The sequence below is a fragment of the Galeopterus variegatus genome, unplaced genomic scaffold, assembly GCF_000696425.1.
Source record: "Galeopterus variegatus unplaced genomic scaffold, G_variegatus-3.0.2 Scaffold1964, whole genome shotgun sequence".
NCBI lineage: Eukaryota > Metazoa > Chordata > Mammalia > Dermoptera > Cynocephalidae > Galeopterus > Galeopterus variegatus.
This window is the reverse complement of record NW_007728075.1, coordinates 215034-287122: the sequence shown is the minus strand read 5'-3', so window position 1 is coordinate 287122 and position 72089 is coordinate 215034. Positions and strand designations below refer to the sequence as shown.

At 43.5% G+C, this 72089-nt stretch overlaps 1 protein-coding gene across 2 annotated transcripts; it reads right to left on the bottom strand.

The window, feature by feature from the left end:
• Positions 1-26743: 26743 nt before the first annotated feature.
• On the bottom strand, positions 26744-61809 carry PLEKHB2 (pleckstrin homology domain containing, family B (evectins) member 2). Of its 2 annotated transcripts, XM_008579836.1 has the most exons (9): positions 61697-61809; positions 52678-52776; positions 49738-49782; positions 46458-46610; positions 43979-44081; positions 38921-38960; positions 37618-37707; positions 34282-34390; positions 26744-29663 (listed from the first exon to the last, which is right to left on the bottom strand). In XM_008579836.1, the coding sequence occupies exons 3-9, from the start codon at positions 49772-49774 to the stop codon at positions 29527-29529; spliced, it is 669 nt and encodes a 222-aa protein (XP_008578058.1). In that variant the 5' UTR covers positions 49775-49782; positions 52678-52776; positions 61697-61809; the 3' UTR covers positions 26744-29526. The 2 variants fall into 2 exon arrangements, with proteins under 2 accessions (XP_008578058.1, XP_008578057.1); XM_008579835.1 differs by lacking the exon at positions 52678-52776.
• Positions 61810-72089: the final 10280 nt, after the last annotated feature.

The window sequence follows — 72089 nt, the reverse complement described above, 5'->3', positions numbered from 1 at the left end:
CACATCTTGCGTCCATTCTCAGCCATTTACGCTACATGCTTCCCCCGCTGACGCTGCCTGCTCCTTGGTTGAATGTGTAAACCATAAGTAAACACTATTTCAGAGCTAGTCTGAAGGGCAAATAGATGATGCAGTCAGAGCACCAGAAGCACCCTCCCCGTGGCCCTCCCAGGGCAGCAAGGCCACCTGGATGCAAGGGCAAGGGTCTCCATGGGTCAGGACCCCTCCGACCTGCCCCTCCTCCTCCTCCTAAGGCCTAGGGGTGCAGTGCAAAATCACCCTCTCTTTTCTGTGAGAATTGGAGCAGAATAGTGGGACCCTCCAGAGAAAGGGAATACAGAGAGCATGAGGAGGATGGCCCCGTGTCTGCTGCCAGGCCTGCCGTGCCCACGGCCGGCTCAGTTCCGCAAGGCTGCAGCAGGGCTCCCTAATCAGCCCAACAGGAAAATCAATAAACACTCACAGAGACATGATGGGAGAAGTGCTTTCAAGCCTGCTCTTTGAAAATCAGCGTGCAATCTTTTGTCATTTTTTGCTGATTATGAATCTGTATTCATTGCAGAAAATTAGGAAATAAGGAGTAAGACAAGGAAGAAATAAAGCTATCCATAAGTCTCCTACCTGGAGGAAACCATTGTTAACAATTCAGCACTTTCCTTCTGTTCTTTTTTTTTTGACGGTGGAATTATATGGAATATTTAGTTTTGTACCCTGATTTTTCAGTCAATCATTTATGCTACCATATTTTTATTTCCTTAGAAACACGACCTCTAATAGCTGTGCAATGTTACACTGAGTGGATATTTTTGCTAATCCCTCATTGTTAGATGTGGGTTGTTCCCACTATTACAAACAGCAGCACAATGGCCATTCTTCTCCACTTCTCCAAAGCATCTTCAGATCACTGTGGCCATCCTTGTAGCTGGTCATCCCCGTCCACTTCCTCATCCTCCAGGCTGCATCCCCAGCTGCAAGGGGGAGTGCGTGTTACTAAGCTCGGATAGGACCTCAAAACCTGCCACACACTCCTCCCCTTAGCAACCACACATCTACAGTGGCAGAGCCTGTATCAGCCAAGGTCCCTGAATGACCACATGGAAAGCGCTGCCCTGCAGATCTGTTCAGCAGCCCAGGAGAGCCGTGTGACTGAGAATAAACTTTTGCTTTGTTGAGGCACTACATTTTGGGGGGATTCATTGTGCAGCCACAGCTAACCACAGCACTATCCAAGCTCCACCCCCAGCACCTGCCTCCTCGGGAGTTTTCTGCAATTAAGCCGTGCACAAGTCTTCCTTCAGGCCCTTAGCACGATGTGAGCACCCACCCGCAGGGCAGTACATTTCACCTGAGCCTCAGATTTGAGCTTGGCATGGTGCTAGGACAGCAGATGAAACAGCTCCCTCCTGCTTTTCTCCTCTCTCTTGTTGCCCTGCCCACCCCGTTCACCTTTCCTGACAACAGTGGGTTTTTCACATTTGCATTCCCAGCCACTGGCCGCGCCGTCAGTGAATATTTATCGAATAACTAAATGAGATGCGAGTGTCTTGCCCTGAGGTCCAAACCAGCGGGAGATGAGCCTGGGGTCGCAAGGCTTTGCCATGCTCTGCTTCCTTCCCCCAGGCCTGCCCGAGGGGGCAGGTGGCCTTAGGGGAAGAGCTTCGGCATGTCCTGCATCTCTCTGAGTCCCAGCATTGTCCTGACCCCTCAAGACACACACGCATCCAGGGACCACAGAGAGCTGACCCAGAATGCGCCTGCACTGAACAGTCGCGTTGCCCAGGTTGGAGCCATCTCCACTTCCTTGTGCATCTGTTTGCCTAGTGCCATGCCCAGGGTGGAGTCTCCTGCAAGGCCCTAGAACCAAAGGCCCACCCTCAGCTGTGCCCATCCAGAGGCCCCAAGGTCTCCTGGGCTCCCCGTCTCTGCCCTGTAGTTAGGGCCCCGGGCTGCTGTCTGTGTCCCGCCTGGCCCAGACCTCACCAGGGTATGAGGGAGGTAATGGTGGGCAAAGCCTGTCAGGAGGGAGGGCTGGCTGGAAGACAGATGGCAAACAAGGAAGCGTATCCTCTCCTGTCTGGCAGTAATGAACAAGCAGGGGTGGGCAGAGGCAGAGGCGTCTGTAGATTGGTCCTCTTTAACAAGGTGACATTGAGCAGAAAAGGGAGCGAGAATGGGAGAGAATGTAACAGGACCTCCCAGGGCTGGGGACGGGTGTGGCAGACACAGAGCAAGGGCAAAGGCCCTGCAAGACAAGGTTGTGTGCTGTGGACATAAGGGACAGAGAAGGGACCAGAGCAGCTGGAGCAGCAAGGAGGGCCCCAGGGCAGGAGACAGTGGGAGGCAAGCAGGGCAACGGGGCAGACCCAGTCGGGCCTTTGAGGAGGCCCTGGAGGGCCAGGAGGGTCTGGCCCCAAGGGCTCTTCCACACAGATGCTTTGGGCAGCAGGTGATGGCAGCAGCAGGGTCCTGGCAGCAGAGGAGATGTGTGGACCAGGACCATGACAGGCAGTGGAGAGAGGCGTTGGGTACGAGATCCACACTGAGGGAAAAGGCCTTTGCTCCAAGGCAAAGAGGGCTGCCCTGGGGACGGCCCCTGAAGAGAGGTGAACTGGAGAGAAGAGCCACCACCCGCACACACACACACGTTAGCAGTGTTGGAGGCCTGAGGGGACAGTGGGGCACTTGGTCTCCCTTAGGCACGTCCGCTGCTAAGTGGTGACTGTGAGAGAGAATCTCACAAAATCATCGCCACTCTTGGGGGCTTGACAAACAACACCCAGGTTAATACAGACACACGTGTGTGTGTGTGTGTCTGTGTGTCCCAAAGTGCACAGACAGGAATCCACCCCACCTCCCAGGACAGAGACAGACAGCCCAGGAGGATGTGACAGGGTAATAATGACAAAGTCACTTCATTTCCTCCTACTCGTTCCCTCCAGGCAGATGGAGCGAGAGATGGCAGGACCTGGCCCCTTGTAGACCCCCAAAACTAGTCTCTATAACCCAAGGAGAAATCCAAAACACCACTGCATGCTTATTACCCGCCCTTAAATTTCTCTTTCATTTCACACCCAACAGGCCAGATGGTCACTGGTGTATTATTACTTTGACATACATGGAATGCAATCTCACCTCACATCAGTCACAAAGATGCTAACCCCTAATGTGTGCATGAGAGGAGATGCAACACAGTACGGTACAGTACTGTACAGTACAATACACCACAACATGGTACAGGACAACACTGTACACCACAGTACAATATAATACAACACAGTACAGTACAATATCATACAATACAATAACTATACAGCTTTGAGGAAAAAAAGGACACACATTCCAATTCTGTGACTTTGAGCAAGCTTCTTAATCTCTCTGATCCTCAGTTTATTCGTGTGGAAAATGGGGACAACAGAACCCACTTCACGGGTTTGTGGCTCAATTCTCTGCTGTTTATGCTTCTCTGGGGCAAGACCACTCACCACAGTGGAAAGGACTTTTCAGAGGCAAGCCACATCTTTCAACAATATTTATGAGATTGTCACAAAGTGATACAGAAATATTCACAAATATTTCTGGCCTCCTGATACCTATATTTCACAGCAAGCTGTGGATGCAGTTTTGGCTACACGGAAAAATGATTCTGACATGATTATTAAACTCGTGGAACAACTTTTTCCACATTTATCCACCCATGAGGCCTCAAAGGTCCTCCAATAAAAGATTCTCTGCAATGTTCAATCCCCCTCCCAGGCTGTCCACCCTGCATGTGGTACGTGCTCCATGAGTGGTCGTCCCTCATACCCAGGCAGCCCACCCACCATGGGGCAGCAGTGAAGGAAGAGGACGGGGAAACAACAGAGAGGGCAGGAGCTGCAGCTGAACCAACCCGGAGTCCTGAAATTCTGCACTTCAGTGCAGCACTGCCTGTTTGGCTGCCCTGCTTGGCTGCCCAAATGGTGCACACAGCTCGGCTGGGAGAACTGATGCTCAGGCCAGAGAATGAGCAGCTGCCTTCTGGTGAGGTCCACAGAGCCCCCAGACACCTTCAGCTGGGGCTCCTTCTCCAAATGACATGGGTCTGGATGAAGTGGGTGTGAGGGGCTCAGAGTCCAGCCCTGACTGTCAGCATGGGGACCCCTAAGATGCAGCTCTCAGGCAGATTCTGGGCGCTCTGCAGAGAAAACTTCTCCTGCTCCTGAGGCCAAGCCTGCTGCTAGCAAGAGAGCTGCAGACCTGGAATGTGCTGTTTGGGACTTCACGAATTGTATAGCCCAACAAGGCCTGTCCCAGGAAGGACAGGCTGAGTCTCGGGGAATGTTGTGGGGTGGCACTGTCCACAGGACCCACAGGACCGACTGCTCAGCTTTTACTCCTTGGACACTGTGGCCAGTACCAAAGCTGCCCTTTAGCAGATCTGCCCTAGGGGGGCAGACATCTGTCTAGCTCAAAGGCTCACCAAACCCACTAGTGCCACTGAGGCCTGCCAACACCGTGGGACAGACTGGGGCTCCCATGCCTTGCCCAAAGAGGTACGTTGTGACTAACGTTATAAAGGCAGAATACAATCTCGCCTCGTGATATTTTATAGTCTCTGAACTCAGCTCAGCATTTTCCTGTCTCCTACCCCTCATCACAACAGTTCACCCAGTGACAAGCAGACACAGGTGGCGAGGGAGACAGCGGAGGCAGTGCTGACATGGAGCGAGGAGGTCTCAGCATCAGGGACTCCTGGTCCTGGTGACACAGGCACCACCATCACCAGGGCCTCTGCAGACCTCTAGGGTCCTCCCCAGGCCTGGTCTCAGCTATGACTGATGTACGCCTCAAACAAAGCTCCTGCAAAGATGAAGGAGAAACGCACAAGGCTGATGCCTGCGGCCGCCCAGGAATCTATACATTCAGTGAGAGAATGTGCAGGCACCTGCTGTCATGGGCCTGGCCCTGCAGAGACACCCACCAAAGGCATTTCATCCAGGAGCCACCACTGAAACAGGCCTCCTCAGTTGCCAGTGAATCCCAGGCCACATTTTTCCTTTTTTCTTTATCCAGAAGGAAACTCCAACTGACTCACAGGACAGGCCCTGGGGTGCGCATTTTGTGTGTGGACACACCTAGCCCCCACACTGTTGTGGGTCCAGCTTATTTTCTCTTTGCTCACACCTTCGGTTTGTCTGCTGTTATCCTGTTGGGTTAGAAACACCTCTCTGTAAGGTGTGTTGAATCTCTCTGCATAGGAGGTGAGGCAGAACCCGCAGCTGAGCGACAGGTAGCAGTGTGTAGTAGGAAGAGACGAGAGCCCTGGCTGGTGGCCCCAAGCCTGTGAAAGCCACCATGTGGGGATATATACGCACAGGTTCTAAGGGTCCAGGATGGAAGCACTAGAGGCCCCTCTGGCTACACAGGGCTTGGCTCTGGTACCAGAAAGATTTGAAGGGCAGCCAGGAAAAAAGGAACAGGACTCAATCGGAGGCAGAACCAACCCAAACAAGGAAGGCCATGTGAAAATCTTTGCTGGGGACCCCCCAGCATCCCCAGGGACAGTGAAAGTCCCACTGGAAGTGTTTGAGCAGATGGGTCTCCCTCAGCAGATTCTGACGTCCCCCTGCAGGTGAGGCAGCCAGAGATCCCCAGACGGGATATGACTCATCCACGCCTCACCGTTAAGTCATGGTCCCCAGCCAGTACCCAGCCCCTCCTTCCACAAGACCCCACATGGACCACTCACCTGCCCAGAGCCCAGCCTGCCTGCTGCCTACCCAGGCTCCCATTCTCTGGGAACACCCAGCATTTGCCATCCCCACAGGAAACAGAATTCATTCCAGTTGGCTCCAGTGAAGGGCTGACATACTAGGCGTGGATGGGCCCTAAGGGGCCAGTCCAGGGGAGCCTTAACCTTCTTGGGCTGGGCAAGGAAGCACCTGGGAACAGAGCTCAGCAGGGAGGGGATGGGGAAGAAATGCCCCAACGCTCTCTCCTCCCACCCTCAACTCCTGCCAGTGCCTCCCACTGGCCAGACCCACCTGGAAGCCAATGGGCAAGGGGGCCCTGGGATGTGTGCACAGTCCCCTCCCAGACTCAGAGCGGGGCAGAGAAGAGAGGAGGGAAAGAAAAATGACCAGTATTCTGACAAAGAGCACCTTTCCTGAGACTTACAGCAAGCATTTATTTATAATTATTTCAGTTCATCCTCACAACAATCCCAGTGATGTAGAGTCATTAACTCCTTCTCACAGTAAGTTAAACTGAGGCAGAGAGGCACGGTGACCTAGCCAGGGGCTCAGCATCCCCACCCAGTTCCCTCCTGTTTGTCTTGGGAAAGGGACACCACCATGGGGAATGGGGTGCCTTCTCCGAAGAGTGCACAGCATGGCAGCAGCACACAGTGTGGCAGCACACAGGACAGTATGGAGGGCATGGGTTGTGAGGCGGGGACTGAGGGATTCATAGGGCTGTGCCAGGGAGGGGCAGCAGGACACCAGCAGGAGCATGGAGGGCTCGGTGGCAGGAGGTGATGCTGGAGAGGGCTCAGTAAGTGGCACCTGGGGTCTCTCCCTGGACAAGGCCAGCTCCATTCCTGAGCCCAGAGTTCAGCCACATTTTTGCTCAATTACTTATTAAATACAGTCTGATTCACTTCCACAGGGAAGGAATCAAAAACCAGCAGATATTGGAGCCAAATAAGATCGTGTCCACGCAATGCCCCTTTCTCTGCACATCCATTGCTGTGAGTGGGTGTGTGTACCCGCCATGCATGTAATCTGAGTGTGTGTCCGATATATGTGTGTCTCCGTGTCAACATGTGTGCACATGGATTCACATACGTGTGTTGCACATTTATATGTGCTCTCTCCTCCCACTGCAGGACCTTGTGCCTCACTCCATCAACACAACCCCCACCTCTGCACCAAGGGCAGCTTCAGGACAAGCTGGTTCATGATCCCCATTCCTGCAGCCAGAGGCCTTGGCTCCTGGTTGCATTAAACCCCACCAAGACACTGGCCCCAAACTACCAAAGGTCAGTCATATAGGATGGCAAGGCACATGTGATGGCCTCATGTGGACACATTCAAGGGGTGGAAGGCAGAGGGAAAGATGGCCCCACTGGAGCTCAAACAGCCATTGGGGTGGTGTGGGGTGAGACAAGTACAGCCTTGGATAGCAGAGTCACTGTCACCAGCACGAGAGATCAAGTGACATGAAAACTGCAGAAGCTCCAGCCTCTCTGGCAACTACCACAAGACAGTGGAAGACCTTACACAGGTCCTAAGCAGAGGCTACACGGGGCAGTGGCCTGAGGTCACACCCTGTCCCACCACTTCTCACCGTGTGAGACAAGACAAGTGGCACCTTCTCTCTGAGACTGAGCTGTAGAGACAGCCAGGACTAGGTGAGGGCAGCCTCCCACGAAGACCACTTCCTTCCACTCCACACTGCCCTCCACTGAGAAACTGACCACCTGTGAGTCAGACCATAGACCCAAGTGGCCTGGAGGTCTCTGGAGGTAGGCCCAGGTGTGCGGGTCAGGCTCTCTTCTTCTCTGGTCAACCCAACGAGGTTGTTGAGCAGCTTAGAGGAGTCTAGACAGGATGGCTCAGTAGGATGGAAACAGTTTTGGGAATCAAACCTGGCTTTCCATCTACAATTTGGAAATTGCCTCGAGCAAACTATCCAATCCTCTATGCCTTGGTTTCCTCAATGTAAGATGTGGTGCAGCAAGCGGGATTTTCCAAACTGCCTCTGGGGCTTCCTCTGGGCTGTCTGGACAATGAGCCAGGTGGGACCAGGTACCCGACTGATCCCAGTGGGAGGGTTTAGCCCAGCTCACCTTCCTTCCAGACTCAGAGTCCCCAAGGGCTGGGCAGCTGGTGGCCCCAGACAGCTCCGATAAACATGTGGGACCCCAAACCCAGACCAGTGAGGACCAGATGTGTTTGCTTAAGCCCACAGAGAAGGCTGCCCTCACATTTGCCCTACAGAGGGCCATCAGCCAGGCAGGGCTCCCTCCACGGGAGGAAGCAGCACCTCAGCTTCACAGTGACAGGCAGGGAAGGTCCTCACCAGCAAGGACCAGGACAGGAGCCAGAGCAGCACACAAAACAGACAGAAACTTAGTCCTCATGCAGATTATATTCTACTGACAGGAGACAGACAACAAATTAATTAAGAGATTTAACATGACAGATCATCTAAAGTCCTTAGGGGGAAAATATAGCAGGGAATATTGGCACAGGGATGGGTACAGATGCAAATACAGGTCTATCTCCAGGGCTCTCTGTGAACTCAGCTCACTGAAATAGTACCTCGGGACTTCTGCATTTGGCTGGCCTGCACGTCCACTGGCCAGAGCACAGTCCTCCATAGCTTTGGATCAACAGAACTGAGAAAGGCAGGACCTTACCTGACTACGCTCAGACAAATGTCAATAAGTGCCTCCTTCTCATACAAATCCTCTAATTTGGTAGCACGTTGAAGCATTCCAATATCCCAGTCATTTCCCTTCCTATTTGTAAATCAGCACCCTAAATGGTGCTGCTTCAGTGAGCTGGTAACAAATGCACTTAAAATGCATTCTCTCGCTCACCCATAAAGTTGATTTAATATTTCAATTAATCTTGCCTCTTCCTCTTCCACAATTTACGAGGCTGCTTTTTAAGCAAGTCTTCTTTGGATCTTAAATGAGCACAAGCATAAACATCAGTTAATTTATCCGTTGCACTGTAGATAATTTCATATCCCTGAAGCTCCTCTCCATCTCCTTTATGGGCCAGTAGAGGAGCTCCCCCAGCCAGCGCATGGGGTGATGGTCTCTAATTGCATTTCCAATGAGGGCATCTATCGTGTTGCATCTTGCCCACTTTGAGAGGCCGTAAATTCAAATGCCTACGTAAAAGAAAACTAGGCATTCCCCCACAGAAGAGAGTGCTGATCATGGGCAGCCAGGAAATGGAGCCTGGAAGAGGCTGAACAGTCTTTCGGAAGGAGTGGGAGCAGGCAGCCCGCAGCTCTGTCTGGCACAGTCGGCCACCCTGCTGGTACAGAAGGCTCATGTGAGATGTTAACACTGGACTAAGCTCTGCTCAAGGACTTGTTTTGTGTTCTTCAGGGAAAGCATTTGAAATCCATACCTTAACCACTCTCTGATATCCTGAGAAAAACTTGTGGCAAGGTGGTTTCATGTAGGCTAATGAGGAGGGTCACGTTGCCTATTTCTAGCATGGTAGGGAAAGCTGGGAGGACCATATAAGCAGCACAGGACCCCGATCTGCCTGATAGGCCTACTGTGAGTCCTGCTCAATGAGAGGGATGGAGATGTTCCCTCCACTGGCACCTTTGAGCACTGCAGTAGAGGGAGTGCTCAGACACAGATCCACAGTATCCCCAATGACTGCATCCCCCCCAATCCTGTACCACCATGCCCACTGTCTCTGGCTGAGATTATTGAAGAAGCCCCCTAGCTGGCCTCCCTGCCCCAGACCCGACAGCTTCTTGGCCTTCTCCACACTCAACCTTGACCCTCTCTCCATGCCCTCCTGTGGCTCTTCTTTGCCTACAGATAAAGTTCAAACTCCTCCTCATAGCTTCTGATGCCCTTCCTGCTCTTGAATTTCTACCATTGCTCCCCATCCTCACCCTGAGGTCCACCTCACTGAGGAGCCTGCAGTCATCAGGACAGTCCAGGCTTCCAGGTACCTGCAGACCACAGCTCAAGGCCAGAAAGCTCTCCTTAGTCCCTACGGGGCCTGGCAAACTCTGACCACACTCAGGATCTGATCTTAGTCATCATATCTGGGGGACCATGCCCTGAACCCACTTTTTCTGATCCTCTCCTTGATCTCAGTGCTCCCCCTGGTGTTCACACATTCCCTTGGACTTACTCATCAGAGCCTTTCTAGTCCTGCACTGGAATCTGGTTACTTCTCCCTCTCTACCATCAGACTGTGAGTACCTCTAGGACAGGGACTGCTTCCTTTGCTACCATGTACCCAGCACTAGCACAGTGCCAGGCACACAGCAGCACCCCACAAACACTTGCTGAAGGAAGGACTGAACTGGATGATGAACGGATGGGTGGATACCTAATACATTACAAATCATGAATGCTTAGAAAGACAGGCCCAGTTACTCACTTTCAGGAAGATAAGTCTTTTACTCTCAATGATCCAAAAGCTGAAATATTTTATATATTACATTAGGAGATATGAGTTGTTATTCAAGCTTTGTCACTGACTTGCTGGTTGATCTCAGCCATGCCACCTCTCCACTGTGGACTCAATTTCCTCACGTGAATAGAATGAACTGATTTCTAGATCCTATAAGATGGTGAATTAAAATGATCCAAAAACCCTTCTAATAGAAAAATGAAGAAATATTGGGTTAAGCATAACAATTTTAAAGTACATAGCTGAACTCATTTTTTAAAATATCTTTAGGTTCCAGAAACAAAGAACTAAAATCTGCACCCTGAAGTATATAAGCTGATGCTGTGGATACCCAGTTAGTAAGGTGAGAGGGTATTAGCCCCAATTAATAGGAGGGTTAACTGTTAAAATTTACATAGCAGCAGGTAATAAGACTTAAAGAACAAAAAGATGGCATATTTTTTATTTTTTTAAGTACATACAGTTTTTAAAGGTACTAAAATAGAACTTCTTGAAATGAAATACAGTGATTGAAATTAAAATCCAAAAAGATAAGTTCAATAGAAAATTATATTTATTTGGGGCCGAGCCCGTGGCGCACTCGGGAGAGTGCGGCGCTGGGAGCGTGGCAGCGCTCCCACCGCAGGTTCGGATCCTATATAGGGCTGACCGGTGCGTTCATAGCGCTCACTGGCTGAGTGCAGTGCGGCCGGTCTCAAAAAGGACAAAAAAAAAATTATATTTATTTGAACAGAGAAATAGTACACAGGAAAAAAGATGTGAGAAACTCAATGAGAATGGAGATTAAGAGATGACAAGTATGAAAGAGAAGTTAAGAAACGTGTGGTAGTGATGTCATTAATATGGCAAAATAGGAAGTCCAGACCTCATCCTTCCATAGAAACACCAATTTAACAATGATATATTGAGCAATATACCTTTATGAGAAGTCCAGAATCCAGTTAAGAAGTTTCGGTATACCAAGAAGAGCATAAAACCCAAAACAGTTGCCTTGAAATGGTAAGAAGAGCAATTTCACTTCACCCACATTAGCCCTTCCCCCAAACGGGCATAGCTCAGTGCCAAGAAAAATCATCTCAGTCTGTGACTCTTCCATTGCTGGGAAACAAAGTGAGTGAAGCAGATATCTGATCTTCCCAGTATTCACAGTGCCACCCAGGGGACCTCTTTTCATCCCATGTCACTCAGAGTGCTGAAAGAACTGGTTTAACTTAAACATGTGGGTCAGCTAAAAGCAAAGAAAGGGGGTGAGCAGCTAGCATGGCTCTGTGAGTCTGGGAGAAAGTGCATAATCCTGAAACTTCTCTTGTAGGAGGGAGAGAGAGAGGAGTGTATACATTCCTTCACAAGATTTGAGAGGCTCCCAGAATCTCTAGCCAGGCTGATTAGCTATTGATATCAAAGGCCATCCTTCACAACTGGGAGAGGTGCCTATTTCTTCAAATGCCAAGGCACCAAGGCAAAACTACAAGATACATTAAAAAATCAGGGAAATATGACACAACGAAATGAATAAAATAAATATTCAATGACAGACCCTAAAGAAATAGAGACTTATGAATTGCCTAACAAAGAATTCAAAATAATCATCTTAAAGAATCTCGATGAGTTAAACAAAAACAGGAGAATCATACATGAACAAAATTAGAATTTCAATAAAGAGAAAGAACAGTACAAAAGAACCAAACATAAATTCTGGAACTAAAGAATACATTAATGAACTAAAAAATTCAATAGAGAATTTTAACACCAGACTTAATCAAGCACAAAAAAAGAATCATTGCTCTTGAGGACATGTCATTTGAAATTATCCAGTCAGAGGAACAAAAAGAAAAAGAAAAGAATGAAGAAGAGTGAAGAAAGCCTAAGGAACTTATGGGGTACCTTCAAATGAACTAATTACACATTATAGAGTCCCAGAAGAAGAGAAAGAAGGAGAAAACTTATTTAAAGAAATAATGGCTGAGGGCCGGCCCGGTGGTGCACTGTGATAGTGCGCCGCTTGGGAGTGCGGCGGCGCTCCCGCCCGAGGGTTCGGATCCCACATACAGACCGGTTCCCGCTCACTGGCTGAGCGAGGCGCGGGGGCAACACCAAGGGTTGCAATCCCGTTGCCGGTCCCCGGTCCGGTACGGGGGCAACACTGAGGGTTGTGATCCGTTGCCAGACACGGAAAAAGACAAGACAAAAAAAAGAAATAATGGCTGAAAACTTGGAAAATCTGGAGAGGGAAATGAACATCCAGATTCATGAAACACAAAGGATCCCAAACACGATGAACCCAAAAATATCTACATTGACACAAATACATAATCAAGTTGTCAAAAGTCAACAACAGGGCCGGCCCGGTGACGCACTGGAGAGTGCACCACCTGGGAGTGCGGCGGTGATCCCGCCAAGGGTTCAGATCCCATGTGGAGACTGGTTCCCGCTCACTGGTTGAGCACGGTGCGGGTGCAACACCAAGGGTTGCAATCCCGTTGCCAGTCCCCAGTGCGGGCGTGACACCAAGGGTTGCGATCCCGTTACCGGTCAGTAAAAAAGACAAAAAGGAAAAAAAAAAGTCAACAACAAAGAGAGAATTTTGAAAGCAGCAAGAAAAGAGTGATTTGCCAAGAACAAAGGAGCTCCATAAAACTATCAGCTGATTTCTCCAAAGAATCCTAGAACAGAAAGGAGTAGGGCAATACATTCAAAGTGCTAAAAGAAGAATGCTGCTATCCAAAGATATTATTCCCAGAAAACCCACCTTCCAAAAATAAAGGGAAGATAAAGACTTTCACAGGCAAACAAAAGCTGAAGAAATTCATCACTACTAGATCTGCCTTACAAGAAATGCCAAAAGAAGCTCTTCAGGTTGAAAAGAAAGGACGATAAACAGCAAAATAAAGCATATGAAGGTATATAACTCACTGGAAAAGGCAAATATATAGACAAATACAGAATACTGTGAAGGGGATATATAAATCACTTTTAATTTCAGTGTAAAAGTTAAAAGACAAAATTATTAAGAATGTCTGTTGTGGATTGAATGTTCGCCCAAACTCACTGAACCTTAAATTGTGTTCCCAGAAGTTCAAGGTATTAGAAACCTGGCCCCTATTGTGACAGTGTTAAAAGAATGGGAAATCCTGTTATGGTAATTGAAAGGTAGGGCCTTGCAGAGGTGATTGAATTGTGAAGACAATGCCCAAGTAAATGGATTAATCTATTTATGGTTTAATGGTGGTCATGGGTGTCGTTCTGAGGGCTTTAAATGGAGAGCATATGAGAGTCTCTCTCTCTTTCTGTTCCACCATTCTCACCATGTGACAATCTGAATTGCTGTAGAGTCACTTCACCAGATGTGTTCCCTGGACTTTGGACTTCCCAGCCTCTGAAACTGTAAGCAATAAATTACCAAGTTCCAGGTGTTTCTGTTATAAGTAACAGAAATGGACTAATACAGTATCTTCAAATACAAAAATTTGTGAATGGACACAATATAATACATGTAAATTGTTACATCAAAAACATGAAGTGTGGAGTGGAGAGAAGTAAATGTTTACATTGTATGCACTAAGGAACAAAAAATATATAAGACATACAGAAAACACATAGGTAAATGGAAGAAGTAAATCCTTCCTTATAAGTAATTACTTTAAATGTAAGTAGATTAAACTCTCCTATTAGAAGACAAAAATTGGCAGATTGGATTTTTTTAAGAATGATCCATTTATATTCTATCTGTAAGACACTCATTTTAGATAGAAAGACACAAAGACATCCAAAGTAAAATAATGGAAAAAAGTATCCCATGGGAAAAGCAACCAAAAGAGCTGGGTGGCTATATTGTCATGAGATAAAATATAATTCAAGTCAAAAGAGATTACAAGAGACAAAGACATTATATGTTGATAAACATTTCAACCCACCAATAATCAATATATTCATAATATAGGTAAGATACAACAATTATAAAATATAAACACCTAAAAACAGAGCCCCAAAGTATATGAACCAAAAATTAACAGAATTAAAGGAAGAAATAGAAAGTTCTATAATCATAGTTAGAGACTTCAACACCCCATTTTTAATTATGGATAGCACAACAAGATAGAAGACCAATATATAAATAGAGAATAACACTCTTAAACCAATTAGACCTAATAGAACACTCCATCCAATAGCAGAATACACATTTTTCTCAAGCATGAATGGAACACTCTGCAAAATAAACCACCAAAAAAACCAACAAATTTTAAAACATTGAAATCAGACTAAGTATCTTATCTGGTCATAATGGGATGAAACTAGAAATCAATTACAGAAAGAAAACTGTAAAATTCACAAATATATAGAAATTGACACATCTTTAAACAACCAATGGATCAAAGAAGAAATCACTAGAGAAATTAGAAAACCCTTTGATACTAATGAAAAAGAAAATACGACATACAAAAACTTATAAAATTTAATGAAAGCAGGGCTAAGGGGGAAATGTATAAGTGCCTACATTTAAAAAAAAAGAAAGAAAGATCACAAATCATTAATCTATTTGCACATTTTAAGTAACTATAGAAAGAAGAGCAAACTAAACCCAAGCAGAAGGAAGAAAAATAATAAAGATTAGACTGGATATAATGAAATAAAGAATAGGAAAACAATAAAGAAAAATCAATAAAACCAAAAGTTGGTTCTTTGAAAAGATCAACAAAATTAACAAATCTTTAGCTACATTCCCTAAGGAAAAAAAGAGAGGATACTCAAACTACTAAAATCAGAAAAGAAGAGGGCATCGCTACTGATTATACAGAAATGAATAGAGTTATAAGAGAATACAATGAACAATTGCATGCCAATAAGATGGATAACCTAGATGAAATGGGCAAATTCCTAAAAACGCACAAAACTACCAAAACACAAGAAAAATGAGAAAATCTAAGTAGATATAAAAATTCAGGAGGTTGAATCAGTAATCAAAAACAAAGAGACACTCGGGAGCAAATCACTTTGTTAGTGAATTATACCAAGTTTTTATGCAAGAATTTATACAAATCTTTCTCAAAATTTTCCCCAAAACTGAAGAGGAGGGAACATTTCCTAACTTATTTTATGAGGCCAGCATTGCCCTGATACCAAAGCCAGACAAAGACATTACATGAAATGAAAACTAAAGACTAATATCCCTGTAAACACTGTTGCAAACATCCTCAACAAAGTACCAGCAAATAATTCACCAGCACACTAAAAGGGTTACACACCATGATCAAGTGGAATTTATCCTCAGAATGAAAATGTGGTACAACATCTGAAAATCAATGTAATACCCCACATTAACAGAATGAAGGAAAAAAATAATCAAACACATGATCAGAATGCAGAGAAATGGAGAATAGGCATTTGAAAAAAATCCAATTCCCTTCCATGATAAAAAAAAAAAAAGTTCAATAAATTAGGAATAGAAGGGAACTTTCTCAACATGATACTTTCTGCATACGAAAAATGCACAGTTAACATTATACTCAATTGTGAAAGACTGAAAAATGTCTCCCTACAATCAAGATGAAGACAATGAAGCCCAATTTTCACCACTTCTATTCAACATAGTTCAGGAAGTTCTAGCTAGAGCAATTAGAAAAAAAAAAGAAATAAAATGTATCCAGATTGGAAAGGAAGAAGTAAAAGTATCTCTGTTCACAGATTACATGATTTTATATGTAGAAAATCCTAGGATTACACACACACACACACACACACACACGCACACACACATTGAGCTAAATAAACAGAATCAGCAAAGTTACAGGATACAAAATCAACACCTATGAATCAGTCATATTTCTACACACTAGCAATGAATAACCTGAAAATGAAATTAAGAAAACAATTCCACTTACAATAGTATCACAAAGAATGAATTAATTAGGAATAAACTTAACCAAGGAGGCAGAAGACTTGCACACTGAAAAGTATAAAACAGTGCTAAAATAAATTAGACAAGACCTAAATGAATGGAAAGATATCTTATGTTCATGGACTGGAAAACTTAATATAGTTAAGGTGGCAGTATTACCCAAAGAAATCTACAGATTCAATGTAATCCCTATCCAAATGTCAATAGTGATTTTGCAAAATTAGAAAAATCCATCCTAAAATTCATTTGAAATTTCAAAGGACCCTGGATAGCCAAAACAATCTTGGATAAGAAAATTTGAAGGAGCCACATTTCTGTAATACTGACAGAAGAATGGAAATACAGACCAACAAAATAGAATAGAAAGCCCCATAGTAAACCCTTACATTGATTTTCAATTGATTTTCTACATGGTTGCCAAAACCATTTAATGGGGAAAGGACAGTCTTTTCAACAAATGCTGCTGGGGAAATTGGATATCCACAGGCAAAACAATTAAATTAGACCCTTACCTTACACCACATACAAAAAATTAACTCAAAATGGATCAAAATATGGTATACACGTACAATGAAATATTATTAAGCCATAAAAAGAAAAGAAATTCTGATGTATGCTGCAACACGGATAAACCTTGAAAATATTATGCTAACTTTACTAAGCCAGACACAAAATGACAAATATTGTTTGATTTCATTTATGTGATATATGTACAATAGGCAAATTCATAGTGCATGATTTGAATGTCTGTCCCCTCCAAATCTCATGGTGGATCTTAGTTGCTAATATGGTATTTGAAAGGTAGGGCTTTTAAGAGATGATTAGATCATGAGAACTCTGTCCTCATGAGTGGATTAATCTACTGATGAGGATTAACTGGATGGTTTAATGGGTTATCAGGGAGCAGACTGGGGGCTTTATAAGGAGAAGAAGGAAGCGTGTGGACATGCTCTTGCTCAGCCCTCTCCATGTGATACCCTTGTCACCAAGGGACTCTATAGAGAGTCCCCACCAGGAAGAAGGTCCTCACCAATCATACTCCCTGGACCTTCCCAGCCTCCAAAACTGTAAGAAGGACATTCTGTTCCTTTATAAATTATCCAGGTTCAGGTATTCTGTTAGAAGTGACAGAAAACAATACACATACAGACAGAAAATAGAATAGAGGTTACCAAGGGATGGGGACAGAGAGGGGTGGGGTGGGGTCAGGACTTAATGGGTACAGAGTTTCTGTCTGAGATGATGAAAAAGTTCTAGAAATACATCGTAGTAATAGTTGCACAATATTGCAAATGTAATTCATGCCACTGAATTCTACACTTAAAAATGGTTTAAATGGTAAATTTCAAGCTCTATGTTTTTACCATAATTAGAAAAAGCTAGCAGAGCTGATAGGAGACATAGACAAGCTCACAATTCTTCCTGGGGACCTCAAAATCCCATTCTCAGCAAGTTATAAAACTATTAGAAAATCAGCAAGGAGATAGGAAATATGAGCAAAACAACAAGATCACTCCACCCAACAAGAGCATACTAAACATTTTTTTCAAGCATCTCCCCACCAAGGTAGACATTATCTTGTGCCATAAAACAAACTTCAATGAATATAAAAGCATAGAAATCTTGTAGAGTACATTCTCTGACCAGAACACAATAAAACTGAATCCATAACAAAAAGAAAAGAGAAAATCTCCAATATGTGAAAATTAAACAGCACACTTCTAAATAATCCATGATGAAAGAGAAAATCTCAAAGGAAACAAAAAATACATAGGATTGAGTGCAAATAAAAATAGAATATATCAAAATATGTGGGATGCAGCAAACAGTGCTGAAAAGAGATTTTATATAACTGAATGCTTACATTAGAAAAGAAGAAAGGTGTCAGATCAACAGTCTAAGTCCCAATTCAAGAAACTAGGAAAAGGGGAGCAAAATATAGCCAAAGAAAGCACAGGAGGCAAACAGTGAAAATAAGAGCAGAAATCAATAAGATTGAAAATAGAAAAACAAGAAAGAAAAGCAGTGAAACAAAAATTTGGTTCTTTCAATAAAACAACGAAATTAACAAATCTGTGGCAAAACTGAAAAAAAAAGACACAAATTACCCATACCAGAATGAAGTTCTTATAGCCGTTGAACAGATAATAAAGGAATATCATGAACAATTTTATACTCACAAATTGAACAACTTAGAAGAAATGTACCAATTCCTCTACAACTACAAATGACCAAAACTCAACCAAGATGAAATAGATTATCTGTATAGTCTTACAACCATGAAAGAAATTAAACTCTTAATTAATGTATTAGTTTCCTATTACTGCTGTAGTAAGTTACCACAAATTTAGTACCTTAAAACAGCATAAATTTATTTTCTTACAGCTGTGGAGGTCAGAAGTGTGAAACAAGTCTTACAGGGTTGAAACCAAGGTGTAGGCTGTGCTGGCTGCTTCTGCAGGTTCCGGGGTGGGGGGGCACTCAGCTTCTTATCTTTCCAGCTTCCAGAGGCTGCCTGTATGTCTCGGCTCATGGCCCCCTCCATCTTCAAAGTGCATCACTCTGCATCCAACCTCCTTCTGACTTTACCCTCTGTCCTCATATAAGAACCCTTGTGATGATATCGAGCCCATGTGCATAATCCAGAATAATCTTCTCATCTCAACGACCTTAATTTAATTACATCTATAAAGTCCCTTTTACCATACAAGATAACATATTTACAGGTTCCAGGGATTAGGACATGCATACCTTTGTGGGGGGTGTTCAACATAGTTTTCATACTAATATACACACAACCATCTTTCCTGATCTTTTTTTTTCACTCAGCTGTTATGACCTTTATGGTCTTTACTTACTTCCAGTGGTTCTGAAATAGTTCTTTGTGCCATGATTTACTTCATTCCTATCACTGGATATTTAAGATGTTCCCATTTTTCAGCTGACTATGAATGACGAGCATCTTTGTGTATGAGACCTTTTCCTCTTTGGGATTATCTTTTAGGATGGACACCTAAAAATACACGGCTAAGGAGTATGTGAATTTTCAAGGATTTCAATACATATTGTCAAGTTGCCCTCCAGAGCAGTGGCACCCCTGCAATTTCACTCCAGCAGTGTGGGAAGGTGCCCAGCACACTTCAGCTTCAAAATTGGCCCAGTTAGGTCTCTGGATCCAATTCACACTCCCTGAGCTGGGCAAGGCTGGACCAACCTGATGGGAGGCTGTTGAGGTACATTCAGGTGAAAGCTCCTGGGCCAGGGTTATCCAGTAGGGGAGTTGCCCAGAAGTTTTACATAGGGTCACTACCTGGCACAGTCGCCAAGGATCAGAGCCTACGGGGCAGCCAAGTGCAAGTACATTGTGCAGCCAGTGGAGGACAGGGCTTAACCACAGGCAGGAGAGCACAGGTGAGGAGGCTGGTGACAAAGGAGGTGGAAAGAATAGAGCACAGGTAGACGTGTGGGTGGTTGGAGCCAGGTGGCATTAGGGGCTCCTGCCATGATGGGAGTCCCTACAGACAGATCCTAGTAAGGGGGATGGGACAGCTACTAGAGGGGAGGACACAGCCATAGCCTGGCTACAGGAGGCCTGACCACTACAGCACTGGACCACCACTAATTAACAATAACAAAAGATGCTCTGAGCCATCTCCTTGTCCTAGGCACTGGCCCAAGGGCTCTACATACAACTATCCACAATTTCCTGGTGAGGAGATAAGGGCAGAGAGAGGCCTGATAATCTATCAAGGTCCTACAGCCACCACCAGATGTGTTCCTTGGACTGTGGACTTCCCAGCATCAGAAACTGTAAGCAATAAATTTCATTTTCTTATACGTTACCCAGTTCTAGATATTTTGTTATAAGCAACAGACTATATAGCACCCATTTCTACCTCTGGCTTCCGAGCAGTGCTGAGGCTGCTGAGGGGTCCCTGGTGCCTGAGGGCTAGCACAGCCCCTTGACCACAGGCCTCTCCTAGTACCTGGCAACAGGGTCCTGCTGCCTTTATGGTGTGTCCCAGAAAAACTGGCCAAGGTTTTAGCCCTGAGTAAGTCAACGCCACTTCCTCACAGATGGTCTATGTTTGCCACAAGTGACAGGCTTTTGGTCTTAATCAGTCATTACTTTCCAATCCATGATGTTGCCGACAGAATGTTATTAGTCAATTCCACAATTGCCGAGCACCTACCTCCATGCCAGGCACTCAGGACATGCTGTGAACCTGACCCTGGGAGAAGGGATGGCTGTAGAAGCCTGCTTATGTATTAATCTCTCTGGGCCTCAGTGTCTTAGCCTGTAAAAATAATCTTGAGAGTAGTGACCATAGCACTCGCTCTGTGCCGGACTCTCTTCTAAATGCACCTGATGTACATTAATTCCTCACCCCCAGCAACCCTCTGGGGCAGACGCTGTTATTGTCCCATTTTACAGATGAGGCTGCTGAGGCTCAGAGAGGATGTGAGGGGGATGTGTGCCTTGTCTCGAGGATCTGCTAAGCAGGACACTGTCTCCCTGGCTGGTGACCAGGCTTGTCTTAGAGACCCTGTGTTGTGCCAAGCAGCACATGACCCCAGCAACAGCCAAGCCTGGGCCACTCATGCAGTGACACAGGGCCAGGCTTGAACTGGCCATGGAGATGATGCTCATAATAACCACCCTGGGCATTAGATGCCAAGTGTTCAGGAGTGAGACTGTCCGTGAAGAGCACACGTGTGTGCAAGTGCACACGCACACACACTGCATAAGCCCAGCTGCATGGAGTCCGTGGAGAGCCTCCTGAGGGTAGGACTGTGCCTGCCTGGATCCCACCGGGCCTCAGCAGGCACCAGTGAGGGTCTGCCCGGGAGGCAAGGAAGGAACACTGCAGGTGCCACAGACCCCACACAGTGCCCAGTGCTCTGCCTACAGACCCGTGAGCACAGGGCTCTGAGCTTCCCAAGTCCCCCAGGAGAGGCCAGGCCACTGCCATTAGGGATTTGGGGAGGGAAAGCTCGAGAGAGGGGGCAGGGAACTGTGTGCACACCCTGCCCCCACCACTCCAGTCCTCTCCATTTTCCACTGAAATGTGCCAAGGTCACCAACGCCTCCATTTGCTGAACCCAGTAGCATCCTCCATTCCCACCTGACCTGACAGCTCCTTCCTGAAACCGCTCTGCTTGCTTGTGGCATCTGCCAACCATGCCCTCCGGCTCCTTACCCTGCACTTCGCCCCACCCCCCACCCCTCCTCCTCTGCCAGTGACATCCGTCCTGAGATCTCCCCCTGCCCTGTGCCCACCAGCTCTTTTTGGAGCTCATGCAGGCCTAGATCTCCGAACTGACCTCAGACATTCCCACCTGTACGTTCAAAAGAAACCTCACCCTTCACGGGCCATACTCATGAGTCTCTGTCCCAACCCCCACCCACCCCCTTGGAGTCCCCCTACACAGGGCCCAGGAGCTCAGTCAGAAATCACTTCCCTGCACCCTACAGCAGACCCCCAGCAGGTCCTGCTGAGGCTCACTGCCCACACATCTCAAACGCTCCCATGGCTTGTCCCACACAGCTGTCATCCCTACCCCGCCAACCACATCTCAAATTCTCTGTCCCTACAGCCTGCCTAAGCCCACCCACAGGCCTCCCCAGTCTCCCAGCCTATCCTGCCTGCGGCCTCCACACCACCTGCTCCTTGCCTGGAAATCCGGCATAACCCCGACCTCCTGTAGCCCCAACCAGTGCTCTGTCCTGCGTGCACTGGGAGGATGGGTGCCGGTTATGACCCTGCCTAGCCTTCCAGCCTCCAGCAGGCCAGGTCATGTGTTCAGTGCATGGGAGGGTGGGTGCTGCCCATAAACTTGGGGCAGGGCTTGAGTGGCTAGGGCTGAGCAGGGACTGTGGGCAAAGCCTGGGTAGGTCACATTGAGGATGAGGCTCGCAGCCCAATCAGGCCATGTGGTGGGCAGGGGGGAAGTGCAGGGGAAAGGCTGGATGGAGCCTCCCACACACAGGCCAGGGTCCACCTTTACACCAGCATGGCAGGATGGGCCAGGGAAGGGAGACCAATTGTGAAGACTGGACATGGGTGGAGGTTCCTGGGGGCCCTGGCCAGGGACCACAGGTAGGCCCAGAGTGGGGAGGTTGGAGAAGCCTCATGGAGCAGAATTAGAGAGATAAAACTTGGCAGAAGTTGGGGAGGAGTTGGGCGTGTCCCCCAACACCTCACGACGTCCTACAAGGTATTATGGGGCTGCCCTGGTCCTTACCATGTGGGGTGCTGCCAGATGCCCCACCTTGGTGTCCAGATGACTCACCCTGGGCAGTCAGAAAAGGACAGGGACACGCATCCTTCCTGACAGAGGCCCAGGGGTGACCTTCAGTAAGCCCCTTCTCCTCTCAGGACCTTGTCCATCTGGTGCCTCTTCTGGTCCTGAAACTAGGGCAGCAAACAGGCTGCTCCTTTCACAGACAAGGAGCAAGTACACAGCCCAGGCCAGCGACTGCAGAGCAGGAGTGCAGGTGCAGGGACACTGCAAGTCTGCCACTCTGAAATCAGACCCACAGGCTGAGCTGAGCCAAGCACTTCCTCCTATGTGCTAAGTCCCAAAACTCCAACAGGCAGCCACGGGAAACATGGCAGAGGCCAGGTGGGCCTGGGAGGGGATGTAACAATGTGGACTTTCCTGGGGCTGCTCTGACACCCAGTGGCAGCTCTCAGAACCAGCAGCGGCATGAAGGAAGTGGCAGGGAGTGGGAGTGAGTGTGGGGAGGCGGAGAGAGGGAACGAAAGAGGGATAAGGAGGGGGGAAGAGAGGAGGAAGAGAAAGAGAGAGACAGAGACAGAGAGAGAGAGGGAGGAGAGGGAGAGAGAGGACACAAGGGAGAGGACGGGAAGGAGGGAGTCCATTCTAGACTAGTGGTTCTCAAACTTGAACTTGCAATGGAATCACCCTGATTCAGGTCTGGGCTGGGTTAGAATCTGCTTTTCCAATAGGTTCCCAGTGGCTGCCACGCTGCTGGTCCACACTCAGAACCACAGGTCTAGAAAAGGGATGGAAGGGACAGAGAGAAAGATACCCATGCTCCTACTGGGTGTCTACAAGTGAGCTGATGCTGTCATTAGTATACCTGCCTCACAGTGGTAACTGAGGCTGGAGAGGCCACTCTGACCACCTTCCAACAGCCAGAGAAGTGATAGAGATTTGCATTCAATACAGCCTCAAAGTCCTCACCAGTGGTCCCTGCTGCCTTTGACCTCACCCGGGAAGGCATGACTGCTCCTGAGAACTGGGACTTAGTGGCCTCCACAGACACCCTACCCAACATACCTCCCCACAGGTACCCAAGGTTCAGACTCCCACAGCACAGGAAACACCTGGTGCTCACCTGGCCTCTGACAGGTAAGTGAAAGAACCAGGCAGGGCCTGCCAGGGGGCTGCACAGGAGCACCCTGAGCTCACTGCCCACTGGGAAGACCCTGTTTGAGGAGTGTCATCCTGATGACACAGCAGCCCAGGGCTTGTCTGAGCTGCCAGCTCTTCTGGAGCCCCGGGGAGGTACCTCTGACCTGATTCCCAGTCACCAGCCAGAGAAAATGCCCCAAGATCCCTGCAAAGCTGGTGTCAGGTGCCTGCCTCCCACCCACTGGCTTCCCACTGGCTGTGACTGTCCCTGAGCCTGGAAGTACAACAGGAGAGGAGGGAGGCTGTGGTTGACAGGCTGCGGGCATACTGTCCAGTGTCGCTCCTCTCGGCATTATGTTGAGCTGGAAGCCTCCTGGAGGAGGGGCCCTGCCCTGCAGCTCAGAGGACATCAGCCAGAAGAGCAGAAGGGAGATTTTCCAGAGGAGGAGAGGGGAAAGTAGAATTCTGCAGACAGGACAGGGCTTGGGGAGGCCAGGACCAGGGGAGTCAAGGCTGCATACAATCAGCTGGGGGCTGCTGAAAACAGACTCCAGCCTACCCCAGGCCCCCTCAGGACTTTATGGGCTTAAGTCCCAGAAATATACATTTCTGACCAGCTCCTAGGCACTGGAGTTTGGAACTCAATGTTCTCAAGCCCTTGGCAATGTGGCCAAACCACGTCCCCAACCAAACCACGATGTACCATAAGAGCAAAGTGGCAGGGTGGCATCTGTCCCATCCCACATTGTCCTCCTCCCTTCAGGGCTACGATCCCACAGGTCCCAGAGCTAAACCAAGCCAGATGTGAGCTCAGGCCTGTCCTGGTGCTTCAGGGATGGCACAGCCATGCCAACCACCTCCTCCATCCCACAAGGATGGGCCCTCTGAAGGCAGTTGTAATAAACATTTACCCAGCATTCACAAAGGTATCAGGTATTGTTCCACGTGCTTCACATCTGTACGGACTAGATTAATCCACATCACAATCCATCACGGTGCTACTATTATGCCTGTTCTAAAGAGGAGGGGGAAAAGCACAGAACTTATGCTATCCTCAAAGCCATGCACCTGGTAAGTGCCCACCGACCACTGAAGCCAGGCACCAGGCTCGGAGTCTGCAGGTCTCCTCTAGACCTCACTGCCACTGGGGCCTGCCCCCATGTCCACTGGTTTAGGGGTACTGAAGGGAGAAAATTCTTAGTAAGGAGTAAAAGTTGGGGCTTATGCAAAGGCCAAAAAAGGATCATGGGAATACAGGAAAGTCAACACTCAATTTTCACATTCCCTGGAGGGGGAAGGACAAAGCCTTTTCCATCTACACAGCTCAGGAGTGGCAGGACCTTCCCTGCCATGAGAAACAGGAAACAGTCTCATCTTTGTTTGAGAGCCATGGAGAGACCCTAACTGTCACTCATTTTTACAAACAGCAGAACAGAAATTTAGGAAAGGGGAACAAAGGAAGGACCGAGATTTGCTGAGCACCGCGGGGTGCCAGGCCCTCTGCTATAGCCTTCATGCATGCAGATGTTAATTCTCTATCAGTCCTGTAGGACTGGCATCACCCTCCCCCCCAACATTTATGAAGATGAAAACAGCTCAGAGTGGGTAAGCACCTACCCTAGGTCCCCCATAAGTGGCAGTGTGGGATCTGGACCCTGGCAGTGCTCCTGCAACTCCCCTGTGAGTTCAGCCTTACTCCCTGCTGTGCCCATCAGCTGGCACTAGGCCCAGGTACCTGGAAGCAGCTCATTCTGGTCACTTTTGCTGATCAACAAACAACGCTCCCTTCTGGTGCCCATTACATGGACACCTGAGGGGCAGCACAAAGGCTCTGCTTCATGGGTCTCATCTGGTAGCATGGCTGAGGGACAGTTTTCATGGTTGGGGGGGGGGCAACAGAAGGACGAGAAAGCTGCAAACTCCTACATTTCCTAAAGCACCTGCTCAAACGTGGCCCGTGCGCACCCCAAATTCCACGGACACACCGACAGTGAGGCGGGGGCGTCTGCTCCTCCAGTGGGTGAGGCGCACCGTCAGTCACTCAGCAACAGGTGAGAATTTATAACCCTCTCACAGGGAAGGGGGGAGGGGGAACAATCAGGAGCAATAAGGCAATGACACTCAGTAAATTATTGATTGAATAAATTAATTTATTATAGAACAAATGGATGAAATGACTATATTCCTTATTGGAAAGGGTAAATACCTTCCTCAGGGAGAGAAATGATTTAACAACAAAAATATCGATAACCAAATGATACTTGTGTTGTGTGAACAATTTACTTGCAAGGAAGGTAACTTGCAACCACCGACTTCATTAATCAGTCAATCCCATGCAAACGAAAGTTAATATAAACCTGCCTTCCACTGAGAGTTGAGGAGAGCTGACAACCATAGTATGTCACGTACCAAGGTCTGTTGTGTATACCAGCAGCTGAGGCCAGAGCCGCTTCCTCCTGAGCTCAGACTAAACCCCCAGGCCCTGTGCACTGAGCCAGGGCCCTGAGACTCACTCTCACCACTAGAAGGGGAGCATCACTTCCAAGCTGAGGATTAGTGTGTCTTCACCAGCTCTTTTTCTTCCAGCAGGATGCAGTCCTCCTTTCTTACAGTCCTCCCACAAAGGACTCCAAGGAAACTAGATAGATGTTTCAGTCCCTGACTGACCACCTGGGGCAGAAGTCTCGCCTCCCTAATGAACTCACAATGGACTGCGATTTGAACAAGAGATAAAGCTTTCCGGCATTCAGCTCCTATCATCTGGGGTGGCTTATTACAGCAGTTATTCTCTGTGTATAGGGCAATATTTGACTCCCACTTCTAGGTCTTGGTGTAATCCTGGAGGTGCAGACTAACACCTTTCGAGAGCTTTCGAGCTAGCACCAGGGAACCTCTAGTCATCCACTAGTCCCCACCACCTTCAAGAGCCCCCACACTGGAGGACTAACTTTTGTATATCCTTCATTCTGCATTGTTAGCAATAGCAAAAGTCAAATGGGTACTGGATAAATTACAAGACAAATAAAAGGAAAGAGGAAGTTCTTTACGTGCTGATATGGAAATATCCAGATATGTAAAGTGGAAAAAATAAGGTGTAGGAAAACATACCTCATCAGTTTTCAAGGTATGATTCAGGAACCCCCAAGGATGCCCAAGACCCTTTCAGGAGGTCTGCTAGGTACTAGCATTTAGTAGGCCCTTAATAAATGACATTCTTATTGTCCGTGACAGCAAAAAAAGGTGACCATGTGTTACTACAAAATAATTTTTAGAATATAACAGAAGTCATAATGAAACATGCTTTGAGGTTAATGATCATTTAATGTATTAACATCTGCACTTATAAACATACAATTTGCATATACAGGGAAAAACAGGTTCTGCAGATGCAAAAGAATACTAAAGACAGGTAAGCAATCACAAAACAGATCAACTCTAGGAGAAAAATGGAACTGCATTCCATGCCTTGTGTCTACATCAACTAGAGAAGGAAAAAGAAAGATTACACAGGATCAAAAATTGATGTGGAAAATACATGTGGGTCACGATATCTCAACTGTAGGAACTTCATATGATCCAGATGGCTACCTTGGATCCTGGACAGACTCAAATAGACAAGTTCTGGTCTTTTTCATGAATGATGATCTGAGACTTTAATCACAGGTCTCCCTCTTCTCTTTAAAATCCAAGATCCTGAAAGTTAACTCAAGGAATGTAAAGAACAGAACTAAAAGAACAATTAGATCAGCATGTGTACAATGTCAACAGCCAACTTCTTCTAGGTACAGATCATCATTTAAAAATATAAATGGAAGTAAAGTGCTTACTCAAACCTGAACAAGAAATTCCTTCCAACACACATACTTATTGACTTGGGATCACCAAAGTATAGCACTGTAAGTGAAGGACATCAGTGAGAAACTGAGGCTGTCAAAAGGTTGGCGTCTATGGGAGCTGGTGCCAAGGAAATAAGATATCTAAGCCCATGTTTATCTGCAGTATGCATTTCACACCAGGATCAAGTCACTAGTGGGAGTGAATTTCCAGGCTCAACTATGCCTGCCTACTGAGGCTGGCCCCACTGAGGACAGGGACTGGGGAGGGAGACACACACACAGAGGTGCCCAAGCTTCAGTCCACACCTCTCCCCCTTCAGACAGAAGTAGCTAGGGGAACTTAAAGAGCATTTCAATGGCGTAACTCAGTACTCTATGGTTCCCATAATTCCTACCCACTAATTCCAAGTTCAAAATTAACACTCCATTGAACCATTAAAAACTGTTATTAACATTTTGTAAGTAAAGCATAGAACTTTAATAGATTACTGTCTGAACAAAGCCATACTTATTGCACAGGATGTAAAATCTTACAAGCAACATTTTAAACCTTTAACACCAGTGTTGTCACATACTACATCTATCCAAAGAGAGGACAGAGAAGTACACCTCCTTTCAGCTGCAAACAAACATTCAGCAAGTCCCCTAGGATTGGCTAGAAAGACAGACCTATGGCCAACACTAAGTTCATTTGGCGTCTGGTTTCATAGGTAGATCTATTTAAGTCTGCTTCAGGAATGGGCTGGCTGAGCAGTAAAACAAGAGAGCAACTACGGAACTGGCCAGGCAAAATAAAAACAGGATCTGTGCTACCGGAGTGTACTTAGGGAAAAAAGGACCATATGGAGTGTGGAGCAAGGAACTTCACTATGCTAAATTGCCTTTGTAAAAGTATACTGTTTAAAGCATGCAAGACAGAAAACCCAGAATAACTAGAAGCTTTAAAACATAAATTAACAGAAATATGAATATTTGTAATACATATTTCATGAATATTGGAAATATGAGTATTTGACAGAAAGCTAGGACTGTAGTTTTTCCCACATTTGGGAACTCAAAATTAAATGTTTTAGGCTTCTCTACCACATGTGGACCAGGAAGAAAAACAAGCCTGGAGTCCTGTCCAGGTTGAGTGGTACCTTGAGCAGGTCCCTCATGTACCTAGGTCATATTTCCCATCTATAACCTGAGTCTCTCCCAGCCATGATCCTTCCATCCCAGGGCTCAGTGGACAGCCACGATGCCCCACTCCTGCATAGGGCAGGCCTTCAGAGGGACAGAAAAGAGCATCCTCTGCACAGTGCAATCCCCAGAAGGCCTGAAATAGAAACATTCTATCTGTGGTTCTCCTTCCACTTTCCTCCCCATTCTTTAATATTACTTCCTCGACAAGTAGAAAATAGGCTTTAATAGGCTTACGTGGCAATAAAAATACCCAAAGCAGACACTAGTGATGCAGCATCTCTAAGTAAAGGAAATCTAACTCCACACACTTTTTTGTTATTGTTCTGCCTTCTTCATATTTTGAAGGATAATGTCCTAAAACTCTGAGGCTCAAATCAATTCCTAATTTGGGCTCTTTTCCAAGTATCACTGCCAAAAGCAAACAAACAAGAATACAAGAATAAGAAGCTCTAGGGTTAGGCAGATTCCTGAAGCATCCTTTTTAAAAGGGGGTGAGGGTGGGGTATCCCCTGTCATCCTGAGCAGTCAGCCTTGCTGGCGGCCTGCAGAGCCCCAGAGGGTGGATCGTGGGGCTCCCACACCACTGACTCAGGGAAGCTACCTGGTAGCTTACCAGCTCACAACTCCTAAGGTAACACACAGCCAGTTCTGGTCTGAGGTTTCAAAGTTTGAAGCTAGACCAAAAGGAAGCTGCAGTTATTCCTGCCACAATTGCTCACTCATTCATATATCACTAGAGTATTGGCATAATACGAAAATAAATTATCCCTTAAGCAGTACCCCAACTCTAAAAAGAAAATGTCCAAATAAGGTATTCCAAGAGTTCCACAGGAAGCTCTTGCAATATGCCAGTGCCCCCCAGAGTCCATGTTTCAGTAAACAGCACAGCTCAGACCTTTCTCTACAGTACTTATGTGGATTAGTTACAATTATGACATCACTACTTTCAAATGAACTACGAAAACTATTATTAAAAACATTTGTCACAAACAGAAATGCCCTGCAAATCATATTATTGCACACAGGGTTGCCAGAAGCTATGCACATCAAGATCTCGAGGACTCTAGAAGACCCAGAACAGAGACCCTAAGGCCATGCCCGTGGCCGCTCCAGCCAGCATGCCCAGTGCCAGATCACTGTCATTGTCTCGATACCGCTCACGAATGATGACTTGGTTGGTAGGCTGCTGTCCATAAAGTCCTGAAAAAAAAGGGAAAAAAACAGACCTCTGAGGAGCAGTTTGTGAAGTCCAACATGCACTCAGAAAGACAGCCCACCAACTGGGAACACCATGTCTCCTTTCCCGTCACACTGGCATCCCGCCTTCCTCTGAACAGGTGGCAGAGGAGTGGCTGCAGTGAGTGCACCCCAGCCCCTCCTCCACGTGGCCTGCCGAGGAGGACACCTCCATCCCTAAAAGCCCACCGAGAAAAAATCAAGATCCTCAGCTTGCCAAGGGCCTAAGTCCCCAATGCTGCAAAGAGTGAAACCCTGATAAAGCTGCAGATTCCATCCTCTAAGGTCCACTTCAGCCCTCCACACCACGCTTATGGGGATGACAGATAAATGCGGGGAGCACAGGAGACACACACCTTACAGACAATGGGAGAGCCAAGAAATCTCACTGAAAGCCCAAAAAGAAAAAAGCCCATTTAAAAGTGAATTAGCTTCTTAGTACTCATGCAAACCAATTTTTAAATTAAACCTTAAATCTGCTGATATTACTTGTTCTTCATTTTTAATAGCTTGTCTTTACGGGGAAAATAATAAATATTCATGGTAGAGGTGAAAACTTCTAAAAAAGCAAACTTTAAATTTTTTTTTAAGATAATTTATTATACATACATGTGGGATACAACGTTGATCTTCAATAATTGTGCACAATGTGTGATGGTTAGATTAGGATAGTTAGCTTATTCAGCATTACAATATGTAATCATTCTGTGTCCATTAACCAGTTCCTCAATAGCCCCCTCCCCCTGCCCCACCCTTCCCCTTTTCCACCTCTAGTAACCATGGCTCTTTTCTCTCTCTCTAAAAGTTCAGCATATTACTGTGACTGTTTCTTTCTCACTCTGTCTCTCTTTATTGTTTATGTACTGTTTGTTCTCTTCAGCTATATTGCCTAGTAGCTAACTGACTTTCAAACTGCTCACGTATTAATAAGGTTAAACTTTCCTCCTTGATCCCCTATTCCTTTAACAGTTCAACCCTAGGAGAACTAGAAACTACTCTACTAGTAACATGTACCTGGAGATGGAGAACAGAAGTGAATCCAGCAGTGATAGTGAAGGCCAACATTTCCACATGCTTCCAGTCTAAGCACTTACAGCATCACAAGCATTTACATGCACTGACTCACTTAATCCCCACAACAACCCTAGGAGTCGAGTAGTATTATCCCCATCTTACAGATGAGCACGGGCAGTTAGGGCAGGCAAACCTACGCACTCTGACTACAGTCCGCACTCATAACCACTAATGACAACAGAGGAGGACAGGAGACAGAAAAATCAAAACCACAGAGTAGGGAATGAGACCACTATTAATCTAAGGGCTGATGAAGCACAGGGAACAGCATTGGAAGCAAATGATTTTTTTATGTAACATTTAAATTTCAAAATTGGTGAATTGTGGCATTCACTTTCACAGCCTTGAAATTTAAAAATGTTCAGAAATGCAACCCCAACTAACAAAATGTGATACAGTAGAACTTGTAAGCTGACCTAATGAAAAGATCCACTGGAAAATCCCTCACAAGTCATGCTGAGGGATCTCCTCACTGCAGGACCAGGAGGCCACTCTCTCGCAGCTCCTGCTTATCTCTGCTCCTACCAGTGAGCTAAGTCCAAACCAAGTCAGCTGAAGACGTTTCCAAGTATTATTAGGTACTATAATTACCTAATTTAACTGAGTATTACTTAAATGGTCAAATGTGAATGAGAAAAAGGTAGATACTATTTCTACAACAACTATGTTCGACACTTTAGGAAAGACTAACTAAAGGCAGGTCACTTTTATTAATTACTACCAAATGAGGAAACCGAGAAAACTATGAGAGGGGAACGGAGGTCTATGATCACAAAATCTAGAAGACGTCTGCTCTTGGACTTGCCCAGGAAGCTGCAGTGCAGTGATGAGCACAGTCTCTACAAGACAGAAACAGAATACTCCACCAAAGAAGCCAACTCAAAACAAAGACCTCAACCTACATCAAAAGGCAGCTGTACAGATGTCCAGTTATGTAGATAAATTAAAGCACGACACTTATCATATGTATACAGTACTCTACTTTCTCATTTGGTTGACTGACCACTGATCCCAATCACACTAAACACAAGGCCTTTAACCAACTGTGTGTGACTAGGAGGGTCCCTACGGACTAGCTATAAGCAGTGAGAGGTATAGGCAGTGAGACCCTGGAAGGCAGGATAGCACGGAGCTGGCAAAGCACTACGGTGTCCTAGAAAGGCTGATGAACACCCAGCTGGTTGTCAGCATAACACTGCGGTGGAACAACCACAAACCCACTTAGCCCTCCCACAGTCTGTGTGTCTCCTGGCTGGTCACAATGCCTACTGACTCGGCCCCTTGTGAAGAAAGTATTCAGAGGCATTGCCCACAAGAGTGTGATTTCTTTTCTTATGAGAGTCTAGGGCAAAGATGGAATCTAATCCCTAAAAATTTCCTTTACAACCATTTCTGCAATACTTCTGCTCTTTTATAGTAAGAAACAGCTGTGATTGCCCCATTCTGTGGATGGGGGACTGAATAAGAGGCTGGCTCTCACATGACAAGGCTAGGACTTAAAAACCCATCACCACCATCATGCCTGCAGACAAACAGGCAAAGGAAAATAATTCACACAAGCGGAAATATACTTAGTACAATTATAAATTGCCAGTCATCCTAAAAATGTAAACTAAAGCAACTTGATGATTGCACTGTAGACCTACTGAAGTAATCAAACTTTTCAAGCATTAACAACTGGCAATCTTTATGGGGCTACAGAGAAACCAGTATATCATTAACTGCTAGTGGTATTATAAATGGGTAAACTGTTCTGGGAATCAACTTGGTAAAATGGTATCAAGTCTAACTGTAATATTAACAGATAAAACAATATAAAGTCAGGGATTTCTCTCAAAATAATCCAGAGGTAGGGAGAGAAGGTGGAGGGAGAGATGAAAGATGATCAGCCATGATGCAGTAACTGTGGAAACTAGTGATGGACACATAAGAACTCATTATACTATCACCCCTATTTTTGTATGTTCGAAAACTTTTAAATGTCTGTGCTTTTTCACATGTTAATTTAATATACAGAAATGTATTCTAAGACACATTCAATAAGAATAAAAAAGAAAATGATTAAAAATATTCAAAGAAAAGAAAAAGAAAAAGGAAAAGAAAACAGCCAATACCGCAAGGTTTAACTAACAATGTATCACCCAATATGATAACATGCAATCAACAAAACATTTGTGAATGTTAAGTAGCACTCTGGTCAATACATTATTTTGAAATTTAAAAATCAGAATAAATACAAAAGGCAATGTACAATTACAAAAATGAAATATTTATATTATATGGGAAAAGTAATTAAAACTAATTGTGCCAGGGTCACAGGATGATGGACAAATATTTAATCTTTCATAACAAATTATTATTACTTTATTGGTTTTCAATTTGATGTGAAAAATATCAAGCAGGGCAACATCCTCCAAAGTCCATGCTAGTTGGGTGAATTCACATCCGATTCCAGGAATGGAGGAGTATAATGAGCTTTCTATATTTCTATTCAAGAAAGCAGCTCTCATATTAAGTGCTAAATGCATCAGAAGACAAAGTAACCATCAGTAACTACAAGGACTCCCATCTAAGAGTGTGGCCTTGGGCTTCCTTGGCTTCTCCGGACACTACTATCAGTGCCCACCCACCCTTTCTGGGAAGAGTTCCTCCTCCCACTGCTTTTGTGCTAAGACAATGAGCTACTTTGCTCACAGCCCATGGACAAGTCAGTTTCCTACAGACCTCCATTTTCCTCATATCCTAAGCTCTGGGCTCTAGTTCCAGTCTAATCCCCAGCACATTCTCCTGGCACACCAATGTGACATGCCCACTGAGACCTGCCCCTGCAGACTTCATGGTGGCCTTGGTCTGCAGGCCATCAGCTGCAGGCTCTGCCCTCCTCACCTCACGTTGACTCCAGCCCCATGCAGCCTTATGCAGCTCCACACAGCAGCCAGCATTTTCCCACATCTCCACCCTGCAGACCCCCTTACCCAGGCTTGATGCTACCGACACAGGCTCAGTTACCTTCACCTACAATTTGTTCATGTGAGGCCAAGAATGGAAAGAGCACATCCATATCTCAGAATAAATACAAACCCCTTCCAGGCTTCAATTTCATTCCACAATAGAACATTACCTCAGCAGTGACAACTTTCCAAGGATGTTACTGGTAGGAAAACACAGGTGAAAGGTTACTTCTCATCCCTTACAAAGGGCTTCTTACTTTGATTGCTTCTTAATATAAGTGAATCCCAATAAGTACAAATTCTTTTGTTGGTAACTAATTTGTACATAAGAGTGAAGTTCTAAAAATCAAGCCTATTCTAGCACTGTAGAGCAATGTGAAAATACAAAAGGCTTATTTAAAAAATAAAAAAAGCATAGTAGCTAAGTGATTTGTGCTCCATAAACAGAAAACATAGCTCACTTAACTTTAAACTGAGAAATAAAAAATCTTACAAGCCTCCTTGGTCTTACCTATTAAATGAGGAGAAATAAGAAATGGGAGGCTGGCATAAGTTACCTGCATATGGGTACTGGTAGGGCACAGCATACGCCTGCCCATTCGCAGCATATACAACTTGAGTTCCTGGCGGGTATGCACCACTGTATGGACCATAGCCATATGCCTGCTGAAAAGAAATAAGCTCATTAGAAACACAATTTTGAAATCCTTAGTAATCCATTAAAATTGGGTCTCCAGATGGCAGTCAATAAAATTTAAGAGTCAATTTTAAAAAAACAAAAAATAAGTATAAGATACTGTGGTTCTGCCTTTTAAGATTATTAATCCTATAACTGGGAGTCTAGTTTCAGGCTGAAGAATGAAGAAGGTGGAAAACTACAACAAAAAAAGAGAACTGGATTTGAAAGAGATTTGGATTTCAACTCAGCTGCACCATTAACTTGACCTTCATAAATCACCTACCTAACTACTCTGGGCCTTGTTTTTGTTCACCTGTAAAATGATCAGGATGGGTTAAATGATAATGAAATTCATCCAAAATCAGTGTTCTCCAGGTAAAGCCACTCTAGAAGCAGAACCCTCCCCAGCTCAATTTTGGCAATTCCAGGAAGAATATGGAGGACGGAGTACCTGAGGTCTGGTACCTGGGCAGGTGACTAGTGGTCTTCTGGCCACACACACCTATGAAAGGTCATTCCCAGGAACAGGCAGTGGACCCACCTCCACTGACCAAGTGAATGAGTACCGTGTGCTGAGAAACACTGAGATAATAGGCCAGCCTTCTTATGAGCTCACTGGTGAGAGGGGAACAGACTCATTTACAGACAATTACAGTTACAGTAGTCCCCCTTACCTGATTTCACCTTCTGCAGTTTCAGTTATGGTTTCAGATACCTGCCATCAATTGCGGTCCGAAAATAAATGAGTACAGTACAACAAGATAATTTGAGAGAGAGACCACACTCCCATAACTTTTGTTACAGTATATTGTTATAACTGTTCTATTTTATTACTAGTTATTGTTGTTAATCTCTTACTGCACCTATTTTAAAATTAAACTTTATCATAGGTATGCATGTATAGGAAAAAACAGTGTATAAAGGGTTCAGTACTATCTATAGTTTCAGGCATCTACTGGGGGTCCTGGAATGTATCCCCTGCAGATAAGGGGAGACTACTGTACTGCTGTTATGTGACAAGTGTTCTGATACAGGGAAGAACAGGGAGCTGTGGTCAGGCAAACGTGTGTGTAAATCTAAACTTTTTATCTTACAAAAGCAGGAGACAGGACTTCTGCTTCTGGAAGATGAAGCAGACATTCTTTCCCCTATCCCTCACACTAAGCACTGTACAACTAAAATCCCTGTACATTATATATAAAACAAACACAAGGAAACTCTGAATGGTGGAGAGAAGGCAGCAGACTGACTAGGAACCCCAGGACCCGAGGGAGGACACTCAGTGAATCCCCTGGGTTTTCTTTTTGCCTCACATCCCAGATTGGATAATGGAGAAGCTGGCAACCTAGAAATGCCAATTGTAAATGCAGACAAAAAAGGTCCCAAGGAAAACCTGCTTTCTCTTGCCCCTAAGAATTAAAGGGGCAACCTAGCAAGAGAGAACATTTTACACAATAACCTCTCTATTCTAGGAAAACACCACAGAAAACCCTGCAGCCCCACCTCTACTCCCACCAGCAAAGGCCAAGTGTGGAGAGCCTGAACTTCCATGCTCAGCAGGCTGAAACAAAGCATTCCATGTTCCCCTCAGAGTACTGTCAGAGAAGGCTGAGTAGGGAGCTAGGAATTCCATCCCTACTGGATGAAAACAGGACACCCCAACCCACCCCACAGTGTCAATGGAAACCACATGGGAAGCCACAACCCCTTCCTTGCCCAGCAGAAATACGTTGCCCCTCCCCTCCCACTGGGATGGGATCAACAGAGGCCTGGTGGAGAGTGAACTTTCAGGACCACTCAGTGACAACCATGGTACCAGCAGAGGCTGTGCAGGGAGCAGTAAGGAGAAGCCCTTCCCCTTCCCAGACAGAGTGGTCTCAACAAAGACCAGTAAGAACCTAAATTCCCAATCCTCCCCACAGTGACAAGGAACCCAGTTCCCTGGGTGTCAACTAAAGTCCTGTGGAAGAGCCTGGACTTAAACCCACACTGGGCAGTAATGAATCAGCACCCCCAGGAGGAAGTCTGCTAAAACACAGGATTTAAATAAGATTTAAAGTCCTATACTACTTAAAATGCCCAGAGTTTGATCAAAATCCATTCATTATACCAAGAACTAGGAAGATCTCAAACTGAATGACAAAAGACAACAAAAGACAGCAACACCAAGATAACAAAGATGTCAGAATTATCTGGAAAGGATTTAAAGCAGCTATCATAAAAATATTTCAACAAGCAATTATAAACACATTTGAAATAAATGAAAAACAAAGTCTCCACAAAAACAGAAAATCTCAGTAAAGAATACACAGCCCGACCTCCATATCCATGAGTTCTGCATCCGTGGATTCGATCAAACTGGATCAAAAATATTTTATTTTTAAAAGTGCTTCTATACTGAATGTGTACAGATTTGTTTCTTGTCATTATTCCCTACACAATACAGTATAAATAACTACTTACATAGCATTTACACTGCTTTAGGTATTATAAGTAATCTAGAGATGATTTAAAATATACTAGAGGATATACATAGGTTATAGGCAAATACTACAATATTTTATATCAGGGACTTGAGTATCTGTGGATTTTGGCATCTGTGGCAGGTCCTAGAACTGATCCTCTATGGATATCAAGGGATGAATGTATAAAGATATGTATTCAAATTCTGGGGGCAGGCCTGTTGGCTCAGTTGGTTAGAGCACGGTGCTGATAACACCACAGTCCAGCATAGGATCCCTATTATCAGCCAGCCACCAAAATAAATAAATAAATTATATATCAAGATATAAATAACCACATGAAAATTTTAGAACTAAAAAATACAATATCTAATATAAATAACTCAATGAATGGGCTCAACAACAAAATGGAGATGACAAAGAAAACGATCAGTGAACATGAATATAAAAACTGAATGAATATAAAGAGTAGAAATTACCCAATCAGAACAAAACAAAAGCATGATTCACTTTTAAGACTATGTAGTAAAAATAAAATGTGCTGAACATGAATAAAAATATAAAGTAGTTGTTTTGTATCATGAAAGCAAAAGGTGATAAAGAACAATCTGCTTAAAGAAGATAAGGTTTAGAGTACATTTCTCATTTCTCTGATACTGGCTCAAGGTTAAAAAACACACACACAAGACAGCACTGGAGAAACCCCCAGCCGCCCCCATGCAGATGCTCTTCTGCTCAGGTTCGCTCCCTACCTCAGGGGTCGGTGCAGCATAAGCTGTGTAGGGAGGGGGCGAGGAAACCACGGCTGTCTCATCAGACACAACTGCTGAGCCCACGTAAGCCTGCAAGACACAGGAGAGAGGATAAAAGCAAGGGAGTTGCCATACACCTATGTGCTCAATGATGCTGTGCATATGTGCCTTTTATGTAGCAAATAAAAGGTTAAAGGACAAAAATTACAGCTCTCTAAGAAGTAGGAAAAACTCTCGCTGGTCCAGTGGGAGCTCCCAGCCCCGCTCTGGTGACCTCTGTATCCAGGAACAAGCTGGTCTTTGCTCAGTCCCCAGAAGGAGTAGGACTCTCCCAGCTCAGGAAGGCCCACAGAGGTTCCACTGTCACCCAAAGCCTTTTAAAAGATGTTATACAACTCTCAACAATCCTCTTGCTCACAAATAAAAACCCTACAATCTGAAATGTAGCAATCAGAGATGTTCTACAGTCTGTTTTGTACATTAAAAAAAAAACTTCATTAAATTACTCCCCAGTAAAAAGAGAAAAACATGTTAGCTCTTTAAAAAAAAATCCATACAAAGATTCATCTTGGGATCCTGCCCCTATTTGGATCATTAATACTATTTTACCCCAAAAAGAGAATTTTCATGGAAGAAAAGGTAACTGGAGCTGTAGAGTGAGCTTAAGAGGAAGAACAGTCTTGGGCTAACAAGAGTAGAAAATATTGACATTTGGATATTAAGTCTTTTTATTTTCTTTTCCCACATACACAAGTTCTTCTGTAAGTGTGATCTACTTTTTTTTCTTTTCTTTGTACAGAAATAAAAGAAAAAATAAACTTCCATCTGAAGTATATGAAGTATGGGCTTCAAAAGTAACACCTTGATGCCCTGACAGACACGAAGGAGGTGTTACTAGGCTCTACAAATAGGATTTACTGTCAGTGACCTCCCAAAGTCAGAAACAGCACCAGTGCCAGAAATGTTTGTTTGACAAGGCTGAGATCCTATGCATAAAAAAGACCCTGTGGTTCTTTTTGAGCTTTCACTGGAAGCCACAGCAGAATTCAAAGTATTGTAAAGCTTTCCAGAAAACACTAGAACAAGCATGCCTGTGTGAGGAGGGCTCCTCCTGGCAAAACATTTTGCAAAACCCAGCTGGCTCACTGTCAAGCGAAAGGTACCCTGCCCAGCTTTGCCCATTCATGGAAGGATGACCAAGAAATCCACACTTTCCTCATTTCCCTTTCCCAACCTCCTATTCTCCAATTTGTTACACAAGACCATGTAAGAACATTACAGGTGATTGCCATTAGCAACTTACTGTGTTTGTCCTGGAATCCTGGAGTGTAAATTTCCAGGCTCTGGAAGAAGAAAAAGAAAATCAGTGATTCTCAAACCTGGTTTAGCACCAAAATTCGCAAAAAGGCTTGTTTAAAGAACAGGTCTTTGGGCCTTGCCTCAAGACCCCCTGGCTGAACTCAATCGAGACATCAGTAGGAATACGTATTTTTTAAAAATACAACTATAGTAGATATACAATGTTTAAAACATAACCTATATTATAGTTTTTGCTTTACTTCTAATAAATGTGAAATGTACTGCACTTGCTTTGTCAGTTCATGTTATAAACACAGATCTACTTTTTTTTTTGTCTTTTTCGTGACCGGCAAGGGGATGGCAACCCTCGATGTTGCGCCCGCACCACGCTCAACCAGTGAGCGGGAACCGGTCTCCACATGGGATCTGAACCCTCGGCAGGAGCGCTACCACGCTCCCAAACGGCGCACTCTCCAGTGCGCCAGCGGGCCGGCCCAGATCTACTTTTTTTTTTGTCTTTTTCGTGACCGGCAAGGGGATGGCAACCCTCGATGTTGCGCCCGCACCACGCTCAACCAGTGAGCGGGAACCGGTCTCCACATGGGATCTGAACCCTCGGCAGGAGCGCTACCACGCTCCCAAACGGCGCACTCTCCAGTGCGCCAGCGGGCCGGCCCAGATCTACTTTTTTTAATGGCTATATAATGTTCCATGATAAGAGTAGATTTACATTGTCAGCATTTTTTTGCCATTAAAAAGAATGCTGCTATTATTATCCTTAGTACCCTTGCACTCTTACGTAAACGTTTCTATAGGACAAACTCCAAAGAGCAAAACTGCTACTAGGTCAAAGGGTATAAATGTCATTCATTTCAGTGGTACTGCCAAACGGCCCTGCAAAAAAAATTGTAACAATCTCTACACCTTCCAACTTCCTACTATACACAAAAACTAGTTATCTGCATATTAAATCTCACAAGTTTTCTAAACTGACAGGCAAAAAGTAGTCTCTCATGCATTCGCTCCCTCATCTTCTCACTTTTCTTACTGACTCCATCCCTCTAACTCTCACCTTTATCAATTTATTTTGTTTTACTCTCATTTTACTATCTCTCTGAGTTGAAAGATTAGCTCATTTATTTTCAAATGTTCTGGTTTTCTAACAAATGCAGTTAAGTTGCAAAAGTCCCCAACAGATTTTACATGCAGTTCACCACTGTCATTCATTTTGCTAAAGGGTATCACATTGGATGTATCTTATATGGCCTTTTTATTGTTTCATGTGGGACAGTCCAGTATGTCCTTTGGTCTGCAAATTCAGTTCTATTATTTCAGAGAATTTCCCTTGCATTTAATTTCTAGATACCTCTTTTTGGGTTCTGTACTTTCCAGACATCAATTATCTTTCTGAACTCTTTTACTCTTTTTAACATAGCTCTGATCTTTTCTCTAAATCCTTTCATCTTTTCCCCCTGCTTTCACTGTGAATATCTCCAGTTTTCCTTTCATGCCAGTGACTCATTTTTCAGTTAGGCGTCAAATCTAGGGAAGGCCATTTACAATAGATAACATGAATAGTAAACCCGTGACAGTAACAGGCCTTCTAGGCTATAGAGACACAAAAGGGCACCAAAGAGACATGAACTCCTGCCCTCACGCAGCTTAAGTTCTAATGAAAGGAGATGAGGAACAAGACAAATGAACAGTTGGTACATGGTGCGTGTGCACATTTAGTGAATGCGGAAAGGGGGTCACAGTTGTAAGTGAGGTGGCCAGGAAAGCGTTCTTGGAAACTCCGTTTCTAGTCTTTGGGTTTTATTTTCCTCCAGACTAGGAGGTTTTTCTGAAGCTTGCATTTTCCTTACTTTACCTTTACAGTATATTTGCATAGTTGCCAAGCCATCTCTTTACACCCTGTTCCTGTTTAACATGGGAAATGATATCTAAAACTTCTATTTGCTCTGATATGGAATGAGTTATTTCTCCTTGACACCCTTCCTGCCTAATCTGGTATCAATTGGTAACTCCACCCCACTCCATTGTTAGAGTGAGCAGGACTAAAGCCATGTTAGGACCTAAAACCACATGGACTGTAGAAAAATTTTAAAAACACACAGTTTTTTTCTTGGCATGCATTTCTCTGAGTTCCATCTTTTTTCTTGGTTATTTGATATTTTGAACCTTGTTTATGGGGCAAGATAACATTATTTATATAAATGTAAAGTTATTTTCTAGCCATCCTGAAGCTGCATACTTGCATATTTCTAACTCATCTTGTTACTGCTTCTAGGATTTAAGGTGGGGTTAAGATCAGTGATACATCTCAGCAGAATCATCTATTTCTTTCTTTGGCTATTTATACTTTGTGCTTGAAGTTGAATTTCTTTATTTGGCTGTTGCTGTTGAAATGTTTTTCCCTTCATTTCAGTAGGTAGTTTGGGAAGATAACCTGATTCGTTTCAACATCTTTACTTAGAGGTCTCTATTATGGGTTAAGTTGTGTCCCCCAAAAAGATACGTTAAAATCCCAATCTCTAGTACCTATAAATGTGATCTTATTTGGATACAGATCTTTGCAGAGGGAATCAAATTAAGATAAGGTCATACTGAATTACGGTGGATCCTTAATCCAATACGATTGGTGTCCTTTATAAGGAAAAGAATATTTGGACACAGACACAATGGAAGAATGCCATGTGACAACAGAGACAGAGACTGGAGTGATGTAGCTACAAGCCAAGGCACACAAAGGGTCACCAGCAGCCACCAGATGTTAGGAAGAGGCAAGGGAGGATTCTACCTAGAGTCTCAGAAGGAACACGGCCTAGCTGACATGTGATTTCAGACTTTTAGCCTCCAGCACTGTGAGGGATACATCTCTGCTGTTTTAGTCACCCAGTTTGTGGTACTTTGTTAAGGCAGCCCTAGGACCCTAACAGTCCCCTACTCTTTCCTTTTTTACCTTTTTTACCTTTCAGTGTCATTTTATTCCACATGCGTTTCCTGTTAACAGAATATATAGCTGGACTTCATGTTTTCTGCCCAATCTCTTAAAGGGAATTTAACCAACTCATATTTATTGAGATCACAAATATCATTGGTTAATTGCTGTCTAATCTTTTCCTTTGTGCTTTATCTTTTCTGTTGCTGCTGCTTCTTTTCATGAGGAATATTTTCTGTTCTGTTTTACTTTTCCAGTTTAAAAAGCACTATCCTCCATTTCTGTACTTCCTAATTTGTGCCCTTAAAATTAGACATTTATATAAAGCTCTATTTTCCCATCTTGGTTAAGAACTGACCCGCCCACTCTTCCAGGCCAAACAAGGCCAGTCCTTCAGCATACGTTAACCTCTCTCCCTCCTCTGCAAGAAAACCTTAGAGTATTTGGTTAAAATACTCTGAGATTCCAGTTTCAGGTATTTTTTCCACTGTTTCTTAAAGGAACATTTCACTCACATGACAAAGCCCAGAGCAAAGTAGTTAAGGACAAGGGGCTCTGGAGACAAAGGTTCAAATTCTGAATCCAGTCCACAAGCTCTAAAGGCTCAGTAAGTGTGGTAGGCAGAACAATGCCCCCCAAAGATGTCCACGACCCAATCCCTGGAACTTATGAATATGTTGTTTTACATGGAAAAAGAGATTCTGCAACTGAAATTAAGGTTAAGGACCTTGAAGTGAGGAGATTATCTTGGAATATTCAGGTGGGCCCAAACTAATCCCAAGTCGTTTTAAACGCATATTAACGTTTCCTGGCTGCACAGAACCAGAGAGATGGCAGCATGAGAAGATTCAGCCCACTGTTGCTGGCTTTGAGGATGGAGGAAGGGGCCATGAGTCAAGGAATGCAATAGGCCTCTAGAAGCTAGATAAGGCAAGGAAACAGATTCTCTCATAGAGCCTCCAGAAGGAACATGGCCTTGCAATTACTCTATGACCAGTGAAACTTGGGTTGAACTTCTGACTTCCAGAAATGTAACAGTAAATTTGTAATTTTGAAGCCTCTAAGCTTGCAGTAGTTTATTAAAGGATCATTAAAAAACTGATACAGAAGTTACTTAACCTTTCTATGTATCAATTTCTTATAACAATAGGAACAACAGTACCTACCTTGTAAGACACAGTGAGCTGTAAAGCAGTTAGCTCAGTGCCTAGAGCAAAGAGCTCAATATATGTTAGCTTAAATTATTAAATAATAGCAATAGAGTTCCAGTTTATAAAAGTAGCAAGCTAGCTTGACATGTGGTCATTTCTCCATCATTCTTTAGGAAAGATACATCTCTTCCAGAATTTGGCATTTAAAATTCACTGATATAAATCAAGAGTGTAAAAAACAAGCTACATCTGGGATTTAAAATAAACCCTAGAGTTTGGTATAGAATAAATATTTATACTGAGGGTGAGCATGGATGTGAATGCAAGAACAGACACTGACAAAATGGTCTGCAGGATTTTGTGAAAATGTCACGAATGTATGACTATTTCAGTAATCTCTGTTAGTGAATTCTCTCATCATCCAGAGTTATACCACTGAATCGGTTCAAAGTAGACAGAAAAACCCATTCTTCTCCCCAGATTTCATTCAGTCGGTGTTCTCAAGACTGATCCAACATCAATCCATCAGGCTGCGGACTAATAAAGCTGGGTTATCCTCTTGCAGTTCCCCAACCCTTCTTCAGAGATGGCAGGCAGGAGGGAAAAAGGGGAAAGCTGCATAATACCATATGTCGGTGCTTTTAAAAGACATTTACATAAAAAGAACAAAATTTAAGAAACCATTCAACTATGCCCACTACCCAGTGTGAATGTAATAATGAAAAAGAGCACAAAGTGACTGCTGCTACTTTCTGCCATTTTCAGCATAATGAGATCCTGCCCGGGGCCGTCCTGGAGACAGGCAGAAACTAGAATCAGGAAAAGCCCATTACATTTCTCACACATCCGCTGAGTTTCTCATTCTGCTGCCTGAAGGAAAACACCACTCCCCTTCTTTCTCCTTCCTGATAATTGGAAATTAAAACAGAAAATACTTTTTAAATTAAATGCATAAGAAACCAAAACTTACAAACAATCATCTGTACTTTCTGCACAAAGACTGATAATTTTCCCATCTCGGCACACAATCTGCAGCATACAGTCTTTTGACTTCCCGTCTGGAGGTTGAATATCTATGAAAAAAAGCAGAATAAAGGAATATTTTTATAGTTTCTTTTTAAGGATTTCTTCTTACACATTCTAAGACCTAACAGCTCAGATAAGCAAAGGACTAGGTGATAAATCAAGTGCTACATCTAAGAAAGAACTCTTGGCCTGATCAAGAAGGCAGAAAAGAAACAACTAGGCTGACTGGCATGACCAGCTGCCAAGATGACTTCCACAAAATCTATTCCCTTAAAATAAATATAAAGACAATGAACAGAGTGGGAGAAAATATTTTCAAAACATACATCTGACAAAGGATTAATATCCAGAATATACAAGGAACTCAAACAACTTTATAGCAAAAAAACAAGTAACCCAACTAAAAATGGGCAAAGGAGATGAATAGGCATTTCTCAAAGGAAGATATATAAATGGCCAACAGACACATGAAAAAATTCTCAACATCACTCAGCATTTGGGAAATGCAAATCAAAACCACTCTGAGATACCATCTCACTCCAGTTAGGATGGCTAATATCCAAAAGACTGAGAATGACAAATGCTGGTGAGAATGCTTAGAAAAAGGAACCCTCCTACACTGTTGGTGGGACTGCAAAATGGTGCAATCTTTATGGAAAATGGTATAGAGGTTCCTCAAACAACTATAGACAGATCTACCATATGACCCAGCTATTCCACTGCTGAGTATATACCTAAAGGGATGGAAATGATCACGTTGAAGGGATACCTGTACTTCCATGTTTATTGCAGCTCTATTTACAACAGACAAAAGTTGGAACCAACCTAAATGCCCATCATCAGGTGAGGAAAATGTGGTATATCTACACAATGGAATAGCACTCTGCTGTAAAAAAGAATGAAATACTATCATTTACAACAACATGGACTTAGAGAAAATTATACTAAGTGAAATAAGCCAGGCACAGAAAGGGAAATACCACTTGTTCTCAATTATTTGTGGGAGCTAATAAAAATAAATAAGTAAATATACAAACAAATAAATGGGGAGAGAGAGCAGAAAAAAAAAAGACACAACAATCACAATAATTACTTGAACTTGTTAAGATAAATGAACAGATATGATGTTGATGGGGGGAGGGGAAGAGGGAGGGGGAAAAGCAGGAATTAGGAAAGGGACACAAAAATCAACTACATCATATATTGATAAATTAAAAATAAAAAAATTTTAAATAACAAAAATAAAAATAAATAAAACCAGGGTAATGTAACAGAAGGATGAGCAGGTTTAACGATAGGGAGAGAAGTCAAGGAAGACTCCTTGAGAAAGTAACATTCAAATATGAGTGACAAGGAGCCAGCCATATGAGGATATGGGGGAAGAATATTACAGGCAGAGGGAATGGCAAGTGCAAAAGTCACCAAGATTACTCAACGCTATCTAAGAAATAACCTTGTAAAAGCTCTGCCACTTACACATTTTCTAAATTATATGATCAGCTGAAAAGAATATGTTAAAGTAACAACTAATTTATAAAGCTATAATTTCCTTGTCAACCAGAAGGGGAAACCTGTTTAGTGCACTAAAAGGCCACTGTTGGCTCCAGTCACACATCCACACGCTGCCCGCTGCACCTTTGTTCCTGTACATCCCACCCTCTTCTTGGCCAACATGCACAAATTCCATCCCACGTATCTCCCTTTATGTTCCCATACCTGCTACTGGTGTCAACCAAATACACGACATCCAGCCTTCCTAGCAGTATCAGGCACCCTCCTCACTGGGAGGGGCATCCACAGCACTTGACACTGAGGGTTGCGATCTGTTGCCGGACACGAAAAAAGACAAAAAAAAAAAAAAAAGTAACAACTAAGAATATTGCAGCTTTGAAAATGATGCTAATTTTTGGTAGGAGTTCTTCCCCAGAATGGAGATGTGTGTACAAACCTTATGCTTAGGATTAAAATTTCAAGTGTTTTCAAGATTTTGATTAAAATTAGTTTAGCTAAAAATAAATAAATAAAATAAAATAAAGTAAACATAACTCCAGGAAATCAAAACATCACAGATTTTAAGAAACTGACTGGGAGTTGCCATCAAACAGATGCCAGTTTCTGAGTTACAAAATCAATACGGTCTAGGGAAGCCCAGTCCTTCTTGAGGGTCCCAGCACTCTTGTCCCTTCTCCACAAGAGAAGAAGGGACATGGGCTGGTGAGTCTAACTCAGATGAGAAAACTGATTTGCCCCAACCATATGGTTCACGATACAAGCACCTCCCAGATTGGGCCCTGGAAGCCCTCCCAGATGTGGCCCTTTTTCAGTCTGTTAGTGAAAGCAGAACAGGTAAGGAAGAGGATCCAGCTCTCACAAAAAACGTGGAAGCGCAAATGACAACAGTTAGCCAGCGCAAGCCAGCTCACCCCGACATTCGTGCCCAGTGCGGATGTTGATGCAGTCCACTGGCATGTGGACCTTATCCTCCACACTCTGCCGAGTTTGGTCATCATAATAGATCAGGTGACCATCTGACCACAGGTCAAACCAATTCTTCTTCCAGCGCTTCAAAATAGTACCTGAAAAAAAATGGGAAAGGTTGGCTTTGAGCCAAAAGAGCAAGTACTTTGTCCTGTAATTCTTGGCAGAACCAAAGGAAGCTTTCCCCTGGCCCCCTAAGCACACCTGTGTAGAACTGCCCAAAGCAGTCCATCAAAATGGAAGTAAAATTGGTAAAGGGCCACAAAAAATGTTTACATTGTATAATAATAAATGTTTTTTTAAAAATTTAAATTAAAAAAACAAAATTTTTAAAAAAAAAGGAAGTGAAAGCAGGCCACAATGGCCTGGGCCGCTGTGCTGTAACAGGGCTGCATGCAGTGTACACTGTAGACACTGAGAAGGCTGCCAACCAACTTAAAAGCCCCAAAAGGCCCCGTTTTTAAGAAAAAAAGTTTAGGCTTAAAAAAACCTTGCTTTTGAGCTAATGAAACATGTCTAACACTTAACTCTCCATATAAAACTAAATTCAACTTTAAACTTTTTAAACTTTTAAACTTTCTAAATCTTCCCAGGTATCTAAATTTGCTACATTGATCAGAAAATGTTAGACTATAAAGTCTCTATATGCAAATAAAAAGAACACCTTCCTCTTTTAGTAAAATGTTTTTTTTCTTTGTCCTTAAGAGCTTCTACATATACTTTTTTCTAACATCGCCCCTCACAGGAGGCCCCACAGCATTGAGGGAGGAGGGGCAGGGGTCTGAAGACACAGACTCAGATACTACACAGCAGGACACTGAACACTGAACCCAGGTCCAGGGCCCAACTCCCACACCATGCATATCCTATCACTTCACGTGTTTCTGTCGGTTTGAGAGAATTCATCCTTTCATTTGTAATCTCGGACCAAGCATTTCACTTTATAAAGCTATAATTTCCTTGTCAACCAGAAGGGGAAACCTGTTTAGTGCACTAAAAGGCCACTGTTGGCTCCAGTCACACATCCACACGCTGCCCGCTGCACCTTTGTTCCTGTACATCCCACCCTCTTCTTGGCCAACATGCACAAATTCCATCCCACGTATCTCCCTTTATGTTCCCATACCTGCTACTGGTGTCAACCAAATACACGACATCCAGCCTTCCTAGCAGTATCAGGCACCCTCCTCACTGGGAGGGGCATCCACAGCACTTGCCCAAACTGCCCAATAAGTGACACCTAGTACCCATGTCACTGGCAGTGGTGCCTGAGCTATCCAGAAACTACCAAATAGAGCCACCAAACACAGAGGTGGAACCACTGTGTCAGGGAGTTCTGTCCAAGTGTCTCCCCTGCCATCAAAGCCCTGGCTACAGATTCCCAACTAAGGCTGTCCTCTAGAGGGTCCCAACAGTCTATGTGGCAATGGCAGGAAAAGGAGTCCTGGGGACTGCTTTGCCTACATGTAACCATATGTGTATCTCTGCCACTCTGCAACCCAGTAAATGTAATACATCTCACCTCATTCTATTTCACTGGGATTGATTGATACTTCTGCTTTTAGCAAAGAAGAAAAATCAACCCCCACACCTGGGGATGGGGTGATGGAATGAGTCTTCTGAATACACACTTCTGAAACAGCCACAGATCAGGATGTTGGAAAAGTCTGTGCAGTTTATTTAAAGGACATCTGTTTTATGTACATCACCATGCCAAGCAATGATGGGGAGCACAAAATTGTCAAAAGTGTCACTGTGCACTATGTCTACAGAACACTTACACTGAGTAGTGGTGGAGAAAGGAAAGCTTACCCTCGAACAAGGTATAGCCTAAAGAGAAATCCAGAGGACATCTGAAGGACCAGCAAAGGAGGGCATGGCATCAGGGTCTGAACAAGGATCCCCATGTCCCCTGACCATGGGGAGATTAGGACCACAAAACCCAAGACAAGGAAATTTACACAAAGATTGGGGCTAGACTCCAACATACTGAGACTTTCTTTGTAAAGCCAACACTACAACAGCTCTGTCTACTCTAAGACTATAGAACTGTCACAGACCTGAGAGAACACATGGTCAGCTCCAGGTACGGGAATGTAAAACTAGTCACAGACTGGCTGAAGGCCCATTTCTGGGTAAAAATAGTGTCAGTGTTGAAATCAGACAGTCCTGGGTTTGAATGTAGGTTTGCCACCCATAGTTTACACTTAGACAAATTACCTAATCTCAGCAAATCTCAATTTCTTCAATTGTGCATAATACCACCTTTCTTATAGAACTGTTGTGAGGATTAAATAAGAATATATACATAAAATCCTTACAACAAGAACACAAACAAGCTTCAAAAACAATAGTTTTTATAAACCATCTAAGGTATATAGTCAATTCTTCACTCCTAGACTCAACTTTAGCTAAGTTCTGAAGGTATCCCTCAAATATAAATTCTTATCTCTGAACAATAAACGGCATGTGCTAACAGCTCAGTTTTTTGCTAGTCATAAATGATATAGTAGTAACCTTTCCCTTAACTCTGCTCTTTCTAGAAGAACAGCAGAATAATCTGCTTGCTCTTTCTTTAACAAACAGGGCTGGTTCTTCCTGCTTTAAAGCACACTGAAACCCACTTGAAGTGGCAGCCTCAGAGATAAGTAGACAGTATGTGAAAGGTGGGCCCACAAACCCAAGACTAGGAGAGTAGACCTCAATCCCATAAAGAAACAATTGAGTCTCTTCAAGGGAGTCCTTTTGCAGATACAAATTTTTGGTTTTAGATAAACTCATTCCCTCAAGTCAAGTCTTCATCCATATTAATTACAAAGACTCCAGTATTTCAGAACCAGAGTCATTCATTGCTCAATTCCCAGATAAGACACGTATTTCTCACACCCAAAGAGACCAATACCTCCATGTCGATACATCAGCTGGGCTTGGTTAGATTCAGGCAGTCTCAGGTCAACCATTAATAATAAAGCATGCTAGCAAGGAAAAGAGAAATCAGCACGGATTGCCATCGTTTCCTGGTTCCTGTCAACTCAGCAAAAAAGGAGGAGCTCCGTGTAAGCAGAAAAACAGTTCACAGAGCTCTAAAAATTTCCAAGAGGAAATTCAGGGCAACAGCATTAAAAAGGCTTTACTACTTGTGTTTAAACGCGACCTGTTTCAGCAAACAGAAATAAAGACGCTTCCTAGGGCAACACTAAACACAGACCCGGGTCCTGTACTCACTCTGTCGCAGCAACCATCCGCTCTTCACAAATGCCATCTCTTCACCTACAAGAGAAGAACAGGCAGGTTCAGAATTACACCCAGAAAAAGAACGGCCCATCCAACCCAAGTCTCAATCTTCATCCACTTCAGCGTCAGCTGAAGAAGGGCCCAAAGCCATTTTACCTCACTGGCCACCTGGCATTCACCAATTACTTCCTCAGTATGGGGTCCATACAGCCCCCCAGCCCCAACCCCTCCTCCCACTCCCAACTTCAGCTTCACCACCTTGCCCAGTTCACTGAGTATAACTCTACTCATCAGACATAAAGCAGACCAGGGACACTAAGCTGTTAGCTTTGCCGAGGACATGCCCAGTGCCCTGAGATTCTGGGGTCCAGCTGCCTCAGCCTTATGCCTAGTGTGACCAGTAGGGTTTACGTGGCTCAGTCAGATGTGCTACACTGGTTTGCAAAGTGGCCAAGTTAGGGAAGAAAACCAAAAGTCATCAAGAAAAAAGCTGATAAATTTAATTTCACAAAGATAAAAATCTTCTGTGTGTGTATATATATCAAAAAAATAAAAATAAAAAAGACCAGTGACAGATTAGAAAAAACATTTACAACCATGTGGCAGCCATGAGCTTATTTCCTTCATTTACAAATCTCACATATTCTCATAAAAAAAAGGCAATCAATCAGTTGGCAGTTCACAGAAAAAGAAACACAAATGGCCAATACACTCCATAAGAAGATGCTCAATTTCTCTCTCAATTCAACAAACAAAATTCGAAACGTGGAGTTAACAATCTTACCTATCAGATGGACACAAATGAAAAACTCCAAAACATTTCAGCAAGGAGAAAGCATGATGGCAGGGAAGAAAACTGTTGCAACCTTTCTGAAGGGAAATTTGGAAAAATCTATCAAAATTTTACAAGTTCATATACTCTGCCCCAGCAATCTCACCATTGCTAGAAATTTGCCTCATTGACATACATGCAGAGGTTCACCAACATGTATGTATAGAGTTCACTGAAACATCACATATACCGCAAAAAACTAGGCACGGCCAACATGCCCCACCATGCAGGACTGCTTAGCAAGCAACTCCACACATAACAGCTTCTCACACAGACATGCAAGAAATGAGGCAGGACAGCATGTGCCAAAGAGTACACACATCTAACGCCTCCACAACTGTTTTCCATAAGGAATCACAGAACCTGTTATCCATGCGTGTCTCTGGGGAGAGGAATGAGGCAATGCTGAGTGTGTGACAGAACAGAGGGTGACTAGTCCTGTTACACCCTCCAGTACCGTTTGAATTTGTTTTTAACAATTTGCACATATTATTTGCATTTTATTTTTTGAAATCAACAGATATTATTTGGAAGCTAAGATCATGGGCCACTTTGGTTTTCTGCGTTAGTTTTTTTAGGTATGTCTTTAAGACACTAAGAAGGCTTGGAAGGTTAGCAAAATGGTGTAAAAGTCCGAGTGGGCACTTGAGAAGAGCAGACGAATCTCCCTCGTGCAACTCTTTCCCCATGTCTAAGCCTGGCTTAATTCACACCTATCTCCAGTCCTTAGAAAAAGAGCTCCCAAAGCCTTAGTTGTCCTGTACTCCAGAATCTTCCAAATCATGTCTTCTTTAGGTTCTTGCTTACCCTGCAATTTTTGTCAATTCCTGCTGTCTGTTCTCACCAAGAAAGGAAATAAATTTTTCATCTCTCCCCAATCTTTCTCACACATTTAGGTTCTCAAACATAAAATCCCAGATGACCTAAATCCAGAAAGCCAGTCTCCCCACTTCCTCCCAGTAGGTGCAAACAGACAAGCACGCTGCTTACTGCTGCTGGTAGTCACCTTCTGACCAGGAGGGACCAGCCCCAGGGCAGCTGACCCTAGAGACAGCAGAGCTCATGCTACTGTGCCACCAACTCAAGTAACTGCAAAACCCACCCTAATCCAAGGCTTTCCGCTAAGCAAAATAATGGGTTTCTTTATCATTTAAGCTGGGTTGAATTTGGTTTCCTGAAATTCACTGCCTAAAACATCCTAAAATAATCATTTACTTCCAAAAGAATTTGAGGTAGAAAAATAATACGGTGCCATCATATTTTCATTCAACAAATATTTTTAGAGCACCTAATGTGTGCCCAGCCTTGTCCTAAACACTAAGGCTACAGCAGTGACCAAGCAAAAGTGCCTGCTTTCATGCAGTTCTCAGTCTATGGAAGAAACAAATGATACATGTACATTAACAAGACAGGGGATGGAATGATGCAGACAGCATCACATGAATGTTGTAAATAACATCACATCCCTGCAGTGATGCTATTACCCCAAAACACAAAACTAAGAGAGTAAAGCATGTATGTATGCATTTATGCCAACTCCTGGATATGTATACTACAGCTTCCTACATCCATAATGCGAATTTTCAGCTGTGTTTTCATGTGAAAAAAATACATATATCTGAGAATTGGCTAAAAATTCCTTGTAAAGGTACTGGGAAATTTTTAAATACAAAACCTGACTGAAGTGTTACATACAACTTTTACTGATACTTTATGTGCTGGGGCTGTGGCTCCCAGTGAATAATATAAGAATGTGGAGCAACAGAAGGAGGCTCCCGAACTTCCGTGGTGAATTTCTTTAAATCTCTAACAGTTCTTGACATTAATTTGGTTATATTCTCTGTCATTCTTAATAGTCAAAATGTCAGACCAGTGTCATACTGAGATCAAGAACAGCTTCAATTATTCAAAGGCCTTTAAGAATCTGAGCCCAACAATCATACATGCCAATAAGATTAACACCACCATCAGCAGCACCCACGAAGATGAGGAGTTAATAGAGAGTTTTAGATAAAACCTTAAGGACTCAGAAATTTCCTAGTATATGTTTTCTATCTACTGATTGTATGAATCAACATCTGAATCATCAGATATTGTACCTGTTTTCTTTGGTGTTTCCTTGGGGTGAGGCTGTACTTCTTTTACTTCCGGGTAGTTAGGGCTCAAAGAACATCAACAAGGAGAAACTGGACAGCTGACTTGGGAACCAATTCCAGGCCACAGGAGTCAAGATTCAAAAAGGAAAAAAAACAGAAAATTCTACATCTAGAGAACAATATTATAAACATATATTCAGTGTGCCTATATAAAATAGTTCAAAACTATTAAATAAAGGGAAAATCAGATTGTAAGGCAGAAAGAAACTTAAACTGAACTTAGCCACAGAAACTCATGACTTTTTGACAAAGAGAAATTCTTCTGCTGACCCTAGTAGCTTCTTATCTGGTTTTATCCTGTCTGTCTTTAGTCACTAAGTGGAACAATCTCATGTATCACCCAGTGCCCAGATTTTTATCTCTAACACTAGCATCCTCTAAAAGGAGCCAGCGTTCCTTGAAAATGAGCTGGTTACAATTTAGGGGCAGGAGACCTCAGGATGTGCCTTAGACATATTATTGTCTAAAGGCAAGATGCTTTCAAAAATGCACTTAGAAAGGATAAAGAAGGCAACCAGCTGAAGAGAGGGCACCTAATGGCTGAACTGTAATATGAGAGTCCAATTCAAAGTAACATTTACAGTTCACTAGAACCAACTAGTTCTAGTTGGCATTTCCAGAGGTGGAAAGGCATCCTGAGTATAAAATGATTAAAATGGGATACACTGCTATAGAAAGTGTTAGATAAAAGGCACACCTTCCAACATGAGTTCAATTTCACATAATTGAGAACAGGAAGATTGGTCAAAAAAAAAAAAAAAAGAGAACTTTGATAACTGTATAGTATCCCTTCATTGGATAATTCAAATAGTTATTGCATCAAATCAGGGATATTTGTTGTGTTTACTATCTAAGATGTTAAGATTTCCTCTTTCAGAAAAAAAGACGAGACTTCTGAGTTAAGGGTTCAAGTGTACTGAAACTTGGGTAGCAGGGAAGTCTGTAGGAACAGGCTTCGAGCCAGGCTAAACTTAAGTTGCAGGGAAGAAATGGCCCTGGGGAAATGAACTGTGGGTTCACACACTAAGGAAGGTGTTGAGTTTGGTAACTTGCACTTGCTGGCCAGGCACTTACACCCCAGTCTCCAGAAAAGTCAGAAGAAGCCACAAGGATAAAAACGTCCCATGATAATCGAAGCTTCTTAAGACAAACTGTGGGATCTTCACTTAGATCAGACAGTACTGTCAGCCATGGGGCACATTCTTGGGGGACGAGGATGGGGCACTTTGCCATCTGACAGAGACAGCAAGGAGGCAGCCATCTGAGTGCAGGAGAATAAGCTATTTATCTCCATTAAAGAGATGTGTATCCTTTGTCAGTGTCCACTGGCCTCTCTTTTGAACTCCACACTGGTGTCACCACTACATGGAGCTTTACTTGCCCCATCAGCTTTCACCACTGGCAGCAACTCACCCTCACCTCTGGCTCCCAATCCATAAGCAACAAGTAACACAACCCAGACCCTCCACACTGGGCAGAACAAGTAAGAAACACCAAGGACAACAAGTCCTTAAATAAGCACCTGCAATCACCTGCTCCTTAAATGACCCACCTCACCTATGCTCGACCACAGCTAAACCTTTCTATCCAGAGTTTGTCCCCTGCCAGGCTCCTCCAATGCATTCTCAACCCTGACCACAAAGCAGAGGAGGGGACATGCCTGCCACTCAGGCTACTTGCCCTCAGTCTTTCAGAGATTCACATACCATTGCCTCACACAGGTAAACCCACCCATCAGCTTAGACCAATTCCTGTTCTGGATCCTGCTAGCCTGCTCTGCCTTGAAGTTATCTAGGGTCCAGTGCACACAGGGGAAAAACAAACAATGCAGACTTTAAACATCCATCTTTCCATTTTTCTCTCTTCTTATGTGCTGTAGAGAATCCATATGTTTTGTCACCAAACACTACAACACACAGAATTACTTTCAAAGGGAGAAGACACAAGAATGACATTAAAATACGGATCCAAGACAAAAGATAACACTAGTAATGTGAAGATCACCCATTTTGGTGACTGCTATTTCCAGTGTTAATGTGGACTATAAGAAGCACACACAGCTAACTCTGCTCCCTCCTGAAATTCAACTAAAATGAGAATGAAGGGGAAAACAAGGCATAAATCCAGAAAGACAAAGAGATCAGCAGCAGAAACAAAAGTAGATGAGATAATAACGTTATGAAGATTCTAAAGCAAATGGACAAGTGGTAACTAATATAAATTCGGCTTTCTCTGCTTTGTCATGCTAACAGAAACCAGAACGCAGCAATACCTCCTGCCACAGAATACCAGAAAGATTCAGAAATCAGAACTATGAGACAATTCTGAAGGTGGGGGTGAAAATCAAGAGTATGTGAAAGTCTTAAACTCCCAGTCCTCTTTTTTTACTTACCTCCCAGACTCAAGCTCTGGGCAAGGGGCACAGCCTAAGAGGAAAGGTGCACTGACAGTGACAATGGGGAGTTCTTCAGTAAGCAAGGCAGTCTCTGCCCAACACTACAGGGAAGCTCACCAGGTGATAAACTTTAAACAAACACAGACTTTCATCAGCTTAGTACCTCTCTTAAATAGGAGCAGATAGCACACGTCATCAGACATTTAAGAAAAGCCTAGACCATAAAAGGTAGAGATTAAAGAAAATAAAATTAAAAAGAAAAAACAATTTAACTGGAATCAGAGACAATGCAAGGACCAAAAGACAACTTTAAAAAAAAAATACTATTACCATTAGGGAAATGACATGTAATGCTGTATCCAAAAAACAAAACAGAATGTTCTAAAACAGGAACATTTAGAGCTCTTAGTTAAAAATGATAACCAAAATTAAAAATTCAATAGAAGAGTTGAAAAGATCAAGATAGAGGAAATCTCAAAGGGAAAGAACAAACAAATTATATGTTGACCTTTCAGAAGAAGAGTTCAGAACTGTGGTTACTAGAGGTGGGAAAGGAGGCGAGGGAGGGAGGTTAGCAAGAAATTCATTAATGGACACAAAAAATGATTATGTTTTGTAATGATAAATATGGTAATTATCATGATTTTGATCATCACACACCATACACAAGTACTGATATTTAATTATATGTATTTGTACCCATAAATATGTACAATTCAATAAATAAATAAAATCTTGATTCTACCAAAAAAAAAAAAAAAAGAGGAAAGCTCTCTAAAATAAAGAAAAAACCCAAGAGATGGGGAAAAAAAAAAACAGAAGATAAGCCTGGGATACAAAATATTCGGCTTATAGGAGAGTTTCATAAATAAACCACAGAGAAAAGAGTGGAGAAGAAATACTGTACAAACATTTCCCAGAACAGGATGGCACATTTCTAGACTCAAAAGCTCCAATGACTGTCCAGGAATAATTTTAAAAGATTCTCAGTAAAGTAGATGACTGTGAAATATGAAAACACTACAAACAAAGAAGAGAACCTAAAAACTCCCCAAAGAGAAAAAGAGGTTACATATAAAAAGAATCAGCAATTAGCAAGGCATAGGGCATCTTTATCAATAATGCTGGAAGCTAGAAGGCAATGGAGCAATACAAAATGCTGAAGGAAAATTACTTCCAAGCCAGAATTCTATACCCAGTCAAAGTAAAGACATTTATGTAAGTGCTAAAAGTCTTAAGATTTACCTTCCATGTACCCTGTTTCCAGAACCTAGTGAAGAACATGTTCCACCAAATGACAGGATAAACCAAGATGAACTAGGGGATTCATCCAGTAAAGGACCAAGAGAAAGAAAAAGGACCAACAGAAAGACAGCTGTGCAGCAGGCCTGGAAATACAACCAGTCCAGATTGGAGAACAAAGTAGTCCGGAGTAGGGGGAAAGAACTGACATTATCTAATAGTTTTTGACTGTCTGGTGGTTTGGATTGAAGAGTGTTTCCCAAAGCACCAAAAGTCTTGTGGGACGTCAAAAGATTACATGTAAATTATATTGTGGGACATCAAAAGATTATATGTAGGGCTGGCCCGGTGGCACACTGCTATAGTGCGCTGCTTGGGAGCGTGGTGGCGCTCCCGCCGAGGGTTCGGATCCCACATACAGACCGGTTCCCGCTCACTGGCTGAGCGAGGCGCGGAAGCAACACCGAGGGTTGCGATCCCGTTGCCGATCCCGGTCTGGTACGGGGGTGACACTGAGGGTTGCGATCCATTGCCCGACACGGAAAAAGACAAAAAAAAAAAAAAAAAGATTACATGTAAATCAATAGCAGTTTTATCATATCCACAAATATGGAAGTAAATACTTTTAAAAAGGCATGTGGGCTGGCCAGTTAGCTCAGCTGGTTAGAGCACAGTGTTGGTAACACCAAGGTAAAAGGTTCAGACCTTACTGGTCAGCTGCCCACTGCCCCCCCCCAAAAATAATATGGTTGTCTCTAGTTAAAGGAAAGGGGTTGGGCAAGAGACTAAGGTTTTTTACCCTAAGGTTTAAAGTACATGTATTATTTTTACAAATGAAAACATGTAAGCAATACTTTAAATTATCTTCAAATATACCAAAACAAAAAACAAAACAAAACAAAACACCAACCTAGATGAAATCTACCTATTTGAATCTTCCAACAGTTCTTTGTTTTTGTTTTTAAATTGAGGGGAGGAACTTAGAGAATATCTTTGACAACCAAAATTCATAAAGTATGATTTTGATCATATGCTTTTAAAAGTTCATACAGCCTAACATTTATGAGTATAGACTTTGGAGTCAAAAGATCCGTGTTCAAATCCTAGCTCAATCAGTTATAAATTGCCTTGGGCAAGTTACTTAACTTTTCCTAGCCTTAGTTTTTTGATCTCCAAAATAAAAATACCACCACCCATTTGATAAGACGTTTGGAAAATTGGGTGGAATAATATGTGTTTGGCATGGTTACTGACAGTTACTGGCAGTACCTGACAGTTACTAAAACTCAATAAATGGTAGCTGCTTCCACAGCAATAATTCCTACTTACTATTACTACTATCACTACTATTTACTCTCAATAAATGGTAGCTGCTTCCACAGCAATAATTCCTACTTACTATTACTACTATCACTACTATTTACTCTCAATAAATGGTAGCTGCTTCCACAGCAATAATTCCTACTTACTATTACTACTATCACTACTATTTACTCTCAATAAATGGTAGCTGCTTCCACAGCAATAATTCCTACTTACTATTACTACTATCACTACTATTTACTCTCAATAAATGGTAGCTGCTTCCACAGCAATAATTCCTACTTACTATTACTACTATCACTATTATTTACTCTCTATCCATATGACTAAAATTTGCCCAAAACATTCTAGAAGAAACAAGGGCATCAGGCTGCTTCTCAAATGGCTTAGAAAACTTACTAAGTTAAATGCCCTTAAGAGTCAGAATTTGCACCCTAGAAGTAAAAATGAAAACAAAAAACTTCCAGAATACATAACCAAATTAGTCTCTGAATGAAAAGTAATATTTTTCTTTGCCTTAGCATGCTGAATTCAACACCACTCCATAATTTATCTCAACATAATTTATTTCACTACAGGTTGAGCATACCAAATCTGAAATCTGAAATGATCCAAAATCCAAAACTTTTTGAGCACCCACATGACGCTGAAAGGAATGTTCGTTGGAGCATTTTAGATTTCAGATTTGAGATGCTCAATTGGTAAGTATTCTGTAAATATTCCAAAATCTGAAGGAAAAAAAAAACCCCAAAACACTTCTGGTCCCAAGCCTTATGGATAAGAACTATCCAATTTTTATTTACATACTGCTGCAGGATCTAATGCATAAACTAAAGCTAATCAAATAAAGTCTAAACTCTGCTGTTGTTCTCTAGAGGATAAAATACTAGTAAACTAGCCGCAAAATGGCCACATTAATTCCATACCAATAAAACCCACAGAAAGCTTTAAAATATAAACCATATTCAACAATTCAAATTATTTTAAATTAGAATTCAAATCATTCGAAAAGCATTGAACACAAACAAACTGACTTAACAGGTAGAAAGAAAATACTGCCTTTGGAATCTGACAGTCTGAGCCTGAAGTCCACTTTGCCTTTTACTCACTGAAATGACCTTGGGCAACATACTAAACCTCTCTTCGGTTTTCTTGCCTGAATGACAAGACATGACTAGTTACCTCACAGGGTTATTGTGAGAATTAAATGAGATATGTCCAAACAGCCCTGTAGTAGATGCTCCAAAAGTGACAACTGCTATAATTACGTTACTATTTTGTTCCAAGAGCTGGAATTCAGGGTTATCTGTCTACAACTGACTCGTTCACAATATCCCAGTTCCTTTAGTTAGTGCTCGCTCTTATTTTAGCTGTAGAAGTTGCTTCCTTACGAACAGTAGGAAAACTCGTCTCTCTTCTTCAAGGACAGTAATGGAAAGTCAAAGAGGAGTCCCAGGTATCTTCCAAAACCACAGAGAGGACAGAACGGTTGGGTGACCCATCAGCTTAGAGGTCAGTTAACATGTTGCACTGGCCACTCGAAGCTGGGAACCACTGCTTAATAACAAGCCTAAAACAAGCATCATCAAAGGGCATGTAGTGGAATGAATTGTGTCCCCCCCAAACTCCCTGAAGCTTGAATTGTGTCCCCCAAATTTTATGTATTACAAACTTAGCCCCCACTGTGACTGTTAAGACGGTGAGAAATGATATTATGGTAATTGAAAGGTGGATGTTTGAAGAGGTGATTGGGTTGTAGGACCCTGCAGTAAGTGAACAGATTAAAAATGGTGGTCAGGATGTGGTTCTGAGAGCTTTAAAAGAAGAGTCTCTCTCTCGCTTCTCTCTACTTCCACCATCTTGCAATGTGAGACTCCTGGGTCACTGTTGCCACCACCAGATAGACTTGGACTTCCCAGGCTTAGAAACTATAAGCAAAAAATTTCATTTTCTTTATAAATCACCCAGTTTCAGGTATTCTGTTATAGCAATACAAAACAGACTAATACAAGTCAGAAAGGCCAAGAAGACAAAGAGGCAAAAAAACTTTCAGTTCCCATGATCAACTTCGGAAGCAAATATACAACCAACAAAACGAGACTGGCTCAACTAGCCCCCTTTTCGTAATATTTTTAATAGTCTACTCTTTGCAGGTTTTGATAGTTACTGATACTAATAAAGTAATTCTTAATTTTTTGAAACATCCAGTAAGAAAGGAGGAAAGAAGAAAATAAACATTAATGCAAGCTGAAAAGCACAGCAAAACTTTCAGAGGGAGTCAAGAAAAACCCGCACCTTCCCAAGGAATAACATTACTACAAGAGTGGTGGTATCTGTCCTATTTGTACCACTATATACTCACAGTCCTTGAGATTATCAGGAAGTTTACTTACAGAATGTGCTAACGCCCTTAAAATACAACGCTAGGAAAGAACTGCTGTCAGATTCTGAGTTCTTTTCTGCAGACCCCTTCAATAAGCATTTACTGACCACCAACAATGATCCGTACACTACGTTGTCTACCAGGAAGATCCCGCAACACACGTCTGATATGCGTGAAGGGGGTAAAGAGTCAAGCAAAGAAATCACTACCACATAGAGTAAATGCCAAGCACAAGGGAAGCCCGGACAAGCACCTGCCCAGCCAGAGGTTCTCTTCTCAAGTCCCACATCCTATCAGCTTGCAGCAGACCAGCCCAGGATTAGGAATTTCCTGGACCCAGGGAACACTGCTGAAGACAAGTGAGCCAGTCGCAGTGGTGTTCCCATGCACAAACAGGCCCTCAGGCGGATACATCCACTTCACAGGCACATAGACATAGGTGTGCCTGTGCCTACATGGCTTGGTCATTAATTTGTTCAACAGATATTGAAGGCCATAAGTAAACAGGCGGTTAACAGTCCCAGCTTGGTCCCTAATTCCCCATGTGACTTCAGACAGGTCACTTCCTGCACTGGCACTAGTTCCCTCAACAGAGGACTGTGGAATATTCCTCCCTCGGGAGGTGGCTCCACTATTTCCTAGTCAAATGGGAGGCACTAGAAAAAATGATTCTCCTAGACCAGGAGTCATTGGCGTTTTGAATTAACCATGTTTCCCTAGATTTTTTGACAATGGACAGTCCCACCTCATCTCTTTTTTTCATCCACCCTGAAACACTGGAAATTTACTACTCGGTCATTTATGAAGCCTTTTTTACGTGAACTGCTCTACGTTTAAGACTTAAACAAGAAAAAAATTAAAAACCCTACGCCGGCGCGAAAGGAAAATCCCTCACCTCCGAAGTTCTCAATCTAATTGGGTAAGAGAACCAAACGTAAAAAAAATATATAAGATAACGTATACCAAGCACCCAAAACTAAAGACACTGCAGGACCAAGAGCGGGTGAAACGAGGCAGGGACCGGCCCCACCCGCGAGTGCGAAGCCTCAATGCCATTCCGGCGGGGAAGAACTGAGAAGACCCCAGTCCCCTCGAGCGGAGGGGCCGCAGGGGCGGAGGTCGGGCACCCGGAGACCGCGGGCGGCGGGAGGGAGGCGGCAGCAGGGCCCGGCGGTCGGACGGCGGTGCGCTCGCGAGCAGCAAGGGTGCAGGGCTGGGGCCGCAGAGGGGAGCTCCGGCGGGGCCGACCGGGAAAGGGGACGCGTCCGAGGGACCGGAGAGGTGGGGTTCGGGGCTGGGAGGCTCTCGAGGAGGCTAAGAGCGGGAGGGTGGGTGGAGCCGCAGAGGTGGGGGGCGACCGGGCGGCTGTGAGAAAGGCCAGAAGGGGGCGCCGGGAAAGCGAGCGGATGCGGGAAACCGCAGAGGTGGGGGGCGACCACTCGGAGGGTTCGGGGCTGGGCCGCTCCAGGGAAGGCTAGGAGGGGGGACACGGGGGGGACGGGGCGGGGTGGGGGGTCCCCTCGGAGGGGCCCGGGCTGGGAAGCTGTAAGGGAGGTTCTGGAGGGCGCGGGCCGGAGGCGGGGCGCCCGGAGTAGGCCACACGGGACGGGGACATTCACCTGCGAACACTCGGACCGCGGTTCACGAAGCAGAGCAGGGAGCACAAGGACGCCGCCTGGGTTCCTCTGCTCCGACTGCGGAACGTCCAGCGCCCTCGCCGCCGTCCTGACGTAACCGCCCCAGCGCGCATGCGTGCCGGCCTTGTCGTGGGGGCGGGGAGTCTCGGTGGCCCTAAGAGGGAGGGGTGGGGCGTTGGGCATGAGGTCAGGACTGCAGTCCTTCAAGTCTTCTTGAGTACAGGCTAAATTTTCAACTAAGAAGGAATTGTAGGCACTCTGATCTTGGTTTGCAAATACCACTCTCTGATAAAAGGGCCCGGGCTCCTTAGAGAAGTGGGTGACTCAGGGACCGGGGCATAGCAAGCTGAAGCTGGAGCGTCTTGTGGCCCAGAAGTAAGAGAAGTGCTCAAAAAAAAAAAAAAAAAAAAAAAAAAAAAGAATGCAGGCGTGTCAAAGGACAGAGGAATCAATCTGAAAGAGCTTGCTGTGGTCAAACATGGAACAATTTGAGCAACAAAATAAATTAACATAGAATTAAGTTATAACCTAGAGTATAAAATATACTAGAGTCCGTGTTGATATAAATAAGTGATTAAATAAATGAGAGAAAGGACATATCTTCCTTACAGAAGAATTCTAATTAGTAATACCCTATTCAGAGGGGTGTATTAATTCCCACCCACAGCTATGCATAGTGACTTTTTGCCTAAGACTACAGTGTGGAAGGGGAGACACCTGACAAACACTACCTTGGCCAGGTGAATAAGGTCAATACCAACAATGATTAGACATTTTGATAGTATTTACTCTTGATATGATGTGATGAAAATGGCACTTTTCCTGTGGTCTTCTTCCCAAAGAACGGAAACACCAATCTAACCAGGAGAAAAAACATCAGACAAATCCCAGTTTGAGGATATTCCACAAAATACCTCACTAATACTCCTCAAAACTATAAAGGTCATCAAAAACAAGAAAAGACTGAAAAACTGTTTTTGAGCCGCAGAGCATGATACCCCAAAGTATAGCTCCTTGTCATGGTTAGTACTTTGAACTAAAGGGGACTGAAGGGACTCAGAAGCAGCCTCAGAAGCAAAGCCTTTCTGACTTCTCTTGCCCTCCTGTCTGCTGCCCCTTTCTTCCCCTGAGTCAGAGAAAGAAGAATTCCTTCTCTCCCAAGGCAGAGCATAGAAACTAGAACCCATCTTCCCCAAAGCAAGCCATTCAACCTAGAAATATTACTCTAACCTTCCCCCCACCTTTCTGTGTAGGAGCTGGCCGTACATTTTCTGAGCTACCTTGTCTGATGGTAGATCATAAGACTCCCATGTCAGAGGGGTCCTGTCCTATACCCGGGAGGAAGAAATGCTCCACAGAGAGGACAAGACAAATGTGAAAAGAGACATGCCTTGCTGGGTTCCCCACTCAGTCTATTACTATTAGATCATATCCTTTTGTCCAATCACATTTCTTACATGGCTGTCCATTCTTCATTGAAACTAAGCATAAAAATGGACGGTATTCCCTGGGTTTTTGTGTCATTTCTGAAGGCTCCTGTTTCATATAAAACTTTGATTAAATAAATTTGTCATACTTTTTTCTTGTTAACCTGTCTTTTGTTATAGGAGTGTTGGCCGTGACCCTTACCATGGATGAGAAGAGGTATCACCCCTCTCCTCCCCTGTACTGTCATATGCAATGTGGTGTCCTGGTTGGGATGCTGGAACAGAATAAAGGATGTTAATGAAAAAATTGTAAATTCTTTTTTTTTTTTTGTCTTTTTTCATGACCGGTAACGGGATCGCAACCCTCGGTGTCACGCCTGTACCGCGACCGGCAATGGGATCACAACCCTCAGTATTGTGCCCACACCGCACTCAACCAGTGAGCCGACCGGTCTCTATGTGGGATCCGAACCCTCGACGGGAGCGCTGCCGCACTCCCAAGCACCGCACTCTACCAAGTGCGCCACCAGGCTGGCCCTGTAAATTCTTAGTAAAGTACTGAGCTTAGTTAATAGTCATTATTAGTAATTTTTAGTTTTGCCAAATGTACCGTGGTAAGATGTTAACATTAGAATTTGTGTGAAGGGGCCAGCCCAGTGGCACACTGCTACAGTGCGCCGCTTGGGAGTGCAGCGACACTCCCGCTGAGGGTTCGGATCCCACATACAGACCGGTTCCTGCTCACTGGCTGAGCGAGGTGCGGACGCAGCACCGAGGGTTGCGATCCGTTGCCGGTCACGAAAAAAGACAAAAAGGAAAAAAAAAAAAAAAAGAATTTGTGTGAAGGGTATACTATCTTTGTAACTTTTCTGTAAGTCTAAAAGTATTCCCAAATGAAAATTTATTTACAAAAAAAAAAAAGACAATGGAGGGGGAAAAGGAAATGTTAATTATCTTTACTACTAATATTTTAAGATGTTTTTAAGCCCCTGTGGGGTCTCTAGGGTTGGGGCAGGGGTACTGCCTGGAAAGGGGCTTAAGGGAGCCTCCTGGCAACCCTACTCCTGGGGTGCTGGAACAACCCTACTCCTGGGGTGCTGGAAATGTTTTATATATTGATCTGAATGATGGGTAAGTAAAAATTTATCAAACTGAACACTTAAGATTTGTTCGCTTTTCTGTATATAAACTATACCCACATAAAAAGGGGGGGAAACCTTTAAAAAAAAGAAAAAAACACTTTGTGAAATCCTTGTTGTTAGTCATCTTCAAAACCCCAGACTCTGCCAGTAAGCGCTCTTGCCTTAACTCTAATCCTCTCTGGGGAAAGAAATGCAGGGTGAGGAATCCTATGATACCGGCAACCCCATCGTTTGCAAGATAGTGTGGCTTAATTAACACAAGACTTCAGAGACTGGAGTCATCTGGAATTCTTCCTGGTTCTGCTACTCGTGGGTGAGTTTGGGCAAATTGCCTTACATGGCCAAGCTTCTTGACCAACTCTCAGCAAGGCTATAAGTTTAGCCCTGACCACCTTCAGTGTTAGTCTTAGAGATCTTTCAGGGATGGGATTTGGAATATCCAAAAATATACTAACATATTATATTTAAGTGATGGAACTGTGGATGACTTATTTCTTCTTTCCACTTTTTTGCACTTTCCAAACTTTCTTTAGTGAATATATAGCACTTAGACACAGGAAAAATTAATACTTAAAACCAGCTTAGGTTAAGTAGGAACTGGAGCAGAGAATGCCACCTAGTAAGTTTTCTGATTTAGTAAAATTGGCTTTCTGTCCAAGTTCACTGACAAGAAAAGTCCAGGAAGAAGGAGGAAGACCACTGTGGGAGAGGAGACCTGTTTTCCAGCCCTACATCTGCCTGTACTGACTTGTAGCCTCTGGTGTAAACCTGAGAGGGGGAAGTCGAGGAGCCACTCAGGGACTCCGTACCCATCAGTCACCCTACCTCCATGTCCCCCAACTCAGTCAAATCAAATTACCTGCTGCTGATTACCCCATTTTTTTGTCCCAATTGCTATTATGACTTTCTTTATTGAAAAAAAATAAGTTTTTTGGTTAAAAAAGAAACTCCAAATAGGGCTTGAAGTAAACTGCCACATCTCCTCCACTGCATTCCACATAATTTGGAATGAGAGTTTTCCAAGTTACAGGAGGTAATGGATACTCTTTTATATTTCTAGCTTCCTTTATTTTTGCTAAGTGAATCACAGCTGCCCATGTTCTCTCCTTTACTCCATTCATTTTCGGTTTTTTCTGGAGTATCTCAAGGAACTTTTTATATGTGTAAAAGTGGCAGAGGAGGCACTTACGGTGGAGCAGTAGGACTTCAGCTGCCCTGCAATCTTCATCAGCACACCAAATCCATCCCAAATAGTCATACAGTCCTAGTGAGAAAAGAGGGCAGAGCCCAGCTCAGGACTAGGAAGATCTTCCAACCAGCTGGCTGCACCTTCTCTCCTCCTATAAGGAAACTCTGGAACTGCCTTTTTTGGGTGGGAAATGACGAGTTTTGCATGTCTACATTTGACTTTATTTTGCCCTCAACATCTACTGAGACACCTTGGCTTTCTTCAGACAGTTGAATCAATTTCTTTCAGGAGAGCAGTTGGGTTTTTGCCCACTAGAGACATGAAGCTTCCACACACACAAGAATGGTAGAATGAGAGGGGACACAGCTGTGGAACATGCAGCCTTGCAGGTAATGCTCCTCTTTACAGGCCTTTTTCTCACTTTCTGTACCCCACCATACCTGCTCTGGGTTCCAGCCTTTTCCACCTGTTTCATCCATCCACATGAAAGTGAGTGCCTGCCCTTCCCCACCCCACCCACGCCTCTGCTAGGGCTTGTTTGCTGTGCTCCTTATTAATGGTTGAACATCTATCGTCGATTTCACAAGAGTCTAAGGAGGGACCAAAGTGTGTGCTCTTGGTCTCCCATTTGGAATCCAAAGCCCCAACCTCAGTTGCTATTACGCTCAACCATGTCAAAATGTCCAGTCAATTGCTGGTACCATTAACTTATTTTCCAGGACCAGTAAAGATTCATTCTTTAAGAAAATACCTTTTCTTTTACCTTATTAGAGCCTTGGAAGGGAGGAGAGGTAGATTCCTATGCTTAATCCAACATGCTGAACCCAAACAGTTTTGCACTCCCCAAAACTTTGCCTCCAGCTAGGTGGTGAACAGAAACAGTGGTATTTTCCTGTTAAATCCTCATTTTATAGAACGAACAAACTCAAATAGATTGACAAGGGAAACACTAAGACTCTGATACAAAAACAGGCAAAGGATACATGAATAAATCATTCACAGATGAGAAAATGCAAATGCAATAAACATTTTTAAATGAATCTGGCCTGCAATCTAACAGATGCAAATTAAAACAAACAAAATACAGTTTTTCTTTTCTTTTTTAAAATTTTTATTGAATCATAATTGATTATACATATTTTGGGGGTTCAATGTTGACATGTTGATCATATCAATATTACTAGTATCTATTGTTACAAATTGTACTTATTCTTTATGCCCCTTGTCCAATCTCTCCCTATCCCCCCTCCCTCCCACCTTCCACCTCTGATAACTCTAGATTTCTTCTCTCCTTCTGAAAGAGTAAAGGTTACTCTGTTAACTTGTTGCCTAGATGATCTGTCCAATGCTGAGAGGTGTGTTCAGGTCCTCCAATATTATCATAGAACAGATGCTTCTTCTGTCACTCTGGAATAGGCTTTGTGGAGAGAGAGATCCTCTTCTTTTCTTTGGTCTCTGCCAGTGACTCTCCTTGTGTCAATGCACTCAGTGGCTTGTGGACCATCTGCATGATGGTTGTGGCATATAGCCACTTTTGGCAGCCATGGTTATTGTGGTGGCTGTGGTGGGCCACCCACATGGAGGTGATGTTTTTGGCATGCTACTTGGTGCTGGTGGTGTGCCTGGTTGTGGGGGACTCCAGTCCCCGGCTCTATGCCTCAGGACCCCAGGGAGGCCCCAAGGTGCTGGTGCTGTGCCTGGTTGTGGGAAGGGGGGGGGTCTGGTCCCTGGCTACAGGCCTCAGGTCCCTAGGAGGGCCCCTAGGCACTGGCGGTGTACCTGGATGTGGGGGGGAGGTCTGGTCCTCAGATCCATGCCTCAGGTCCTCTGGCAGGCCCCAACATGCCAGTAATGTGCCTGAGCCAGAATTAACTTTTTATCCTTTCTTACTTCTAAAATGGGGGAACTTCCCGTGGGAACCAGTACTGGAGCTATGTGGTTAGGCTAAATTATTGCTTTGCTGCTGTTTCCCTAGGAATGGCTTTTTGTGCAGCTCGGGGTTTAATGGTTGACCTTATAGGTACTTCTGGCTCTCCAGAGACCCGCTGCACCTGGGTTGTATACAAACTCTGATCTGAGCCTGAGTCTTTTCATCAAACTGCATCCCATGTAATTCAATGTACCTGACCAGTCTCCTCTGAGTGGTCCTATGCTGGGGGGTGGATCAGCTGTCCTTGCTGTGCTCAGTGTTCTCCCGGTGGGCCTGCCTCCCCCACCACCCATGCTGCAAACACTTCCCATGGGATGGGCCATGCACCAGTCCCTTGAGATGACTCGCCAGCCTCTGAATGGCTCCTTTTTTTCGGTTGTTCTGTCTCCTCACTCCTGTGTGGGTCCACAGAAACCCTATTAGTGGTCTTACTGTCCTGGGGGCTACCAAGGCCCTCTTCTTCCCTGCCACCTCCAAGCAACACCATCGGAAGGGCACAGCTGTGGCTTTTGCTGTCTCCTGCTTCATGCAGTCAGCAGCTGGAGGCTTAAAGTGGCCACAGATCAAAAAGCTCCAACCAGTTTTTTCTTTCTCTCATTGTGGCTTCTCCCACCTTCATGCACTCCATAGGTCTCTCCTCCTCCTCCCCTGAGCTCCAGCAGCCCCAGCTTAGCTGTTGTTGCTTTTTTATAGTTGTAAATTGGTTGATTTATGGGAGAGAGTGATGCTGGGGACCATCTATTACACCACCTTGACTGGAACTCCAAAAATACAGTTTTTCAATTATCAAAATTTTAAAGATTTTTTAATGAGATGCTCAATATGTGTGAGGATTCGATGAAATGACCACCAGCACACACGTTTGTGCATCTGTAAATTGGCACAACTCTTCTGAAGAAAAATTTGTTAATATGGTAATTCTAAAAAGTTAAGCCCTGTGAAATACATTTGCTTTATAAATGTTAGTATATTCCACAATGGAGAGCTTTAAAATAGTTCAAACTCTTTAAATCACTAATTCTACCTTGAGGCAACTATCTCATAATAAACAGAAACTCCAGCCAAAATTTGTTTGCAAGGATATACATCACGTATACAACAAATGGAAATTAAAACCACCCTGAGGGCCGGCCCGGTGGCGCACTGGATAAGTGCGCCGCTTGGGAAGTGCGGCGGCGCTCCCGCCCGAGGGTTCGGATCCCACATACAGACCGGTTCCCGCTCACTGGCTGAGCGAGGCACGGGAGCAACACCGAGGGTTGCAATCCCGTTGCCGGTCCCCAGTCCGGTACGGGGGCAACACTGAGGGTTGCGATCCGTTGCCGGACACGGAAAAAGACAAAAGACAAAAAATAAATAAATAAATAAATAAAAATTAAAAAAAAAAAAAACACCCTGAGATACAATTTTAAACCCGTCTGATTGGGAAAAAATAAAAATTTCAAGTCTGACGTATGTGAAGCTTCCAGAGCTCATATCTTACTGGTAATAGTATAGTTTCATACAATTCGGCACTATCTAACAAGTTTTAAGAAGCAGGTGCCCTACGATCAACCAATTCCACTTCTAGGTAAATACCTTAGACTAGTATTTTCAAACTTTTTGATTATCACCAAAAATAACAAATAAATTTATTCAATAACTCAGTACGTAATTGAATTAGTCAGGGTTCTCCAGAGCAACCGAAACAATAGAATATGTATAGACATACAGACAGAGATTTATGCTGAGGGTTTGCTCAGGTGATTATGGAGGCTGAGAAGTCCCACTATCTGCCATCTGCAAGCTGAAGAACTAGGAAAGTCAGTGGTGTAGATACAGTACAAACATGAAGGCTTGAGAATCACCGGAGCCAATGGTGTAAGTCCCAGTCCAAATCCAAAGGCTCAAAAACCAGAGCTCTGATGTCCAAAGGAAAGAGAAGATGGATGTCCCAGCTCAAGCAGAGAGAGAAAATTTGCCCTTTTTTTTTTTTTTTACCTTTTGTCCTATTCAGACCATCTACCAATTGGATGGTGGCCCACCCACACAGAAGAAGGTGGATCTTCTTTACTTAGTCTACTGGTTTAAATGCTGACCTCTTCCAGAAACACACACACAGAGAAATAATGTTTCATCAGCTATCTGAGCATCCCTTAGCACATCCAGGTTGACACATAAAATTAATCCCCACAATAATATGTGTATGTGTATATATATATATCTCCTAAAAGAATTACAAAACAATACTTACCCTTACTCTGTGTCATGCATCTTATTTTCTTATTCTGTGTTTTAGTTCATTTTTTAAATATAAACAATGACTCACTAGATTGATCTCATGACCTGGGACTGGTAGTTGGGTTGCTGTTCAAGAGAGGGCTGCTCTGATTATCTATTGCTGCATCCCCAAAATTAGTGGCTTTAAACAACAATTTATTATCATGTCTCATAGTTCTCTGGGTTAGCTTGACATGAATATTGACTGATACTTTTCTTTATGTTAACTAGTAATATTAAAATAAAATAACCATATTGTAACTTCACTTCTCTATCAATGACGTGAGTGACTTTGTGAATTTAGTAACAGGTTTTGAAAACTAGAAGGCTACTTCCTAAATTTTTTTGTGCTATTCACAATGTGATGGCTACAGACACCATCCAGCTTTAAGTTTAATCTGCATTATTCATATTTTTTCCATCACATTCTTAAGTCTAGAAAATTAAGAAACAGTAAATTAAACCCTGTCTAGTATTATTTGATGAGTTCCATAGGGTAAATATTCCTACCATGGCTGATTTTAGGTTTCCAACATGACGTCACCGAAGGGAGGTAAGAAGAGGCCAGCAGTATGGTGCTATGTAGCATGTCCACAGGCAGATGCATTAAATGCAAAGAGTGTTAAGGGCACAGTTGATAATAAAACAGATTGGGAAGGGATGAGTTTTGAGCATATATTCTCTTTGTTTCTACTAAGTTTATACTATATGATTTTTTTAATGGCTGTGCTTGACAACGGGCTTGCAAAATTCCTGAAAGTTTGTCCTTTGGCTTTCACAAGCAACCCCAGCCTACCCCTGAGCTTGTTTAGCTGCTCCCCTGATGATAGACACTTTCTAGTTTTGGCCTATTATGAATAAAACCACTACGAACGTTTCTGTGCAAGTCTTTACATGGATGTATGATTTCATTTTCCTTTGATACAATTTGCAAGAGTGATAGATGCATATTTCATTTTACAAGAAATAACCAGATCTTTTACCAAAGTGATTAACATTTTGCACTCCCATCAAAAATATATGAGATTTTTATTTCAAATTTAATTTCAGAATAGGTAATATATTCACATGGTTTAAATATTTTTTAAAAATCAAACACAAAAATTATCTCTATCACCCATGTCCCCTATCTGCTCAGGGCCCACTCTATCCCAGCTTCATCACAGGTATTCATTGTTGTTAATTTCTTTGAATATTTTTCACTATTTCTGTAAATATCACAATATTTTATAAATACAGATATATTTTTTCATTTCCCCCTTTTACACAATGTTCTTTAACACAATTCTATCTCCTTGCTTTTTTTCACTGCAGGGCCTAACTTGGAAATATTTCCATTTCAGTACATAGAAAGGTTCTTTATTTCTCTTTTCAGTTATAGAGTATTTCAATGTGTGGATGAGAGTTTATTTAGTTATTCCCCTACAGATGGACACAAGGGTTGTTTCCAGTGTTTTGCTACTATTATACAAATGCTACAATGAATAAGCATGGATCTATTTTATTTCACACATCTACAAGTATCTCTGCAGATAAACTCCAAGAAGTAAAGTTGTTGGGTGAAAAATTTTGTGTGTGTTTGTCTTAACAGACATCATCAGATGGTCTCCTCTCCAACCCAGCAATGCCTAAGAGTGCATGCTTCCCAGAAGACTTGTGAGGAAAATGTGATAATTTGATGAGGTTCCCTGGCTCAGGTCTGGTTGGGGGTCAAGCAGCACATTTCCTGTAAACAAGTTGTGTGTGGGTGGAGTTGATGTGCATGGGCACCCATGTATCTTTTTGGTTTATTGCTATTGTGTGTTCTTGAGTTTGTGAAGCAGGCTGGCCAGCAGAGCTCACGTCTAAAAACAGAACATGTTTACTCTGCTGGCAGATGCTCAGTTTCTCTTTGGACTGCCTAGGTATTAGATGTGTGTGTGCTGAATAAAGACTATTCCTTCTTCATCCAAGGCTCCGAGGACCTTTTTGCCAGTTACCTAGCTCATAGTCCTGCGTGTGAAGGGTTGTGAACGGCTTGAGGGGTCTGTGAGCTCCAGACCCTAGCCCTAGCTCTACAAGCCTCATTGATAGAAGACACTGTCAAGTTTTACTGGTAGGTATTATAATATTTATAAAAAATTTATAAATCCCCCCCAAATTTTAAGTGTATTCTATATATATAACAATCAGGTGAAAAACACTATTTCTAAGAGTTTTAACTTGCAGTTTTCTGTAAATAATGTTACTTTTTTATATATATATGATTAAGGGCCATTTGTACTTCCTTTTCTGTGAACTTTCCTCATTTTTCTATTGGGCGGTAGGATTTCTTCATTCTTAGTGACTGCTGGAAGCTCTTGGAATATTAAAAAATTAACCACTTGTCTATGGTATGCATTGGGACTATTTCTTTCTTGTTAATTGTTTGTCTTTTGACTTTGCTTAT

Excerpts from the sequence above, each read along its gene's own strand:
- PLEKHB2 (XM_008579836.1), bottom strand. The coding sequence starts at position 49,774 with ATGGCATTTGTGAAGAGCGGATGGTTGCTGCGACAGA. Across the intron at positions 46,611-49,737 it reads CGGATGGTTGCTGCGACAGA|GTACTATTTTGAAGCGCTGG; the intron begins GTGAGTACAGGA and ends ATTTTTTTTCAG. Across the intron at positions 34,391-37,617 it reads ATGCTGCACCGACCCCTGAG|CAGGCATATGGCTATGGTCC; the intron begins GTAGGGAGCGAA and ends ATTTCTTTTCAG.